This window comes from Mustela putorius, unplaced genomic scaffold (assembly GCF_011764305.1).
Source record: "Mustela putorius furo isolate JIRA1106 unplaced genomic scaffold, ASM1176430v1.1 tig00000151_pilon_pilon_pilon, whole genome shotgun sequence".
NCBI lineage: Eukaryota > Metazoa > Chordata > Mammalia > Carnivora > Mustelidae > Mustela > Mustela putorius.
Window position 1 is genome coordinate 3,264,584 of NW_025421296.1, and position 60,948 is coordinate 3,325,531.

Here is a 60,948-nt window from a genome sequence, read left to right on the forward strand (position 1 = left end):
ATAAATATCCAGAATTGGTAAATCCATAGAGACAGAAAGCAGATTAGTAGTTACCAGGGGCTGGAAGGGTACTGGGGAATGACTGTTCTATGGATAGCAGGTTTCCTTTGGGGTTATAAAAATATTTTGAAATAGAAGTAATAGCTACACAACATTTCAAACATACTGAATGCCACAGAATTATATACTTTAAAATAGTAAATTTTATGTTTGTGATTTTCACTTCAGTTTTTGGTTAAAAAAGGAAAAAATGTTTCATGGACCTAAATGTAACAGGTAAAAGTATAAAGCTTTTAGAAAAAAACTAGGAGCAAATCTTTAGGAGGCTGGATTAGGAAGTCTTCTTAGCTACAATACCAAAATCACAAGTGACAAAGGAAAATTTCATCAACTGGCTCTCTCAAAAAATTAAAAGTTTCTGCTGTAAAAATACTATCAAGAAAATTAAAAGACAACTGACAGAGTAAGAAATAATATTTACAAATCTTCTATTTGATAAGTCTTTTATCTAGAACATATTAGACCTTTACAATTCAATAAATAAAATCATCAAAATTTAACATGGGTAAAAGATCTCATACATAATTCTCCCAAGGGAGGAAAAATAGCCAAAAAACAAAACAAAACAAAAAAAACAACAAAAAAAATGTGCTTAACATTATTAGTCATTAGAGAAATGCAAATCAAAACCACAATGAGATACTAATTTCTCCCCACAAGGAAGACTATAATGAGTGTTGAAGAGGATATAGAGAAATTGGAACTCTCATACATTGCTGGTGGGATTTGCAAATAGTCTGGCACTTCCTAAAGTGGTTACACACAAAATTGCCAAGGAATCCAGCAGTATATACTCTAGAGAAATGAAGACACATGTCTACACAAAAACTGGTACAATAATGTTCATATCAACATTGTTCATAATAGCCAAAGAGCAGAAAAAACCCAAATGTCTTTCAACTGATGAATGAGTAAATAAAATGTGGTATATCCATACAGTGTAATTCTATTCAGCAATTTAAAAAAATGAAGTATTGAAACATGGTAAAGCATGGAGCCTTGGAAATATGCTAAGCCAGTCACAATCCACAACACAGTGTATGAATTAATTTATATGAAATGTTCCAAATAACCAAATCTACTGAGACAGAAAGTAGATTAGTGGTTGCCTAAGTCTGAGAAAGTATGAGAGAGTGAAAGATTGGAAGGAAAGGCAGCTTAAGGATGTAAGGTTTCTTTTGGAGATGATGAAACTGTCCTAAAATTAGGTTGTGGTGATGGTTGTACAGATCTGAGTACACTAAAAACATTGAACTGTATACTTTAATGGGTAAATTACATGGCATGTGAATTATATCTTAAGATAGTTTTTTAAAAAAGACTCTTATATGGCTTAATTGTGTAGCTTTCTGATCATTCTAGCTTAATGCAAGAAGAAAATTTAGAGGCTCTATAGCAGTGGTTCTCAAATGAGGTCAATTTTGCCCTCAGAGTACATTTAAAAATGTCTGAAAGCATTTTTGTTTGTCACAAATTGGGGGACAGGGGATACTACTGGCTTCTTGTGTGTAGAGGACAATGATGATTCTTAATACTTTGCAATGCACAGGACAGTCTCCTGCAAGAAAGAATTGTGAGCCCCTGTGAATTGTGCTGAAGTTGAGAAATCCAGACCTAGAGAAACAAAAGGGCAATGTCATTGACGTCATTCCCTATAACCATTACTTCTGACAAGTAGCTTAGACAAAAAGCCAGAAAATATTAGCTCATGCATATACAGGATATAGGGAGTAATTGGGTGGCTATGTGGTAATCATCGTCTAGAGGCCTGGCTGCCTTATAGAAAATAATACAAGAAAGTACATTTCTATGGTCTAGGAGAAATTACCTCTTAGCATACTAGACAGTAGGCCTTAAATGTTGGTAAGTCCCTTCTAGCAGTCTACAGTTTAAAAATCAGTGAGGCCATGGCTTTGGGTTTCTCTAATCTGGAAGATTTCTTTCTTTAATAGGTATGACCTCAGGAAGAACTGGGAGGTACCAGAAGCTTGAATCCATTCCTTTATTTGTGTCTCTATCACATATGTTAATCGTACTTTTTGTTCAAGGACTTAAGTCACAGTGAGAGCATATGAAAACAAACAAATAAATAAACCTATCTAACTCAGAAGGATGTTGCAAATACTAACAAAATATATTGCTAAAGAACCTGGAATTTGGGGTGCCTGGGTGGCTCAGTGGGTTAAGCTGCTGCCTTCGGCTCAGGTCATGATCTCAGGGTCCTGGGATCGAGTCCCGCATCGGGCTCTCTGCTCAGCAGGGAGCCTGCTTCCTCCTCTCTCTCTCTCTCTGCCTGCCTCTCTACCTACCTGTGATCTCTCTCTGTCAAATGAATAAATAAAATCTTTAAAAAAAAAAAAAGAGTTTAAAAAAAAAAAAAAGAACCTGGAATTTGTCCATGGCTCAAAAAAATGCTAGCTACTTTTACTGTTAAAAAGTATCACCTAAAATTTTAGCATAAAAATAATAGGTATCTGGGGAAAGTTCTAACAAAGATGTATGAGATATTTATGGAAAAAATTTCAAACTATTGAAAAGCATTAAAGACAACTGGAGAGAGATCTAGTAGGAAGATTCGATATTTAAATCAATTATTCTCATGTTATATGCAAGTGATGAATTATTGGACTTTACTTCTGACACTAATGATGTTCTATATCTTAGTCAATTGAATTTAAATAAAACTAGTAAATTAACTTTTCTCAAGTAATCTATTTATTTAATCCAATTCCAACCAAAATCCCAGTAGGAAAGTTTTTGGAACTTGACCATCAGATGCCAAAATTTAAATAGAAGAGCAAAGAATGAAGAACAACCAAGAACATTTTGAGAGAGAAGAGAAGATGACAAAAGGACTATGTTCCATGAGATACCACAAAGATATAATAATTAAAACAGTGTGGTATGGCTTAGGAACAGGTAAATAACCTGCTTTAGCTTGGGTTCCTCAGGTATAGTACTGAAGGCAAAAGATTATTTTGACTGCTTATGAAGGAGGGTGATCCAAGGGAAAGAGCAGTGACTGAAATTGGAATGAAGCAAGGAGTGTTTGCATGATGCATTGCTGAACTAATCACTACTTGTATAAAGTGCAAAATTTGCAGAACTGCCTTTGAAAAGGCTGAATGAACTACTGTGTCTCAAGAGAATCTCTTCAGAAGAGGAAAAATTTATCCTCAGGTCGCAGTCTCACTGACCAATGTTCCATAGGGCATGAATTGGATTGTAGAGTAGCTCTATTTTGAACTTTTTAAGAAAACGCCATACTGTATTCTGCAGTGGCTACATCAGTTTGCATTCCAACCAACAGTACACTAGGGTTTCTTTTTCTCCACATCCTTGACTTGCTGTTTTTCGTGTTTTTGGTTTTAGCCATTCTGACAGGTATGACGTGATAACTCATTGTGGCTTTTGATTTGTATTTCCCTGATGATTAGTGATACTGAGAGACTTTTAATGTTTCTCCTGGCCATCTGTATTTTTTTTTTTTTTAAGAAATGTCTGTTCATGTCTTCTGCCCATTTTTTAACTGAATTATTTGTTTTAAGGGTGTTGAGTTGTAGAAGTTCTTTCTATGTTTTGGATACTAAGCCTTTATCAGATATGTCATTTACAAATATCTTCTCCCATTCACTAAATGGTCTTTTTGTTTTGTTAACTGTTTCCTTTGTTGTGCAGAAGCTTTTTATTTTGATGTAGTCCCAACAGCTTATTTTTGCTTTTGTTTCTCTTACCTCAGGAGATGTATCTGGAAAAATGTTGCTTTGGCCAATGTCAGAGAAATGATTGTCTGTGGTCTCTTCTAGTATTTTTATGGCTTCAGATCTCACATTTAGGTCCCTAATCCATTTTGAATTTATTTTTGTATATGGTTTAGGAAAGTGGTCTAGTTTCATTCTTTTGCATATAGCTACTAGTCTTCCCAACATCATTTGTTGAAGAAACTGTCTTTTGCCCACTGAATACTCTTGCTTTCTTTGTAGAAGATAATTGAACATATAATCATTGGTTTATTTCCAGGCTTTCTACCCTGTTCTATTGTCTATTTTTGTGCCAATACCATACTGTTTTGATTACTATAGCTTTTTAGTATAACTTGAAATCTGGAATTTTGATACCTCCAGTTTTGTTCTTTTTCAAGATTGATTTGGTTATTCAGGGTCTTTTGTGGTTCCATACAAATTTTAGATTTATTCTCGTTCTGTGAAAACTGCTTTGGCATTTGGATAGGGATTGCATTAAATCTGTAGATTTCCTTGGGTAGTATGGGCATTTTAACAATATTTGTCCTTTTAATCCATCAGCATGGAATATCTTTCCATTTGTTTGTCTTGTTTTTAATTTCTTTCATCAATGTTTTATAGTTTTCAGATATAGGTCTTTTACTTCCTTGGCTAACTATTTGTAGGTATTTAAATTTTTTGGTGGAATTGTAAATGAAATTTTTTCTTAACTTCTCTTTCTGTTGCTTCATTATTCATGTATAGAAATGCAACAGGTTTCTATATATTGATTTTGTATCCTATGACCTTATAGAATTCATTTATAGAATAGAATAGAATTCAGTTCTAGTACTTTTTTGGTGGCATCTTTAGAGTTTTCTGCATAGAATAACATGTCATCTGAAAACAGTGAAAGTTTCTTCCTTACCAATTTGGATGCCTTTTATTTATTTATTTTTTCCTTGTCTGATTACTGTGGCTAGGACTTCTAGTACTATGCTGAATAAAAATGGTGAGAGTGGACATCCTTAACTTGTTCTTGATCTTAGAGGAAAAGCACTGAAAACCTTCCAATAATATTATCTGTGGGTTTTCACATATGGCCTTTATTATGTTGAGGTATGTTCCCTCAAAGTCTACTTTGTTGATAGTTTTATCACAAATGGATGTTCTACTTTGTCAAATGCTTTTTCTGCATCTATTGGAATGATCATATGGTTTTTATTCTTTATCTTATTGATGTGATGTATCATGTAGGTTGATTTTCAAATATTGAACCTCCCTTGCATCATAGGAATAAACCTCCCTCATCATGGTGAATGATTTTTTTAATGTATTGTTAAATTCAGTTTTCTTATATTTTGTTTATTTTGTTGAGGATTTTTGCATCTATGTTCATCAGAGATATTGGCCTGCAGTTGCTTTTTTTTTTTTTTTGTAGTATCTTTATCTGGTTTTGATATTAAGTTTCTTTATCTGGTATTGGTTTTGGTATTGTCTTTATTTGGTTTTGTATTTGGTATTCACTCATGAATGAATTTGGAAGATTTCCTTCCTTTTCTATTTTTAAAAAAGAATAGGCATTAACTCTTTAAATATTTGGTAGAATTCACCTGTGAGACTATCTGGTCCCAGACTTTTGTTTGTTGCTTGGTTACTATTCAATTTCTTTGCTGGTAATCAGTCTGATCAAGTTTTCTGTTTCTTTCTGATTCAGTTTTGGGATATTATATGTTTCTAGAAATTTATGCATTTCTTCTAGATTGTCCAGTTTGTTGGCATATAATTTTTCATAACATTCTCCTATAATCCTTTGTATTTCTGTGGATTGGTTTTTATTTCTCCTCTTCATTTTTTATTTTACATGGGCCTTCTCTCTTTTTCTTTATTTATTTTTGGTAAGTTTAGGTAAAGGTTTATCAATTTGTTGATCTTAAACAACTAGTTTCTGGTTCCTTTGACCTATTCTACTGGTTTTTTAGTTTCTATTTTGTTTATTTCTGCTTTCATCTTTATAATTTCCTTCCTTCTGCTGGTTTGTGTTTTTTTTTTTTTATTCTTCTTTGTCTAGCTTCCTCATGGGTAAGGTTAGATTTTTGAGATTTTTCTTGTTTCTTGAGGTAGGCCTGTATTGCTAAAAACCTCCTTGCTAGAATAGCTTTTGCTGCATGCCAAGGACTTTGGACCATTGTGTTTCATTCTCATTCATATCCATGTATTTTTGGATTTCTCCTTTGATTTCTTGTTTGACCCATTCACGGTTTAGTAGCATGCTATTTAACCTCCATGTATTTGCCTTCTTTCCAGATTTTTTTTTTCCTATGGTTGATTTCTAGTTTTTTAGTGTTGTGGTCAGAACATGGTATGATTTCAATCTTTAGGAATTTGTTGGGATTTGTGATACATTCTGGAGAATGCTCCACGGACACTTGAAAAGAATACATATTCCTCTGTTTAGGATGGAATGTTCTGACTATAACCATTAAATCCATCTGGTCCAATGTGAAATTCAGAGCCGTTGTTTCCTTGTTGATTTTCTGTTGGATGATCTATTCATTAATGAAAGTGGGTGTTAAAATCTTCTATTATTATTTTACTCCTTTATGTTTGTTATTAACTGCTTTTTGTATTTAGGTGCTCCCATGTTGGGTGCATAAATATCTACAATTGTTATATCTTCTCATTGCATTGTTCTCTTCATAATTTTATAGTGTCCTTGTTGTGCCTATTGTTACAGTCTTTGTTTTAAAGTCATTTTGTCCAATAGAAGCATTATTACCCTGGCTTTATTTTTGCTTCTGTGCATGATAAATGCTTTTCCATCTCTTCACTTTCAATCTGCATATGTCCTTAGGTCAGAAATGAATCTTTTGTTGGTAGCATGTAGAAGCATCTTCTTGTTTTTATATCCATTCTGTCATCCTGTCTTTTGATTGGAGCTTTAAGTCCATTTACATTCATAGTAACTAGTGATAGGTATGTACTTATTGCCATTGTGTTACCTGTCTTATAATTGCTTTTGTAGTTCTTCTCTGTTCCTTTCTTGTCTTGCTCTCTTCTCTCACATTTTTCTGGTTTTCTTCATTGATGTATTTGGATTCCCTTCTCTGTATTTTTTGGATATCTATTCCTGATTTAATTTGTGGTTAACGTTAGGCTTGTAAATAACATCTTAGCATATAGTAGTATACATTAAGGTGATGGTTGCTTAGGTTTGAACCCATTTTTTACTCTTCTTCCCTACCTCATGTTTTACATAAATGGTGTCATAATTTATATTCTTTTATTTTGTGAATGCCTTGACTGTTTTTTATAGATAAACTAAATTTTACTGGTTTTGTGCTTCCTACTTTTCTTACTCCTGCTTATGGTCTTTCCTTTTCATTCAGAGTCCCCTTCAACATTTCTTGTAGGGATGGTTTAGTGGTCATGAATTTGTTTAACTTTTGTTTGTCCAATAAACTCTTTATCTTTCCTTCTACTCTGAATGATAGCCATGCTGCACAGAGCATTCTTGGCTGCAGTTTTTTGGGGTTCTTCCAGCACTTTGAATATATCATGACACTTCATTCTGGCCTGCAAAGTTTCTCCTGAAAAATCAGATGATAGCCTTATAGGGTTTCCCTTGCATATAACTGTTTTCCTTTCTCTTGCTACTTTTAAAATTATCTCTTTATCGCTACTTTTTAAATGTTTTTTTTTTAAGAATTTATTTATTTATTTGGCAAAGAGAGAGAGAGAGAGAGACAGTGAGAGAGGGAACACAAGCAGGGGGAGTGAGAAAGGGAGAAGAAAACTCCCCTCTGAGCAGGGAGCCCAATGTGGGGCTTGATCCCAGAACCCTGGAATCAAGACTTGAGCTGAAGCAGATGCTTAACCAACTGAGACACCCAGACACCCCACCTTTTTCCCCACTATTTTAATTACTGTGTGTCTTGGTATGAACTTCCTTGGGTTGATTTCTTGGGTGGCTCTGTGACTCCTGGATCTGGGTTTCTGTTTTCTTTCCCAGATTCAGGAACATTTCAGGTATTATTTCTTCAAATAAATTTTCTGCCCCATTTTCTCTCTCTTCTCCTTTTGTGATCCCTATAATGCAAATGTTATTATGCTTCATGGTGTCATTGAATCCCCTTAGTCTATTTCATTTTTTTGTTATCCTTTTTTTCCGTCCTGTTCAGCTTGATTGCTTTCCATTATTTTGTCCTCCAGGTTGCTGATCCATTCTTCTGCTTCCTCTAATCTACTATTTATTCCACCTAGTGTATTTGTAATTATAGTTACTGAATTTTTCATCTCTGATTGGTTTTTTCTTATGTTTTTTATCTCTTTGTTAAGGGTCTCACTGAGGTCATCCATTCTTTCTTCAAGTCCAGTGAATATCTTTATGACCATTACATTAAGTTCTCTATCAAGCATATTACTTCTCTCCATTTCTTTTAGCTCTGTTCTTGTGATTTTTGTCCTGTTCTTTTATTTGGGACATATATCTTTGTATCCTAAATTTTTCTAACTCTTTGTGTCTGTTTCTATGTATTAGAAAAGTCAGCTAAATCTCGTGTTTTTAAAAGTATTTATGAAGAAGAGATCCTGTAGTGCCCTGTAGTGCAATGTTCCTTGTTCACCAAAACCTGTTACTTCAGGGAGTGTCTTATGTATGTTGTTTGTGCCCTACTATTGTGTCTGAGCCACTTTTGCCTTCAATCCAGTAATCTGTAATGGCTCTCTGCCTGTTGTGGGCAGGGTTTTGTCCCTGTGTTGTTAGTGGGCTGGCTGCCTTGGACTTGGGTTGAATCAGACCAGGCATATTTCAGAGATGTGATAGCATTATACTGCAGGGCAGTTTCCCTGTATTGTCCCCTAAGAAGCTGTAGTTGGTGGGCAGGGCCTGTAGTCAACCAGATGTCTGCCCTGAACCCACAGTTGGGGCCACATTTGGATTGGTGTGTGTGGTTGCTTTCCCACTGTCTTTGGGGCAGAAATTACTATGGAGTGGTGCTGGTCCCTGTCAGGGATGCTTGGATACCACCAGACTTACAGTACCTATTTGGATGGGCTCTGGCCAATGGTGTATTGGAGGGGGCAGGCCAATAGGAGATCACGGATGTGGGGCATGTGGTATTAATAAGGCTTCAGCAGATCTGCTGTGGGAGGGAAGCTGGAGCTGAGCCCTGGCGGTGGGGAGGGGGTGTTTGCAAGAGAACACAGAGTTGGTTCTGCTGTTAGAAAGTTAGGTAGCTAATATTGGCACTGTGATGGTTTCCACAGGTGCCCATATGTCTAGGTTAGGGTAAGGGAGGAAAATGTCACCTGCCAGCAATTTTTTTCTTGGAGAAGTCCCCCAGTGATCTATGCTCCCACAGTGCATGCTGAAATTAGCAAACAAATCTCTCTCCTCTATACCCCAGGATATATGAGATCTATCTATCTATCTATGATGTATCTCTGGAGGGCTGTTCATTGTGCTATCTTAAAGGACTGGGAGTCTGCCCTCCTGGCTATCCCCAAACCAAGCCTGCTGATTTTTAAAGTTTCAGGTGTTACACCCACTGACTGTAATAACTCATGAAATTAGGTCTCTCCTGTTTTCAAAGCCAAATGTTATGGGGATTTATCTTCCCCATGTGGATTTCCTGGGTACCTGGCGTGAGGGTCTCTTTCCCCTCTCTGCACTTGCAGCAGCTCTACCTCCCATGGACAGTCCCTTGGGTCTGTTAAGTTCACAACCATGTCTCCACACTTCCTACACTCTTCATTGTGGCCTTTTCTCTACATTTAGCTGTGGAGAATCTATTCTGCTAGTCTTTGGGTCATTAGGGTTATTAACCCTAATGTGGGTGTTATCTAGTTTTATCTGTGGGACAAAGTGAGCTTAGGGTCCTCCTACTCCACCATCTTCCCTGGAAATCTAATAAAGTTTAAATAAAGTTTATTTAACCCTCCCAAGGCTAGGTTAGTAAGTGCTGGAGATTTAATTTAAAACAAGTCAGTCTAACTCCAGCCTTAGAACTATGCTCCTTTCTTGGGAAAAACTGTACCCAAACTTTTAGTTCCAACAGGAGAAAGCAGAGCATGTACTACAAACATTTATTATAATTTTTATCTGCAATAGTATATAATATATATTATGTACATTATAAACAAAAATAAAAATCAAAGAAGTGTTATAAAAAGCGAATACTAGTTTTACTACACTTTTTCTCACTTCAGATTATTTTTACTACCTCTATGTGCTTGTCTAATTACAATTTATATTCCTAATTCTAGTGTGAAATATATTATCTTGCTTATAGCAGATACACAATAAATGGTGTGAATAAAAGATTATGAAGTTTTCTTCTATGTTGTTATACTCTATACCCCGTGCTGTAATATACTGACATATTTGAATACAAACGGGCTCAAAGCAGCATCTTTGAATTGATTTTTAATATATCTGCTAGCTTTCTGCTGCTAAAGGTCAAGCTTCAGTCATCTTCCTCAGAGCATTAGTTAAAAGAGAGAGTTTGTTATATAGCATGAACAGCTGGTATCCCAAAAGGGACATTTGCAAGGAGGAAGGTCCTCAAAGGCATACATATTCCATTCAAAAGTGTTTGCTTGATTCTTCTATCTGTAATCCCACAGAAAATAAATGCTCTTATCTCTTTAAAAACCCTATATATGCTGGGGAATTTGTGATTGTTTAATAACCATGGCTCTCAATTTTTTTTTTCAATGAATGGAAAGAACTATAGGGGTAGATCTTCAACCTGGAGGTGATTGTCTGTGGACTGGATGGAAGTGTGTGTTTTATTTCCTTCCCCACCAGATGAGAGGGTATAAAAGCAGTCACCTGTCAACCCACTCTAGCAATGAAATTCAGCAGCCTATTGTCCCAATCACTGCTCTCAATCACCCTAAACGGCCTCCAGAGGCCATCATTATTATAGGACATGTTCCTAAGAGTAGATAAATGGAACTCCACCTGCCAGCCTGCATAGGGAAAGATGGACATTCTTGGCCAAAAATATGAAAGGGCCTGGAGCTTTATTGACATTTACATCAAAAATAGTTAGCAATGAAAGCAGCTGTTGTGGCGTGCTTTCACCACGACGTGTTTGGAATATGCTGTGAATTGAAATACAGACCTCCTGACAAGCAATTTACCTTCTGTCAGTCTCCATGTGCTTGCAGCATTACTGGGTACTCGCTGTGATAGGCCACTTAAAGCTGCACATGTGTACAGTTTGGATGAAAGATTAACTACAATTTGAGGCAGGAAGTAACGAATTGTGGAGTGTCATTCATAATGGCCTACATTGTCATCTGCAGGGTGACACCATAGCAAGAAGGTGCCTCTGTTGTGACTGCCTTATGGAATCAGATGTCATTCATTCTAATGAAGATCTGACTACAATTCTAATAAGCAGAGTGCAAGACATCTCAGGACTGGAAGCATTAATCTGCCTTGTTTGTTGACATTATAGGGATGACTAAAATGCCATTATGCAAGAAATATTTTTCAGAAGTGATTCAGTAGGGGCAGTTGCAACACAGTGTATAATGGCCCAGAACAAAAGATGTGCCAGAAGTTAATTTCTGTATTTATTCTTCTCAGTTGATTCAGTACGTTGAATTCCCCCTCCCTTAAAAAATTTCTACTAGATGAAACATTATGATGTCTCATGAGTAAAGTACTGATTGTTTTGTCTCAGCAATAAGTGGAATTCCAGTCTCTTTGATGGAAAATTCTATATCAAGTTCTGATGGCACTTTCAGAAAGCAATGTACCATTTATTATGAATAAGAGTAGATTAAATACCTAGTTACTCTTCCCTAAAATTGTTGCCCTAAACCACGGTGTCTGCAGCTCTAGAACATTCTTTGGTCAAATCTAAAGAAAAATAAGTAACTGATGTAGTTTTTCCTCCCCCTTCTCATTTTCAATCTGATAAACTACTCAAAAGTGTCAAGTTCATGGGCAACCGCCAAAGCTAGTACGTCTATAGAAATCAAGTGTCTTACAAGTTATAATCAACTTTACCAGTCATTACACATTTGTTTTTTTAAAAAAGGACAGTTTCATTTTCCTCAATAAGTGTTTGAAAGCTGTTCAGTGCCTCTTTCCTTTTACAAACATGTGATCCTTTGGGTTCCTTGGGTTAGTCATTAATTTTTTGCAACTCAAGTAGGAAGAAAGGATTTAGCACAATGATATCTTCAAATATCCAATGCACTTGATCTTGTTACTATGTATCCAAGATTCCTGCAGCTGACTATCAATCCACAACCACCCTAGTATCTAATTCTGTGATTTTTACTTTACTGCTAAAATTATATATTTTTTGTATCTAGCATTTCTACTTCTGCTTCAGATCAAAGTGGGTTTAAAGTCCTTAGCAAGCCTGAGAATCAAGGCTTTCAACCTCCTCATGCTAGTCCAACTGCTCTGGAGTTCTAAAACTATGACAAAAAATAAGGTTTTTGTTTGTTTTACATTCTACTTTGCCAAAATAAAAAAAAAAAGAAAAAGAAAGAAAAACGAAGGGATATCATCACTAGTCTCTGATGTATACTGAAAGATTTTACTAAACTTGCTTTAGAAGCATATTCCTGTAAATAACAATTCCAAACATGTTCCTATGAGTATAAATATATGCATGTATTCCAGAAACCATAAATTCACAAAATCATTTGTTGTGATTGGCTCTTGGGCGTTTGGCAGCTAATGCTGGCTCAACCCAGAAAATTTATGTGAGGTGAGTTCTAACAGGCCTGTGTGTATCAAAGCAGAGGCGATACTGTGGGCGACTTTCACTTTCAGTGAAACTGCCTTAATTGAGTCTTTTGGTAGCTTCCAGCCAATAAATAGCTGAAGGAAATCACCAGCAGCTGTCTAGCTGCTGGCAGACATTGGCTTTAAGGCAGCCATGCAAATTAGCATGTTTCTGGAGCCCCTCCCAAAGAACAAATGGGCTGCAAACACCAAAGCTTTCATTGAATGGCTTACTTTTGTCTTTCTATTAACTCAGGTCTGTTCTTAATTCCTATTTCTATTCCTATTGTTGCTAACAATTTACCCCAAATTTAGTGGCTTAAAGCAATACAAATCTATTACCTTATAGTTCTGAACATCAGAGCACAAAAATGGGATTTACCTAAAATCAAGGTGTCAGAAGAATAATGATTTTTCTGGAGACTTTAGAGCAGAATCCATTCCTTGTCTTTTCCAGTTTCCAGAGGCCACCTACATACTTTGGTTTGTAGCCCCTTCCACCATCTTCAAAACCAGCGGTTCAATACTCTTCTCTAACTCCAATCCTTCTGCTTCCCTCTCCCTCTTATAAGGATTCCTGTGATTACATTGGGCAGATCTGGATAATCTCCCCATCCAAAAACCCTTAACTTAATCACATCTGCAAAGTCTCCTTTGTTGGATAAAGAAACATAGTCACAAGTTCTGGGGATTAGAATGTGGACATGTTTGAAGGACCTCAAAGATGCTTTCCATACCTAACTTATAGTAATGTTTTCTGTGTCCATTGCCTTTTCCCCCTTTACAACCTTCAGAGGTAGTGATGGCAGACAGGACTATCACTTGAGTGAGGAAATGGATGTGGCTTGCCCAACCCCACACTGCTTTAGGCAGAATTGTATGTCCTGGATTATAAATGGAATGCAAAACTCACCACTTATTTATTTTTAACTCTACTTTTGTACCTGTATGAGGAGAACTGGGCTACCACAGAGGCAAGCAGAGAGGACCTGGTCCCACCTGACAATATTGCATCTAGCCAAATTCCTTCCCACGTCAGCCTCTCACAGCTTGCATCTCTGCTTTCCTTGGATTCTGAAGCTAGGTTTAACAGACATTTCTTTCACTTCCCTTTCTTAATTTTCCCATCTACTCTTCTTCTTACGCCTCTCCTCCTGGAAGCACCGATGCTCTAAAAGAATCTATCACCTCAGATCAACAAGAATTTTAAAAACAAATATTATTTATAGGACACAATATTAGGTGGCACTGTTTGGAAGACCGGAAGTAGACAGTGACAACATTACAGTTCCAACAGTACAGTAGTGAGACCAGGATTCGAATCTCAATATATTCTTTGCAATCCAGGTAACCTTGGCCAGATTACTTTGTGTTTCTCTGAGCCTCAATACCCTTTTCTTCAAAGAGGTGATAATATGTCACAGCTGTTATAGATTAAAGAGAATGATGTATGATAGTACCATGCTGGCATGTAGAATGTTGGACATATTTTTTTCCTCTTTCTTCTTTCTTATTGCTCAGAGAAAAGAATAGTTGAATCATAGATCCAGGTTAGGGGCATCTATCTGCATGTTAAAAGAAAATAAGGAGGGAAATTTTTATTTGACAGTATTTAACATATGTTAAAAAAAACCCTAAAAATTTGGAATTTTAAGTATTATGAAAAATGCAGAGGTGTTTTCAGGTGAACAACTTCCCACTGTTTGTCAAATCTCATCATGTAACTATTGATGCAAGATTGCAGGAAACTATAGTCATTCTAATAAATTACATGGGAGATTGCTTCAGATATATAATATAAAATGACTAAGTAATACAAATTTATTTCCTTAATATAGGAGCTTCCTGGGGAAGTGGAAAATAGTAAAATAAAGTCCTCGTCCTATCACCTTTATTCCACTCTCCTTCATTCTCTTCAATTCCATTCATAATTTGCCTGTATATTAACTTATTTGATATTTTGTGAGCATTTACTATGTGCCACTTACAAGATCCTAGAAATACTGTAATTAACCAACCTTGGTTGGTTTTCCAAGATGGCATAGATAAGCAGCAACAGTTAAAGAGAATAAGTACTATGATAAAAGTATGCCAAGATGCTTTAGGAGCAGGGTGAAAAGGTATTCATTCTAGGTATTAAGGTAATAGAGTCAGGGATGTCTCCCTGGGAAGGGAATATCTAATATAAGAACTGAATAATAAGTAGGAATTAGCCAGATTAGGAGAGAGAGGAGCAAGTGTGTTCCAGGCAAAAGCAGAACATATATGAAGATTTGAAGAAGAGAGCACATGGCATGTGTAGGGGACTATATGGCATTCATGTGGCTAAGAGCAGTTTTTAAAACGTTAGGAAGTTAGGAAATATGCTTTCCCTTTCTGCTTTCCCAGGCCCAAAAGCTTTCTTGAATAGAAATGTGGACACCATCTGCCACCCTTCCAAACTCACACTCTCCCAGGGAAGAGGATATGTAACTGTTTTTCTATCAGAGAAAATTCCCCAGATATTTTCCAAGTAATCTAAAATGTTTCCTTCAGAAGAATTGGCCATTTTTCCATACCCTGGACCCATATTTTGGGGGCAATATTCTCATGCCTCAAACTTTATCAGAGTGACTCCAATCTTAATGTATAGGGTTAGAAAATATGGATTGAAAAAATATAATGGGTAGACCATTGAAATTAAGTGAAAAGTACTCCCACAGTTCCTGTTCTTGGCCTCCCAGACTTGGACATGCAAAGTGTGATCCAGTCAGGAGACTGAGTGGCTAGACCTCAACTGAATGGCTGCTACTTTGGGAGTCAGTCTGAAAACTGGCCCCCTTCCCTTGTCACCATCAATACTTCTTTTTCTATAACAAAAATAGATTGCCAGCTTTTATAGAACAATCATACAAGAAGCAGGAATTATGTATTATAGAAGATCTATCTTTAATCCAAGTACATTTGTTTTACACAAATATTTAGAAGAAGAGAAAGAAGACCCCCAGGTACATATTGGAGTTTGAGTCTTTTATGTCCTGGGGGACCAAAGGCAGGAAGAACTGGAGGGCTTTCTGCTTAATTTAAGGTCTGTCTTTTCATATGGTCTGTCTGTTGAGAGCAGGGGAGCCAAGAGACTAGAATACAGGGTTCTATCTCAGTGCAACAGAGCTGTACTAGAAGAAAGCATGGTGAACTTTCAGAGTTCAGTGATACAGAGTCTAGACATGTCAATCTATTTCCAACAACGATCTGAGATTTGGGTTTAATAGACCTCCCATTGGGCAGGGAATGAAACCGTTGCAAACTTAACTAATCAGTTCCTTACTGGTAAAGAATCAGATCTGAATAACTATCTTCAGTATAAGTAAAAAGGAAAAGACACACACACACACACACACACACACTCTAACATGAAATAAACAACTTAAAGGCAAGAAGTGAAAAAAAGTCATAGAACAAAGGAACTGAAAAGACTCAGAGGAAGAAGAGAACTCCTAAAGTGATTTACTGTAACTATCGAAATTAACATAAAACTTTTGAAAACTCAATAGGATACAATAAAATGGAAATTCATACATAACAAAGACAGAGGAAAGAAAAAAGTTGAAGTAAAACTATGAGTATGCTAAGGAAAACTAAAACTAAACTAAAACACATCACGAAATTACAATAAAGAGTATAGTTTATACCACATAAAATCAACTCAGCAATAAGGAGGATAAACTTCAGATTGTCCCTTAGAAAGAAGGATAAAATAACAAAGTACTAAAACAAATGAGAGGTGAAGGTGGACCAGAAAGTGCAATACAACCTCAAAATTATATTACTGTTTAAGGAATAAACTAAAACAACTGCAACAAACGCAAGAATTCAAAGACAAAATTTCAGAAAATTTTGGTAAGCTCATAAAAGACCTAGTGATGCAGATTTTGAAAGGCACACAGATTCTTTGCAAAAATCAGTGAGAAGCCATGAGCTCAGGGAAAAAAAACTTGACAAATCCAACATCTTTTCATGATTAAAAACTCTCAAAAGATTGGGAATAGAGAGAAATCACCTCAATATAATAAAAGCTTGGGGCACCTTGGTGGCTCACTTGGTTAAGCGCCTGACTCTTGGTTTTGGCTCAGGTCATGATCTCAGGGGTCATGGGATCTAGATCCATGTCAGGATCCATACTCAGGGAGGAGTCTGCTTGAGATTCTCTCCCTCTGCTCATCACTCCACTAGCTTGTGCGCTCTCTCTCTCTCTCTCGAATAAATAATCTTTTTATTTTTTAAAAGATTTTATTTACTTATTTATTTGTCAAAGAGAAAGAGAGAGAGAGAGCACAAGCAGGAGAGCCAAAGGCAGAGGGAGAAGCAGGCTCCCTGCAGAGCAAGGAGCCTGATGTGGGACTCGATCCCAAGACCCCAGGATCATGATCTGAGACAAGGCAGATGCTTAACTGACTAAGCCACCCAGGAGACCCTAAATAAATCTTTTTTAAAAAATAATAAAAGCTATATTTGAAAGACCATAGTTAACATCATACTCAACAGTGAATGACTGAAAGCTTTCCACCAAATTTAGGAACAAATCAAGGATTCTCAGTTTCATCATTTTAGTAAAATGTAGTACTGGAAGTCCTCACCACAGAAACTGGGCAGATAAAGAAATAAAAGCATTCAAACTGGATAGTTTGAAATCTGGAATCCCTAAATATTTTACAAAAACATAACAAAACCTATTAAAACTAACAAAAGAATTCAGCGAGGTCACAAAATACAAAATCAACATATAAAAATCAGTTGTAATTCTATGCACTAATAATAAACTATCTAAGAAAGGAAATTAGGAAAGCAGTTTCATCTATAATAGCCTCAAAAAGGTTAAAATGCTCAACATCACTAATCATCAGGGAAATGCAAATCAAAACCATAACAAGATCATCTCACACCTGTCTGAATTGCTAGAATAAAAAAGACAAGAAATAACAAATGTTGGTTAAGAAATGGAGAAAAAGGAACCCTCATGCATTGTTGGTGGGAATGTAAACTGTACAACTGCTGTGGAAAATAGTATGGGGTTTCCTCACAAATAAAAAATAGAAATACATGTGATCTAATAAGTCCACTGCCGGGTAGCTACCCAAAGAAAATGTAAACACTAATTTCAAAAGATACATGTACCCCTATACTTCTTGCAGCATTGTTTACAATAGCTAAGATGTGGAAACAACCCATGTCCATCAATAGATGAATGGATAAAGGAAAGATGATACATATACAAAATATTACTCAGCCATAAAAAAAGATGAGCTATTGCCATTTGTCAAAACATTGTCTAAAGAACAAAACAAATGAATGAACAAACAAAAAGTAGAATCAGATCTGTAGGTACAAAGAATAAACTCACAATTGCACTGGGGAGTGGGAGATACAAACTTTGAGTTATGCACATGCTCTCTCTCTCCCTCTCAAATAAATGAAACTTTAAAAAAAAAAAGAAACTCAAATTCAGCTGTTAATTTTTACAATATACATAAAACATAAATAAATAATGAATAATTATTTGTGATAATAAGTGTGCTAAAAAGTGATAGAAGAAGATACATTTAAATACTAGACAGAAGGAAACTGATGGTTGATAATATTAGAACTAATAGCACCTAATGTGATATAATAATAGAAATATTTTGTCAATAAAATATGACAATTACAACCTGCATTCATTGCAACCTTGCCTCACATACCAAGCAAAAATTATCAAAATAATATGGAGATCAGCAAATCTACAATCATACTGGTATACTTAAACATATATCTAGAGCCAGAATCAGTGATGGTATAGATTTGAACAGCTTAATTAGTAAATTTAGTCCAGTGGATTATTCCGAAGACACTGCTGCATTCACAAAATAGAGATAACACTTTTATTTTTCAAGGAGAGATGGAATAATCACAAAAATTGACTATTAGGCCCCAAAAGGATGTTGCAAAGTCTAAAAAACTAGAAATCTATAATAAAAATATATTGCCCCAAATTTATATATTTGGAGACCAAAGTGAGTCTAAATAATTCAGAGTTGGGGGGAATCATAATGGAAATTTCAAAATATTCAGACTATGTCATTGTACATAGTTATTTAAGAGCTCACTGCCTTCCTGAGTTTCAGTTTATTTTGCATCTCGGTGCCTCTTCCCAAAGCCCAACACCCCATCCAGGCTATGTCCTCAGTTTCTCTGAGCCCTGTGAGAGCTCTGGAGTTTGTTCCCTTCACAGCTCCTGTGAAGCTGTGCTTCACCCAATATTTGCCCCACCCAACAGAGGCTGGCTCTCCCTGTGCCCAGATTAGTGTTCAACAACCAAACCTAAGACCCTATAAATCTCTGGAGCTCTTTCTCTATGACCTGTCCCCTGCCTCCTCTGGTTCTCTGCTGCACAGATTCCAGCTGCTTGAGCTTCCTCTAACTCCAGCCTCTGTCACCCCGACCCAGCCAGTCCCTTGCGGGATCCCTGCTTTGCACACTGGTCAGGAAAATGCCTCTAGGCAGAAATCCAAGGCAGCCATTCTCAGGGATCACACAGTCCTGTTTTGCAATGTACGAAAATAGTCCCATATATATATATATATATTTTTTTTTTTTTCCCAGTTCCTAGTTATTTACAGCAGGAAGGCAAGTTCAGCACCAGTTACTCCCTCATAGCTGGAGGCAGCAGTGTGACCCATAGGATCTTAGCATTTTCTTCCCATTCACTATTTGAATATGAAAATGTCCCTCATGTGAGCCTTTTCCTCTTGCTTTTTCCTCATTTTATCCCCCATAGTTTCAAAACAACTTGAAGTTTGGTGTCTAAGTAACAGAAATATTTAAAATTTAGACACCAAACAAACCAAAAATAGGTAATGCCATTTAACTGATTCAAGATGAGTACGAAGTGTTAATGCCTGTTCATTTAACACCAAAGACCTACTTTCATCACCACTAACAAAACAAATAGAAATTCTGAGAGGGCCATGGCAGTGATTCAGAGGCCTCATAATTCTTTTGCCCCCCTCCTCCCCATTATGTAATACCCATTCCAAGTCACAAGTGGTAGCCAGGGATAACCTTCTCCAAGAGATTGTACTCACAGTTACCTTTACTTTCAGTTTTCATGCAGATAGCACAAAAAGACTTACGTGGTCACAGAATTAACTGAACCAAATTAAGTTACTATAATTTTCACAGCTGAATTCCTATAATACCTTGGTCATTCTGTTATTACTGTTCAACTCTCTAGTTTGGGGTAGGTGTAATTTGGCTTTCCTCATGCTGGGTGGTACTCTTATTATTGGATCCTTTCCTGCTGTGCTACTATCTCCCAGTGCTCACACAATTGCAAATTTCCTAGTGGGTGCTCCATAACTGCCCGCTTTCTCTCCTTCAACCAACCCCACTTATTCCCATTACACCTGAAGGATCTAACACTTCACAATTAGGAAAACCTCCATGAAGCTTCTTTCCTTTACTTCTAATTTCCACTGAATAAAAGGCACCAGCATTGCGAGATCCTTCCTTTGCTTCTGCCTTGCACATTATGTCACAGTGGGCCAGTTAGCAAATGTGTTGATGGCTAGCATTCCGGGTAGGTCAGACCTTTCCTTTTGATGATCTATTGCATAGTCAATTATTTATAAGAAATATATATTTGTCATTCAGGTGACCAAAATATATTTGGTCTTTGTCCATAGTTCCTGGCTCATAGTTCCCCAAACTCTTGAAATTTACTAAGTGTTGACAGTGAAAAGTATCTTCTGTTATGTTAATGATGTAACTTTTGGACACCACCTACAGATGGGGCTACTTGCTAGGGACACCCTGTGATAAGAGGTACAGTGACCTCATTTGAGAGAGAGGAGCTGGATATTGAATTAATCATCATGGCCATTTACTCAATCATGACTATGTAATGAAGCCTCCATAAAAAGTTAAGAGGACAGGGTTCAAGGGTAGGGAAAGGGTGACACACCTGCACAAGGTGGTATGCTTGGAAGTTATGTGCTCTTTCCCCATACCTTGCCCTATATATCTCTTCCATCTAGCTGTCCCTGAGTAATATCCATTTCTAATAAATTGGTAATCTAATAAGTAATAGGTATCTTGGAGTTCTGTGAGCCACTCTAGCAAATTAATCCAACCCAAGGAGAAGACTGAGAACCTGTGATTTATAGACAGATGGCCAAAAGCACAGGCAAGCCCTTGGGCTTGTGACAGGTATCTAAGCCTGGGATGGACTTGGGGACGCAGTCTTGCAGGACTGAACACTTAACCTGTGGAACTGCTGCTATACCTGGGTAAATTGTGTCAGAATTGAGTTACATTGTAGGACACCCAGTTGCTGTCTGCAGCATTGCTTATTGAAGGTGTGGGGAAACATCCCCCTCCACTCCTCACACTGAATTTGGATCCAAGAACACTAAAACCATTGTTTTGTTTAGACAAGAAAATGCTATGGGCTGGTGAAGAAGTTAGTGTCCTTAGTCCTCTAGCTAAATTCTAAACATAATCTCTTCTAATCTCTTAGTTCCATTAAAAACATTCAAAGTAGGCAACAAGCATAAGCATAACTGTTCCAATGAAAGAAATGGGGAAAGAGAAGCTAAATGCTTGAGATGTTTTTGGTTAAGTTCATGATAGTTTATATTACAAATTAAGCTCCACTTGGTAACAGTGAAACATTCTGTTTTGCTTGTGCATATTGTCTTTCATTTTGTTTCAGTTAGATAGGTAGCATTATGGAGGTTTTAGGTTGAAGATGATTGACACATTAACAGTTGCTAGTTGTTGAATTTCTTTAAGTCATCCAATATAATTTTCTTGCATTTAACTGAAAGATTGAAATTAAACATACTATCCTCCATGCTCTATGTTATTTTCAATTTTTATGGCAGATCAAAATAATATGTAGCTTGTATTTATTCATTCTTCATGGCAGATCATGAAAGAAAAGTTTATGCAGATAGAACATTTTAAAGTATAATAGCTACCAAGATAAAAAAGACAACAATTTACTTATTTACTTATGAAAATGGCAAGTAGAATCTTCTAAATTGTAGTTTTTTCTTATGAGATTCCCAAAGAAACTCCATAATAACATTTGCAAATGTTTCCATAAGAAGAAAGTTTATGAAACATGTTTAAATATTTATGGAATGTTAAAAATGAGGCATTAATTGGCAAACAACTTAATTAAAATGCTTTCTCAAGTAATTAGCAACAAATACTTCCCTATCTGTTTTGCATGCCATTTGTCTTGTGTTTGTTAAACCCGCCTGTCAGTCAAACTTTGCTTCAGGTAATTTTTTTGCTCTGTGGGGAAAATCTTCAAAAATTACATCTGAATTTAAAATATTTTGATTATCATTTTTATCTAACAAACTCTCTTTTTCACTTCATCTTCTATATGTCCCAGTAAACCACCATCCTGGGAATTTAGGGCCTGAAGATGAAATTCTGCATCAAGGCATTACTGAGTTTCCAAAAACACTCTCCAGAGAACAAACTGAATCAATCTAGAATCAACAAACAGTGCAGTTAATTAATGAGAACACCATAAGGGAGCTTTTTTAAACAATGTTGACGGCTGCTGCCTCAGGACGGATAGCACCAGAAGTTATTGCTGGTTTGAAAGAAGTGACTCTTAGGGTTCCCCCAAGGCACCTTTTGCTTACATTAGCTATTTACCACAACTTTTCCTTTTATTTGCACCCTTGGGGAAGTATACTTATTTCCTAAATTACTTTTTAAGTGATGCTTATTCCTGCCAGTAGCCTGAGGTACAGAGTGAAGGGACCAGAGCCGTAAACAAAAACAGGAACTAAGTCTGAAAGAGCGCTGAACAAATCTGCAGAAAAATCCTAATACTGTAGCATTGTTTTCCAAACCACAAGTCCTGAGATGGCCCATAAAGTGTGGGGGCTTCTTCCTTGGGTCTGGTTTAACTACGGGAGTTTAGAGGGGAGAGCAAGGTTGGGAGGATGCCTCAGAAGCAGGTGGTAGGGCTGGGTGAGAAAGGTAAGGAAGACATGAATACTTACTTTGCAGGACAAGCCTATTTAAAACTAAGACAACTAAAAGATACTTAAGCCTCATAATAAAGTCTTGCTACGTCTTGGTGTTTAAATGCATCAATCCACAAAAACTTCTTGTCCACAGAATGTAAGCTCCTCAGGGTCAGGTACCTGTCTTTGTTCTCTGACTATTTCCACTCCTAAAACAGTGCCTGGTACATTAGTGCTCAAAATATAGCTGTTGAATCAACGATTAAAGTAATAGAAGTTGGTAGGAGAATATCTTAATTTTGCCAGTAATTCCCTCTGCAGCTGACAGGTATTTAAAGACATTCTTTGTTTTTAGAAGTAGCCATTTGCCATCAATGTCTAATACATGGTACAAGAAATAAGACCTATAAAGTTGTCATTCAATAGGTATTGATATAAAACCTACTAGATGTCATGCATCATACTAGACTTGAAGATAACAGTGATTAAAAGACAGATTTGGTTCCTACTCTGAGTTTGTAGTCTTATAGGGAATCAGATATTAATCTAGTAATCACACCAACATATAATTCTGAAAACGTGGTAAGTGCCTTGAAAACAATACTGTGTTCTGTGAAAGCATATGAAAGGTTTCAGAAGACTGAAGTGGTCATATAAGGCCATTTTTTAATGTGATGAAAATATTTTAAGCACAGATAATTTAAGAAAGATGTGGCGTTTAGAGGTTCATGAAACTAGAATATTCATTTCTACATCTTTTCTTGCGAATTACAATCTCATCCAAACCTCTGAAACAGAGTTATTCAAGATGTCAGCTGCTTCAAACTATGTAATGCAGTTCCAAAACTTTCAAAACTTGTACACCCACATACAACTATTTTAGTAGAATAAGTAGTCATTAAATTCAGTAAATCTTAATTCCTTTTCCTATAATTAGGATTATTAAATATCTTAGGAAAAAGAAAAGATTAATCTTTTAATTAATGAATAACACAAAATAGTTGCTAAACTTTTTTACTTAAAAAGTTTACGTTTTATAACAAACACAATAATATAATAGAAAAAATAGATATTTATTAATTGCTTTCTGTGCACCAAGAACATTGCTAGATTTTTTACTCACCTTTTTTTTTTTTTTTAAAGTAGGCTCCAAACCCAGCATGGAGTCCAATGTGGGGGCTTGAACTCACAACCCCAAGATCAAGCCCCTAAGCTGAGATCAAAAGTTGGCTGCTTACCAGACTGAGCCATGCAGATGTCCCTTTTTTAGTCACTTCTAATATTCAATTGTATTTTAATAGTTTTATTAAAGTAAAAGTTTGGGTTTGCTTTCCAGGTAAGATCTGAGTTTTCATATTGTTAATTTATTTTATTTTATTTTATTTTATGTACATAAAAATGGATATGATGAAATATTCCAAGCCATAGTGACAAATTTTTTTTTAAGATTTTATTTATTTATTTGTCAGAGAGAGAGAGAGAGCAAGAGCGAGCACAGGCAGACAGAGTGGCAGGCAGAGTCAGAGGGAGAAGCAGGCTCCCTGAGAAGCAAGGATCCCGATGTGGGACTCGATCCCAGGACGCTGGGATCATGACCTGAGCCGAAGGCAGCTGCTTAACCAACCAGGCGTCCCAACAAATTTTTTTAATTTAAAGAAAAATATGAATAAAACACCCACACAATAATTTTACCTTCAGTTATATTTATAATTTTGTGCCCAATGCTTAAACAGTGCTGAGCAAATGAAGGTGCTCCATTATCAAAAAAGGTGAATGAATAAGTCATGTATTCAGAGATACTTAAATTTTTCTGTGTGTGTGTGTGTGTGTGTGTGTGTGTGTGCTTGAGAGAGACATTGAGAGAAATAAGGAGACGACTGTTGGCATTCTAACCCTCATGCTTTATTCTTTTTTATATAGATTATTTACCACCTAATAAGACTGAATTTCCTTACTGATAAAAGTTACCAGAGTTTGTTAAGAACATCTTTTTAAGATTAATGGTGCTATGAGAGTTGAACAAAACAGAAAGACAAAAGAACAGCTTGGATATTTAGGCATAATCCGTGGTGGACACAATCAAATGTTGGAGAGCTTAATGACAGGATATCAAACTTTTTGCAGTACCATGGTAAGGGGAGGAGGCAGTTCTATATAAATTGCTGTTTAACTCCACCTGTTATTTCTCTATTCAGACAAACCCAACTGCTTAGGTCTTAGTGAATGTGGTACTTCTCTTCACTTTAGTATTCACACATCTTCTTGATCTCTTCTACAAGACTGGGAATTCCAGATGGTAAGGCAAATTATCTAAACTACTGTGACATTCAGGTCATACTTGAGTCAAAGATGAAAAAAAAACAGTAGCATGGCCTGGAAAGTCACAGATCTCTCTCATTAAAATAAGTGTTTTTAAAAATAAAAACTTACCTGCTTGACCTCCAAGGAATCTATTACGTACCACTTACTGGGCAAAAAACTGAAAACCATAGAGAAAAAAATAAAAGTATCACAGAAAAAGAGACCTGGAGAAAATAAGTGAAGGTCAAGGCGTTAGAAAAATCATTTTTAAGGTGACAATATTTAGAAAAAGTGTAAATGAAGTATTAGATAAAATAAGCATTAAGAAAACAAAATGTTAGGGACATCTGGATGGCTAAGTTGGTTAAGCATCTGCCTTTGACTCAGGTCATGAACCCAGGGTCCTGGGATCGAGTTCCGCATTGGGCTTCTTGCTCAGAGAGGAGCCTGCTTATCCCTCTCTCTGCCATTCCTCCTGCTTGTGCGCACATTCTCTCCCTCTCTCTGATAAATAAATAAATAAATAAATAAAATCTTTAAAAAAGAGAACAAAATCTTAGAATTGAATAAAATGAAGACTGTAGAAAAATACAAAGGATATAGAATGTATTAAGAAAATAAAGGAGGAAAAGATTACAAGATTATTTTTGGACTCTTTCTTTCCATTTATAAAAAGTGACTCTATGGTGAAGGGGAATCTTAATGTAACGGTAAGAAACAATATATATAGATAGGAAAGAAGTATGTTTTGACAATAAGAAGCCATATTTCTATGAAACTAGTAATGACTACCCATTGTTCTCGTCTCCAGTAACAAATCGCAAATCAAGGAATTGAATTAAAAAGTAGTAGACATTCAGAGGAACTGGAGCATTTAGCCATAGTATATTTTGGCACATTGTATTCAGTCCAAAAATAATGCAGCAATGCCAGACACCAGAGATAATTTATCAAAATAAAAAATAAAAGTATTATATGCAATATTCATAATCTCTATGAAAAACAAATATTTTTGGTAGTCTGTATTAATGGCTTAAATTAAATACCCTCAATCTTCAAATAGAAGTTCTCCAGAAGTTTCACATGGCAAGAATATTCAATATATTATAATTCTGGAAAATCAATCAAATTTTCTTTTTTTTTTTTTTTTTTTTTTTTTTAATTTTTTATTTTTGATAAACATATATTTTTATCCCCAGGGGTACAGGTCTGTGAATCAACAGGTTTACACACTTCACAGCACTCACCAAATCACATACCCTCCCCAATGTCCATAATCCCACCCCCTTCTCCCAAACCCCCTGTCAATCAAATTTTCTATCATTCTGTAGGTTCATTTTTTATTGTGACAGTAGTCACATTTAAGAGCTTAAGGCTCTGAAACAAGTTGATCTAGTCTCATGGGCTGGTTTGGATGTGATCTAAACCTATAAGATTCCCTTTAGCTCACAGTAAGTTGTGAGTAATGTGGATTTGAACCAAATCAGATTCCAGATCCATATAGCCTCTTTCTTTGTGGGTGACTTGCTCTTTTCTAGAACTCTATTGTTGGGGGTTGGCCAGAAGTTAGCCAAACTTTATGGTGGCAAGGACATCTGGGCATTTACCTCAATGTGTTCAACACATTGTCAGATCGAGAGATATATATGCATCACAGAATGAAAAGTTTTGGTTTCATAGAGCATTGGAAATACCTCCTAAGAAGAGAAGTGTCTGTTTGACTTAGATGGTTTCCAGTTAAACAGATGGGGTACCAGCCTCCTGGGTTTAAAACTGGCAGAACCTTTTAGGGCATTCAATAAAAGAATCAACAGTGTTTAAAGAGGAAGCAGAAACACTAGGGTCAAAAACATGACATATTTTTGCATGCCAAATATTATATGCAATATTAACATATAATATTACAAGTTAACATATCTACAAGTTAAATGTGCCAATAAATTTGATTCTTTGCCAAAGCAAAATTATATAAATTAATAGAAATGTTAACTTTTTCTTGGATTTCAATATTTTTGTCCTGCAATCATCCAAGTTAGCATAAAATTTCAATTTAATAGAAAACTTCCAACTTACTGAGGTGTAGAGTTAGGATTATCCATGACAAATGTTGGTCTCTTTCTTCTACTATTCAACCAAGTCTCCAGCTATAAGTAAATCTCAACAAAAAGTGAGTTCAAATTGATTTAATCATATATTGGCTACTTAATATGCTCCAGGTACTATTCTGGTTTCAAAAGGTTAATAACACTTAGTTCTTACATTTAAGGGTTTACAATCCAAGACATTAGTTCTCCCCATTATTTTTGCTGTTTCCACATTTATCACATGGGCAAGATATTCCAGAAGTGAATTTTAATTTAGAAGTATAACCTTCTTAAGAGTCTGAAACACTATGGTGATGCCAGGTGGCTCAGTTGGTTAAGCAACTGAATCTTGATTTTAGCTCAGGTCTTTATCTCAGGATTGTGAGATAAAGCCTGCATGGGGCTTCATGCTGGGCCTGAAGCCTGCTTGCGATTCTCTCTCCCTCTCCTTCTACCCCTCCTCCTGCCACTCACTTGGGCATTCTCTCTCTCCCTCTCTCAAAAATAAATAAATAAATAGATAGATAGATAAACAAGTCTGACACACTATGGATCCTCATATCATTTAGATTCTCATTTGAATATAATTGATCTAGTAGAAGGAGACCAACCTAGAATCTAATAGATGTAACAAAGGCTTTCAGGTGCTATTTAGAGATCTGAATAAAAAAAATTAAAGCAAGGCAATGAATTCAGTTGTACATGTGTTCTCTTAGATTTTTTTGGGATATCTACATAAACTATCCAGCATTCTACATATATTGAATTTAGGATACAGGTAGATGTTGGAGTTATGAATGCAGATAAACTTCTGTGTGTAAAAAATGTACAGAGCAAAACAAACAAACCAACAACCACAAAAAAACAAACAAAATGAGTCCAAGTAGGACTTGGACAAATGAGTCCAAGAAGTATGTCATAAAAGTCAAAGGATGAAAATATTTCTACAAGAGAGTTAAATAATTTTAAATGCAGAAGAGATCAAATAATACACGACTTGACAAAGAATGGATGGGGTGTAGCAATTTAGGTATATTGGTAACTTTGCCTGAGCAGATTCCATAGTGAGGTGAGGAAGGAGCCAAGATTTTAGAAAGAAATACAACAAAAAGGTGAATGTGAGGAATTGGGAAGTTTAAACACTATCTTTTGTGTACCTCAACTATGAAAAGACAAAAAAAAAAAATTCAAAGTGAGGACTAGCAGAGTGTTTATGCAAGAAACTGGGTGAGGAGAATTATTTGTTAGTTTCCCTGCTATTTTTATTTAATTAAAATTAACTTTAGCAAGATTATTAGAAAGAAATAGTTAAAATGGAAAACAGAAAATCCAAGAAAGAAGAAAACACACTTTACCGACCTGCCTTCCATGATAACAAGGAAATTGAAAAGAAGCAAATTAAGAAAGAAAGAAAAAAAAAAGACAAGACATGTTGAAGCCAACACCTTAGCAAAGCCCTAACTTCTGGAGACAAACTAAAAGATATGTCACATTCAGGAACAAAAATGTTTAACAACTAAATAGAAATTACTCAGCCAAGGAATTAAGACCCATCAAATATACACAAAAGTCATTAACCTTTGTATATCCAACAACATTGCATTCTAATACTAAAGCAAAAGGTGTTAAAAATATAAGGATAATTGCACAAAACCATGATGGTAGTGGAACACTTTAAAAAATTGTAGAATTTGGTAGATCAAAAATTAATCAATAAATAAACATACAAATTATTTGAATAACAGGCTTGATTTTATATACATGAAATATTACAAAATTTAGTTGTATCCTAAAAAGTGAATCTTAGAAAAATTAGAATCATGAAGATGAAATTTATAGAAAAAATATAAATGGATAATATAAATAAGAAACATGTCTAACCTTAACTGTTAATCAAAGATATGCAAAATAAAAATGAGATACAATATCTTCCATATTAGATCTAAAAAGATTGAAAAGCAATAATGCCTAGTGATTATGAGAATATGGGAAGCTATGAAGTAATTTACTTTACTGGTGTGAGTATAAATTTGTGTATTTTTCTGTAGGAAATCTGGCAATAAAGCTAAACTTAAATGTTTACACATTTTGGTCAAGAGATTACACTGCTCATAATTCCTTCAGGAAATAATAGTTTATAGGTGAACCTAAAAGGATGTTTCCTCCACTGATGTTAAAAGAGTCATAAATTGAAATCAATGAGTTTAAAAATGACAGCTTTGCAAACATGAATGAGAGTATATCAACTATTTATGTACTGACATGGGAAAATGATAATAATAGATTATTAAGTAAGGAAAACAGGTTGAGTGAAGAACAGTAAATAATTATAAACCAACTTACATCAATTAAAAATTTATACATACATATGTAGTAGCAGATAACAGGTTTGTTTTTTTTTTCTAAATTACTTTTATTTAGGGAGTTGCTTAAGTATCTCTTAGGCAAATATAGAGCTGTCTTTAATTCCGTTAAGGTTATCATATCCTGGTAGACAAACACAGTTGTATGTTAGGTCAACAGTTGCACAATATTCAGATCTTCTCCCTGAGAGCTGAAGGTACCTAGATGTAATGAGATGGACCAGAGCTGCCTCATCAAAACCTATGTCAGGGAAATCTCCTGAAATAAAATTACCTCAAGAAAATAGTGAATATGAGCTCATAAGCAAAGCTGAAAACAAGAATCCCAAGATTTGTGGAGATTGTCCTAGCTGATCACTGAAACAAATTAAAACCTTATCATGTAAGTGTTTGTGTTCCAGGAAACCATGGAATATAGACAGAAGAGAGGTACAAAGAATTTATTCAACAAATATTTTTTGAGACCTTCTTCTATGAAAACTACTTTTCAAGGTACCTTTGATATAACAGTGAACCAAAAATACACACATCCTTGCCTTCATGGAGCTTGCAGATTAGAGGAGTAAAATAATCAATAAACAAATAAACTTAATATATTGGTGACACTAAGGGCTAGGTAACGAAATACTGCCAGGAGTGCAGGGGCAAAATAGGAGTATTGCTATTTTATGCAAAGTAGTCATTGAAGGTCTGGTAAGATGAATTTTGAGGAGGCACCCAAAACAAGAAAGAAAATGAGCCACATGGATATCTAGGAAAGAGGATTGCAGACTGAGAGAACAGCAGAGACAAATATGCAGGATGTGTTACTTATACAAGGGACATAAACAAGCCAGTGAGGCTAGGATGAAATTAAAAGAGATAGGTAATAGGGGATGAGAAATAGAAAAGTCTAGTTCATTCAGGGTCTCTGAGGACATTTTTAGAATTACTCTGCAAAGAAGAGGATGTCATTGGAGGATTCTGAGTACAGGAGAACAATTGGCTGAGGTCTGAACTGGTTATTCAAAGGACAGCAGTTTTCTGCATAGTGGTCTCTGTCAGCCACATTCACAAGGTTATGGAGGATGTCCCTCAAGAGACTACTTGCAGAAAACTATAGCAATAGCAAACTTTTAAAATTAGTGAGTAATTTTTTTATATATGTGGAGAATGACTTTAACTCTCCCATAAAGTTTTAATCTTTTGCAATAATCATGTTATCAGACAAAATAATAAAGGTACAACAAGAAAAATACAGCAAAAGAAACACAATATAGAAAAGAAGCAATGATCAAGATTATACAGAAAAGAGTTAAAAAATATATAATGAGTACTGAAGAAGGACTTGGTCTATACAGGAAAAGAATACATCTCCCTAAAAGATTAGAATTAAAAACAGAAGTAGAAATAGATGTGGTTTTAGGCATAATGATGGGAGATTTAAGGAATTTCCATTAAGATACCCTTAATCTCCTCTGTAGCATATAAAAGAGGTTAATTTGCTTAGAGAAAGATTCTAGATGTTGGGGTTGGGGACTTGAAGAGGTTGGCAAGCATTTGAAATAGCTGTAATGGGAAATGGTGCTGAGAAGGCAGCTGAAATTGAGAGCCATAAAAATATAATGTCACCATTGCTCACATTTATGTGATTTCCTCCAGCAGCCCCCTAGCATCTCAGAAATAGAAGTAGAGAAGGCAGATGTTTGGATTAAACCAAGGTTCTGAATTGCAGTATAACATCGAACAGGCTTAGGAAGACTTTCTCTTCTGGCCATGATGTGCTAACAGAAACTGGAGTTTTCCCTCACACCTTAAACAACTACAAATGTAGACAGAATACATGGAATAGTAATTTTCAGATAATTGGTAAGAGCTCAAAACACTGATACCTGAGAAAAGGAAACAAATTAGGTGAGAATTACAGCTGTCCAAGTTAACTTCCCAGGTCTCTGTACAAACGGAAACCCAGTCAAAGCCCAGAAGTCTGGCTGAATAAAAGAGCCATAGGTGGAATTTCAGGAATTTTAGGAAGGCCAAAATTGCTAAAATTTGTTGTGGGGAGGGGAACTCAGAGAAAGAACTGCATTGTGATAGGTTCCAAGATCGGCAGAGGGTTTCTCTTGAGTGACTTAGCACTGCTCTGCATATACATGAGAAGATAGTAGCTGAGGTTGGTAAAAGAAGTACAAAGAAGAAAGGGAATACATGCAACAACATCTGGAGTTAACATGAGTTGGGAAGTCTGTGTTCCAATCAGCCAGAGTGAAAAGACCTCCAAACATAAGAAAAATCAAGTCGTGTCTAGAAGGATATTGCCTCGGGAGTGGGGCTCTGAATATGCCTTATAAAATATTAAAAGCATACCTTAAAAAAAAACAGACTGTTTCCAAGTAATGTTAACTATGCCCAGAACAAAGCCCAACAATATTTAAGGAAATATAAATCATAAAATTTACAAAGACTAACATCTAATTAAAGAAACTTTATTCATGCAAAAAAAGCAGAAAAATAGAACTCAAAACCAGGAGGAGATAAATTAATCAATAAAAATAGACACAGAAATGGCAGACTGAAAGCATTATCAGACACTATGTAACACTCTCAGATAGTATTAAATCCACTATCTCAGATATGCTCTCTATATTTAAAAAAAAAAAACCAGGAAATCATGAATATGAGAAGAATAATAGAATATATAAAAGAGACTTCTACAGTGAAAAATAAAATAACTTGACAGTGAAAACTCCCTAAGATTAAAAGCAGTTAGACACTGCAGAAGAAATAATTAGTGATTTAGAAGACACAGCAATAGAAACTTTATAAAATGAGACTCAGAAAAATACGACTAAAAATAGTCAACAGAAAAAAGAAAGAAATGTGAAACTGCAAAGTTAAAAATGCCAAATGATTAAAATACATGTAATTTGAATTCCAAAAGGCAAAGAGAAGAAAAGGCAGGAAAAAAAAAAGCCTAAAAATAATGGTAGATAATTTTCAAATTTTGATGAAAATTAACTCACAGATGCAAGAAACTTAACGAAGTCCAAGCAAAGATGAAGAAAGCTGCACAAAAACATCCTATAATCAAATTGTAGAATATCAGCAATAAAGAGAAAATCTTAAATACAAATTTACAAAGGAGCAAAAGAATGGCAGCAGAATTTACATCATAAACCACACAAGCCTCAAGACAATGTATCAACATCTTTAAAATAGGGACTGAAAACCTGTCAACTTAGATCTCTATAGCCATCAAAAATGTCCTTCAGAAATGAAGGCAAGACTTCTGGCTTCCACTTTGGATGTAGAAAGCCAAAGAGTGTCTTCTCATCCTTTCAAAAGAAAAAGACATACTTACAAAAACATACTAGAGAGCTGAGGTCACAGGACAATGAATTAGCCTGAAGTCTAGGGAGAAAATTACCTCCAGAAAAAGATGGGGTGAGACTTGCTTATCTAGAAAACACACAGGAGATTATACATTATAGAAGATTAGATATAGATATAGATACCTCTCTCTTTATATATAGATATATATATATGTATATATATGTATATATATATATGATATACATTATACAAGGAAATAAAAATTAGGTAAACTTTTTAACAAAGTGCTAAATGCTGAGTGTAGGCTAGCATGAAAGTATGGAACCCATGGGAGCCACAAACACAGAGAAAGGCTTAACTCATTGGCAGGTTCTTTCCCCACAGACTCCACCACATACTTAAAGGATTGGGAACAGGGAAAGAAACCAGAGAAAGCCTCTTGTGTAGAGGTCTAGAAGAGGAGAATAGAAACTACTGTTTTTGGAAAAGTCACAAAGCTGCTCTGGTCCTTCTATCTTTTCTCCCATACAAAACAACAACAAAATAAAAACAAAAATGAAACAAAAAAAACCCTTAAGCCACTGATGAAAGAACATATTACTAACAGGACACATGTGAATATTCATGAAAGCTACAAGAAGGGAACAGAAAATAAAACTCTTCTACCCCTGAGGGAAAGGCAAGAAAGTATCATGAGTTCAAATCATTAGAGGACCATCACTGGAGAAGGAGCAGGATCCTGAGAAGGCCCACACCCTAAGACCCAGGTTCACCTGCTCAAGGGACATAACTGCCTAAGATGGAGTCTCAACCAGGACTAGAGAGAATTCTCCCTTCTACCAGCACCAACACCTGGCTAGCCAACAGGGTCAATGTACCAGAGAAGTCTAATGAGGAAGTTTCTCGTATCCACTGGTTTCCTGGTTTGAAGGTTCTTCCTTGGTTGAGGCAGATTCAGGAGAGGGGTGGAGGCAAAAAACAAAAACAAAAAACATTCTTCAGTGAATGATAGAAGTCAAATGGAATGTGGAAAGTAACAGTGCAGAGGAGGCTTACTATGAAAGAGAGAAGTTAGATGGTGCTAGAGAGGACAATATGTCAGAAAGAGTGGTTTACAGGATCAACCCAGTACGTCCATTGAACAAGAAGTCATTACCAATGCTTTTTTGAATCCTCTTATTCTGCCCTTGAAAAATTACAGTGCCATTTTTTGTTTGCAAAGTTCTCAGCAATATTCTCCATTCCCCTATGGAATTGGGACCTCAGAATTAATTGCCATGCATTCAAGTGATGTATTTCAGTTTTAAGATCCAAACCTTGTCACTAAAAATAATTATCAAAGTAAAGAATATTTATAAATATTTGGCATTATATATCTGCACTCTAGTATGAGAAGACTTGAATTCAAATGTTAATCTTCAGAGTTGGTCTTATGAATGACAAAAGCAAAATCTGTCACCACCAATGGCTCTTTCTTCATGATCCTCATACTTACTTGTCATTTCTCACCCACTGGAATGACAAATGCCATCACATGGTCCCAGGCTACCCAGGCTCCTTTACGGTAGCTCTGTAGTGGCTTAGTCTTCCTAGATATAACTCTGAATCATGGTCTTATTTTTCCATATTTCCTCTACTCAACAAGCCTCAGTGGCTTCATAGTCCTGAAGAAGACCTCTTTCTAATTATATTAACACAAGGAGGAAAACTGATTAAATTTATTCATATGAACATGCTAATGACCAAAAAAAGAAGAATGTCTTGTCTACCCCCTAAGCACATATGATTTATTGGAGGTTACTCTCTTAGATAAATGGAATTATCTTTCAGTGGTAGAATGTTATACCTTAGTGAAGACTCAGACTAGCAAGGTAAAGAGTTAGAAAAATGAAATTTTTTTATTTTTAGTATTTTTTAGGATAGAAGTTTCTTAAGGTTTTTAAGAATTTAAGATTTTTAAGGATCTTAGAATTATGAGAACATCCCAATAAAGTAAATTCTTGGGTAAGAAAGGCGAAAAACAAAGCAGTTTAGTAGATTACCTGACTCCCTGAACACAGCTAGATCTTTGATCTACAGCAATGAAATCTGATTGTGTGTGTGTATGTGTGTGCTTGCTTGGTTTTGTTTTAGGTTTTGGTTTGTGTTTTTTTTGTGGTTTTTTTTTTTTTTTTTAATTAAGTAGGTTGTTTCATAGAAAGCCTAGGGAAAGAAGAAAACTATGAGGATTTTAATTTGTAAAGCACCAATAATATTTTCTCTTTAAAGAACAATATATAGAGTTTTCATCTGACAAATTTCCATGATGAGCACAAGCTGGAAAAAAATTCTCTTTTGGCTCAAAGTTAGAGAACATACTAATAATAAATATTTAACACTTGTGGAATTCTAAGAGATGCCTAAAAGGCATTTACAATGAGTCTACTAATTTTCAGAAGTAATTACTCCACCTTGTTTACATGCAAAGTTTGTACTGCACATGAAAGAAGGATCTTTTCTCTTTATTATTTAATTGCTTAAGACTGGTATGGCTGGAAGGAACACAGAGGTCTTAACATCACTCAGTCCTACCCAGGAAAGACCACTCCAGACTGAAGAAAACTCATCTAAGCCTGATAGGAGAAATATAGAGAACAGAGGAGGGTCTTCCTTCCTCTGAGAAGGAATGGTGAGAGGGATTAGCGAATTTTTTTCAGATGCTATTTTACTGGTTCATCACAAATACAACTAGGAGGACCAATTTTTCTCAAGAAACAAAGGAAATTCCTCCTTTTATGTTTTAGTTTTTATATGTTAAACATTTCTCATTATTTATTTACAAAATAATACATCATAGTCTTCACTATAGGGAATCTGAAGAAACAAAGACTTGCCTTCAGAGGGCTAAAAATCAAGAAACAACTATTTGGTGATTTAATTTAAGCTTTGGAATTTGAATATGTATTTGAATATGGGTGTTTACTATAAAATCTATGATTATTCGTGTCTTCCAGCTCTATCTTCTCATATTATCTGCAAAAGACTTAGTATCTATGTGGAGATGCTGAGTGAGAACTGGTAAGAAGGTTCTCAACTCAATATCTGAGATTCCACCTTGAGAAAGCAGAAAAAAAGAAAATTACCCCAAAATAAAGAAAAAATAAAGACAAAAGAAGAAATAAATAAAACTGATAATGAACAGTAAATAGGAAAAAAAAAAGTAACCCAAAACTGGTTTTTGAAAAGATCAATGAAATTGATAAAGATATAGCCAAACCCGCCAAGATAAAAAGAGAAAACACAACTTATCAATTTGAGGAGTGAATGTGGAGATTATCTCTATAAACCCATGAACATGATAAAGACAATAAGAAAATATTACACAAAATTTCAACATAGATGAAATGCACAAATTTCCTAAAAGACAAAATTACTAAAGTTCATTTAAAAAAATAAATAACCTGAATACTCCTATACCTTCCAAAAAAAAAAAAAATTCAGACCCAGATAACTTCACTGGTAAATTCTATGAAACATTTAAAGAAAAAAGTCAATATTCTAAAACTTTACCAAACAATAAAAGTGGCAGGAACACTTCCCAACTCATTTTATGAAGCCAGCATTACTCTGATATTAAAGACAAAGATATTATGAAAACAACAATAATAAAACTACAGACCAATATCCCTTGTGAGTACTGATGCAAAAATTCTCAACACAATGCTGTTGAATTGAATCTATAAAAATAGGATAACACATAATAATCAGGTGGAATTTATCTCAGGAATGCAAGGCTGGTTCACCATTCAAAAATTCAACCCGTGTAGTCCACCATGCCACAGCCTATTTATTTCAACAGATACATAAAAAGCATACCTTCACCATAAAAAAAAATTAACTCATAATGGGTCATAAGATTTAAATATAAAATTTAGATCTAATCCAAACTATATCTAAACTAAACTAAATCTAAATTTATAAACATTTTAGAAAAGACATAGAAGAAAACCATTGATTTAGGCAAATATTTCTTAGATGAATCACTAAAATCATAATCCAAAAAAGAACAATTGACACATTTGATTTCATTGAAACTAACAACTTCAGATCTTTGAAAGAATAGAAAGATAAGTCACAGAAAAGAAGAATGTATTTACACATTATCTGATTAAAGATTGGCATCAGAATGTATAATAAGCCTCGATCAACCAAAACAAGAAAACAATCTAATTAAAAAATGACAAAAGATTTAAACAGATATATTACCAAAGAGATACAAGTGGCAGAAATACCACATGAAAATATGGTTAACATTATTAGTTATTAAGAAAATGCATGTTAAAATTACAGTGAGATCCCACTATGTACCGATCAGAATGATTAAAACTTTAAATATAAATAACAATAGCTGACCATACCAAGTACCTGTAAGAATATACAGCACTAAAACTCAGTTCTATTTGGAATGCAAAATGGTATGGTCACTTTGGAATACAGTGTGACACTTTCTCATAAATTTAAACATATATCTACCATATGATCAAGAAATTCCATTCATAAGTGTTTTCCCAAGAGAAATGAAAACTAAAGCTCATATGCAAAATCCTTTCAGCAAATATAGCAGCTTTATTCATAAACAGTAAATCTGAGAACAACCCAAATGCCCTTTGGTGGTGAATAAACAAATTGTGGTACAACTACGCAATTATTTATCACAGAGCAATAAAAAGGAGAATACTATTAATATGAGCAAAAACAGGAATCAATTTCAAATGCATTATGCTAAATCCAAAAGCCACAGAATGTTAGACTCCATTCACATGATGTTCTGAAAATGGCAAAACTGTAAGGACAGATACCTGGAGATGGGAAGGGGGTTGAGCTCAAAGGCCCATGAGGGAAGTTTTGGCTTGATGGAACAACCTTGATTGTGATGGTAATTGAACAACTTGGGCACACATCAAAGCTCATAGAACTGTATACTTGAACAAGTGAATTTATTGTATGTAAATTATAGCTTAATAAAGCTGACTGAAAAAAAAAAACAGTTAACTGTGTAGTTCATTACAAATAAGTGTATACCTCCAGGTCAAATTTTTTTTGTGCTTAAAATTTTTTTTTTAATTTACCAAATAAAAAAGTGTACACACCTCTTGACTATAATTACCTGTTCTTGGAATCTTTGATACATATGTTAACTGACAACACATGGAGACATAAGTATAAGCATGTCTATTACATCATTGTTTGGATTAGGGAAAACCACCAAATTAATTATTAAAAATAAAGGACTAACTGACCATTAGGGGATGCATACTATATATATAATGTGTTTGTATATATACACACATATTATATATATATACACACTATGGAATATTGTGTTTTTAAATTGCAGAGTAATAGATACAGTATGATACCTTTGGGGAGTTAAAAAAGAAAGAACAAAAGAGGGAAAAAAGGGAGAGAGAGAAATTATTAGCACAGAAAAAAGGCATGAAATATACACCTAACTACATTTGTCACCACAAGAGGGTTGATTTGAAAGGAGATGAGAATATTACACATTTCTGTATTATTTGACTATATAATAATCATAAATTGCTTTTGGAAATGAGTAAATCTAACTTAGTTGTAATAATTAAATGAGGCATCTTTTAAAATATCATATCAAATAGAGTTCATATTAATAAAGTCAATACCTTGATATTCGGTACAGTGAGCTTTAATGTATTAGACAATCACACCATCATGGTCAAGAGCATGGACTTTTGCACCAGAACCTTCAGTTCAAATGCTGTTCTACTACTTTGAGCTGTGTAACTTCAGGCAAATTGCTTAATCTCTCTGTGCCTCAATTTCCTCTTCTACAAAATGGGAATAATAATAACAATGTCTAACTCGGGATTTTTGTAAGGATTAAATGTGTTAGTACACATATAACTAAGTGCAACTTTTGGTATATAGTAAACACTCAACAAATGTTTGCTATTTTTAGTAGTAACGTCTGAGATTTCAACTCATAGAATCTGAAGTAAACAGAGTTCAGATATTCTTTATTCTGCTTTAATCAGATTATCAGAGTCTAAGCAAGACTCTTTTGCTTTATTATTCAAGGGAAAGAAAAAAATTAAAAATCCATAAATAGAATCTACATCACATCATTTAAAAAATAGAACTTTAACAAAACCATAGCAATGAAATTGTCTTTTCACAAAAAGGTAAAAGTATTCTTTACTCATAATCCTGTATATTAAGCCTGACACTTTTTCCCTTTTCTTCACCTCCTTATCCAAAATTGTAGCCAGGTGCAGAAAAGGATTTGAGTTAGTAGAAGGGAATTCATTGCCATCTAAACTCCATATGGTCGCAAGAGATACCAGAAAATGAAAGAAGGTTCAGTCAAAAAGACACTCGCAGTAAAACTGAATTTTTAAAGCTACATCTGTCATATTATTTGTGCCACATGAATCATTTGGTTGCAATGAGGACAAAAGGAACTCAGTGCTAGGAGTGCAGGATGTGTGTGTGTGTGTGAGAGAGAGAGAGCGTTTCTCACAGAACATATGTTATCCCACTTGGATTCTGCCAAAGGTGAAGTTGGACCATGTAATAAAATATAGTGTTACACAATCAAAATGTTGGGGTTTAGTCCTCATCTGAAGAAAAGTATTTGATGTGGACTTGGATTAGGAGGATTTGTTGACATTTTCCCACGACTACAGAAAAAAGATGTTTTTCATCTTTTCCAAATGAGTTCCTCTTCTTTATGCCCCTCCTCCCCTTATTCATGGCATTCAACAACAAGAAGAGAAACTTTGCAGACAATAAATGCCGCCGAACCATGAAAAAAATAAAATAAAATGGAATGGCTCTGTGACTCGCATGGTGTGGCTACAGCAAGGCAGATCCTGGAGAGTTGGAATCATATCATCCCGAGCATCTGCACCACTCCTCCTTGGAGAGCGCATACTAATCATCTCTCTTCATGGTCAGTAACCACATAAGGACAACACCAGACGATGCCAGTGGTTTTGGTCCTGTAGCATTTATATGCTTCCCTGCAAAGATAGTCATGCCAGATAATATTCGTCAACCTTGTCCTTGGTCTTCTCTTCTGATTGAGGCAGATGTTTATTTTCCATCTGTACTATATGTCAGTGCAACTGCAGCCTTCATCTGGCAAAGGGTGCCTGTAATATTATGAGGCCATCACATAAGCTGCTGGAAAGATTACTCTGGTGAATAAAATCAGTTTATGGCTAAAAACATTTATTCTTCATTTTGATAAGCGCTTAACAAATGGAAATTTGCTTTCTTACACTTTTGCCAAGCATAGGACCATGTTTATTTCTCGCTATATGGGTCACGAAGGATTCCCAGCTGTTAGCTAGAGTCAGTTGTGCATTGCTGCACTCAACAACATCTGTTTCACAAAAACAGTATCCAGCTTTTAGCACTCAAATGGAGGTTATACCATATGCCGGCAGACCACTTAGTTTTTACCTTGGGAACTAACTTTACTCTAGTCAAGGTAACAGAGGAAAAACTGAATATTTAAATGTTACCCGGCTTCAGTCACATCTTCATGTGTGCTTGTCATTTCCAACTATATATAGTAAAGTTAGTTCCAAGCATATACCACAAGCTGTTCCTCTGTTTAATTATTAATTGGAAGAAAGTTTGTTTGCAAAACAGTTGAAACGTATTTTGTGATAGACGCTGATGTTGAAAGTAGTGCCATAAGATGATTTCACAAAGAGAGCATCCTGTTAAAATGTCGATTAACATTAGCTATGGACAAAAGCAAATCAATCTTATAGCCCCTTAGTAACACGGGACATTGTAGAAAACTACAGTCTACCAAATATTTTCCTACATTGCAAAATAGTCTTCACCCCTAGACTTTTGTCTTGGTTCCCTTATCTTAGCCTATTATACTTTTTAAAAGAAAATGGAATTGTGCTTTCAGTTTATTATGTGAGAACATAAAGCTTAAAGAAACATATATTCACATACATATTGGCTTTCAAATCTCTATCCCTGTTAGCATAATCCTTAAATCCCCACAAAAGATACCTCATTTGTTTCCTAGACACCTGAAAATAGTTTATTGACACTGATGATCTAATGCATTGTCTTACAAGTTTTTTAAAGGTAAAGAATGCTTTAAAAATAATACTAAAGAACATTGAAATTCTTTGTCTCAGTTTTCCAATTTCTTCAGTTTCAAAAATGAAGGCATTTACTCCTGTTTGTCTCTAAAACTCTTTCCAAGGGATGTTATTCTACAATAGTACATAATGATTACTCAAAGAAGGTTATGCTTTTATCTCCATAGGCAGATGTATTAGGTTTTTTTTTTTTTAAGATTTTATTTATTTATTTGAGAGAGAGACAGTGAGAGAGAGCATGAGCGAGGAGAAGGTCAGAGAGGGAAGCAGACTCCCCATGGAGCTGGGAGCCTGATGCGGAACTCGATCCCGGGACTCCAGGATCATGACCTGAGCCAAAGGCAGTCATCCAACCAACTGAGCCACCCAGGCATCCCAGAAATATTAGTTTTTAAAGATTTCCTTGATGCTACTGATGAAGTTCTAGAACATAGGTGAGGTTCAGTGGGGTGAGGTCTGGAGCCAACGACCAAGAAAGAATTCTTGAGACATCTTTGGTGCAAAATGGTGGTTTAGTAAAGCACGGGGACAGGACCTGTGGGCAGGAACAGCTGCTGCCTGGGGATATAAGGAGTGGTCTATTACATACTTATAAGTTGGGGAGGAGATTAAGGATGGCATAAGTCTCTAAGGAATTTTGGAAGCAAGGTTTCTAGGACCTTGAGGGGCTAGCTATTATCTGGGGAAAAGGTTTTTCATTACCAGTAATAAAGCCTTCTCATGAGACCCTTTAGATGTATATCAGTGGGCCATATGCTTGGGAATGATTGTCGACACTATCTTAGAGGTTTAGAGATATAGTTTCCAAAGGAATTGTTAAAGTGGACTTACAGGATCCTGGTTGGGGATAGGGGTCAGTCAGGCTAGGATTGTCCTTTGCCCTTAGCAAAGCCTCAAGGTGAGGGTAGTTGAGTCCCTAGAGGAGAGTCACTCTGCCTGTTTTAAGGGCTTGCCAGTAGGTAAGGAAATTTAATAATTTTTCTTCTATTTCCCACATCACTATGATAATGCTAAGAAAAGAGATTTTCCTGAATTGAAACTTGAATTATGTCAGAGAATCAAGAGGACCGTATCTTGACCTCAACTGGGGAAGACCTTACATTTCCTGATTTCATTTTCAGAGAAAGTAAGATGTCTATCTGGGAACTGCTTGATTGCCCGTAGAGCTTCCAGAATAACCGAATAACCAAGTTAGAAACTATTCAGTAATGACCACACTGATTATTAGGTAATTCATATTTTCCATCTGTGAACTTGCTCATGCAATTATAAAACCATCCCTGGATTAATCACACAACTAAAAAGGAGAAAAAAGATGAGTTAGCTTGTGCAGGTTATTCCAATAGATAACTCTGATTCCAATAGAGATAACTTTGTTATCTCCTACTTTGGAGAATTGCCTATTTCAAAAGCTAAGTCAAGGTCAATCCCACAAAAAAATGTTACTTTACCCAAGTTCATTTTTAGTCCCCTCTGCAGCAAAACCTTTGTTTCCCTTTCTTAAACCCCCCTGAAGTTATCTTTTGAGTTATACCCAATGACTTCACTTATCAACAAAACTTTACTGAAATGTTTACGAGTAAAATTAAAGACCACCGCCCCCCCACCAGAAATGGTATTACTGTTACAGATAAAGTTGGGAAAGGGGAATGGTGAGGATGAAAGTGGTAATGGTAAAAAATGATGAGTAAGCTTGTCTACAACTTGGCTCTGCCAACAAGTACCAAAATGACCACTGTAAACCTTTAGCTGCCCCCAACTCAACAACTTTGGTTATAATGAATAGAAATTCCAATACAGTAGTACCCAATGGAGCCAAGGCAGGAAGCGCAGATAAATCCTATAATGAATTCAATCCAGTTACTGGAAAACAGAAATCAAAGCCATTCTCTCCATCTCTATGAGATCAGGGAATTCTTTGTTTTTCTTTGCAGCAATATAAATAATATAACGAAAAGACATGATCATGCACTGCAGGAAATGGGGTAAACGACCCTTATACAACCTTTTCTTAGATGTGCTAATGAGCCCTGAAGTGTCTAAAGCTACTTTTAAGAGACAGCTTCCTGTTGTGGTTGAGAATGTGGACTCCACAGCACCACCAGCTGGAAAGGGCTCCACCACTCTCCATACAACTTAACCTCAGTGCCTTGCTTTCCTGCCTTATAAACTGGGTATGCCTCCCTCATGGGCTTGCTGTGAGGATTAAACAAGTTGCAAAGCTCTTAGAATAGTGCCCAGCATATATAAGAGCTACATGAGTATGTAGAAATGTTGCTTTAAAAAGATAATAAAAATAAAAGCACTGTGGAAATGTAGTAAAATAACAAATCTCAGTAATATAAATTATACAACTATTTCTTGATCATATTTGGCACTAGGGATACAACCCTTCCTTGAGGAAGATATAATGCTAAGTGATGAATATCATGACTGATTGTAGGGTATGAATAAAATCAGTCTATGAAATGCAATTATGATAAAGGGAAAAAGAACTAAAGATCTAAAATTTGTGAATCATTACATATACTTCTTATCTCATTGTAAATATGACAGGAAGGAACACTTCCTTTGCATTTGTTCTGAGACATTCTTAGTACTCTGTGGGTACTTGATAAAAGTTAATAATAGTGAGTGTCACCTAATTTAAACTTAACTTGCTGAAAAAAAAATTAATGAATCTTATGTCATCTAACAGAACATTCCTCACTAAACAGTACTTTATTTGGTAATTTTCCACTAATTAAAAATTGAAAAATTTTATGGAAGAAAGAGGACATTATCCCTCTCAAAGAGAATATGTTGTTAGATATCATTGTGGCAAAGATGCAGAAATCAAAGTGCAGTTTTCTGCCAACTAAAGAAATACATAGGGAATATTAATTAGGAAAAGGATATGATGTAGAGAGGCTATTGGGAGTGATGTTTAGGGAACAAAGCCTGTCCATGTGAGCGCAATTTAATAAGCATTACTCAGGTGCTTACACTGCAGTTGCCAAATTGGTAGGTAAATCTCTTTTTTATTTGCAGTACATTAAAATTACCTCTTAAGGTGTCTGTCTTGCACACATGCCATAAATTCTTGGAGGGCTGAGACTATGCCATCTCATCATCCCCACATCCCTCTTCTCGATGTGCTCAAACTAGGAAGTGATCAATGAATGTGTTGAACTGAACCTGATGTATGGTTTTATTAGAGTCTGAACCCATCAGGGGCCTTGAAGAAGGATATGCTGGGACATCAACAGTGAGCCAGAAGGGAAGGAGGAAGTAGGACTATCTTATTAAAGCTGATCTCGGTGTAAAACTGAGCCTCAGCAACGGGTCTCATGAGCACGACAAAACCAAGTTTGATTGAGATCAACCAAACGTATTAGTCAAAAGATTAGCAACTGTGAGTGGAGTATGGGAACAGAAGTTCCAAAGTGGGGGGGGGGGGCACTGCTCAATATCCTATCATGGTGACTGATGCTTGTTATATAGGGCAGGATGCCAATGAAGGATCAGGATTTTAAGGGGCTCTGGGGAGAAAGTGGCACGAATTATACAGAATATCAGAGCTTTGGCCTGGCAAACTATTGTTTGAGTTCAAATCCCAGTCAAGGAAATAAAATGCTAACGAGAAAACATAGGAAGAGTCTAAGTCTGGACAAATACCATGAGATTTGGGGATGATCAAAGCAGGGGAATTCATGGGCAACTGAGACTCACCCCAGCTTGACAAGTACCAGGCTTACAGAGGAATAATAGCCTGATAGTAATATACCATCGACACTGATTCTGACCTGATCAAGAGCTAGGTGAAATAGGTTCTACTTACAAAACCATGAAAATCTGAGGAAGGTGATAGCTAATGCATGTAGATCACAATTCAGAGAAGTTAATGCATAAAATCATAGTGACATGTGTTCCTCTTCAAATTTATGGCAATATGAAGGACAGTAGAACACAAGCCATGCTAGCAGAGAAAGCAACTGACAGCTTGTGGAGAAGATGGTTTATACTGTGGCTCAAGTGTTGGTTAAGAAGTGGCAGTGTAGGGGCACCTGGGTGGCTCAGTGGGTTAAGCCTCTGCCTTCGGCTCAGGTCGTGATCCCGGGTCCTGGGATTGAGCCCCGCATTGGGCTCTCTGCTCAGCAGGGAGCCTGCTTCCCTCTCTCTCTCTTTGCCTGCCTCTCTGCCTACTTGGGATCTATCTCTCTGTCAAATAAATAAATAAAATCTAAAAAAAAAAAAAAAAAGTGGCAGTGTAAGAGGGAGAAATGGGAGGGCCACACTGCTGGTCTTAGGAAAAGAGGGTCATGTGGCATTCATAGCCTTATATATCAAGATCTGGATGGCAATTTCATGGTTAACATATATAAAACATAGTCCTTACTTCCCTGTGGGGTAACCTTACTCAACTTGAACAATGCATCATATAATTGACTTCCCCTATGAAAAAGCCTCTAATTCACAGCACTTTTTAGCCATGTTATAAAGACAGACACCCTCTTCAAATGAAATAAACTTTCATTAAAGATACAAGAAATAAACACATTGGAAAGGGTTAATAGACCTTATAGAAACAAAACCTTTCATGTTTCCAAGTCATTATTTTAGTTCTTGATTTAAATTAATCCTCCTGGGGCACCTGGGTGGCTCAGTGGGTTAAAGCCTCCGCCTTCAGCTCAGGTCATGATCCTAGGGTCCTGAGATCGAGCCCTGCATCAGGCTCTCTGCTCAGCCGGGAGTCTGCTTCCTCCTCTCTCTCTCTGCCTGCCTCTCTGCCTATTTGTGATCTCTGTCTGTCAAATAAATAAATAAAATAAAATAAATAAAATCTTTAAAAAGAAATTAATTAATTAATTAATTAATCCTCCTGCATTTCTGCAATTGACTGAATTCAAACAATTTTGTTTGAATTGTTGAGGGAATGTGGTATTCTCAGAATTTAATATGTATACCATCAAGGACATTCCCCCAAAGCCACTTAGTTATTATACATTCATGTGTTGTATGAATTTATTTTTTCTAATTATCAGCTGCAATCAAAAGAAATGATGAGAAACAAAACACAATCTAAGATAACAAGACTCACTTTTTGAGGCACTTGAAAAGAACTCTGGGAAACATTACTCTTTACTGTTAATTAAAAATAATCTTACTTCCCGTAGTAAAAAGAACTCATAAATGTTTATCATTGGATAACTGATAAAAACTAAGGGTAACTTCTTCAGAAGTTCTAATACAATCACTTCTTTCCCTTTTGTTATCAGTCATGATTGTGCAAAGCTCTGAGCAAATTTATATTTTGTCACTGACAAACTAGGATTGGGGTGCATAATTGACTTTCTTTGAATGTTCTAGTTTTAAAAATACAGAAAAGCCTCCAAAAGTTCTTTGTGTTTATGTGTGTAATTCTTCTTCCTCTCCTCTTTGTTCCCAAAGTATTCAGAAATAGAATGACCATATAATTTATTGTAAAACTCAGGAAACTTTTCAAAAATAAGAAAGGGTGTTGGTAAGAAGTGTTCTAGGGCAACTGATATGAATAGAATACAGTATTATCCTATTTACAGAATATTTTGAATTCATCTCTCACTTATAACTGTAGAAAATGATTTATAAACTCCTTTGGCAAGACTTTCATATAAGACTTTTTCTTCTTAGTCCTCATTTGAAAATTATATATAAAGAGAAATGTCATTAGCAGCTATGTGCATTTTTATCCATGAACATAAAAGCTGCAAAAGATAATTATAACAAAATACATTCTTGAACCTTGAACAGTCACCTGTTCCCCCATTTATTTATTCAATCATGGGATAATTACTATTAACTTACTGGACTTGGGATGTATTAGTTAGTAAGACCCACACTTCACTGCCTTGTGAATTTATTATCTGGTGAGCAGACAGGAAATGCGGATATAAGGTTAAAGATGGTTCATGGTGTCATGGAAATACCTAGGAAGAGCACCAAGCCCAGACATAGACTGAGAGAGTGTTTGGGGTCAGCTTCCAGGAGAAACAAGAACTCGATGGTTTCATATTAAAGTGAAGGGAGGTCTACAGTGATGATGTGTGTAACATGGAGAAGGAAAAGATGGGTGAAGAAGTTTTCAAGCAGAGAGGAGAGCAAGCACACAGTCCCTGGGAGAGATCAAGGGAACTAAAAGGAGTTTTGGGGTGGCTGGGCAATTTGCTGGGGCAGACTATAAAAGGATAGCAAATCATCTAGTGCTCAAGGAGGAGACTAATTTGGAATTCCAGTCCTGAAGGAGGCAAGAAATAGCAGTGACCTGAATTAAAGAAGTGAGAATGAAGAGATTAGACCATTAGATTTGAGGGAACTTCCAAACACCACATTGTAGTCTTCATATTAGGCAGGATCAAAGAGAACACTGGTTCCCAATGTCTAGATATTTTTAACCAGGTATTTCTGCCTATGAGATCTAATGTGGTTGGTTTGGGCTGCATTGGCAAGTGTGTTGAAGCCCATAGCATTGACAGATGATATCTAAAACTCACGTACAGTTGAGAAGAAGCTGGTTCTCTTCCTCCAGACTTAAGTACCCCACAGAGGGCCTTCCATCATCCTTCATCCCCAGTTCGGGGTTGTGAAAAGGTTTCAGTTGTTTATTTTATATCTCTATCTTTTGTATTGCATTTTGAAAAAAAATTAAATTTTGTTTAAAACAAAAGTATTGTCCTGGGATATCTAAAAATCCCTTGAAAGGTTGAAGCTCAAGGGCAGGTAAGACCACCGTGAAGTTATTCAGGACGTAGTCTATGATTACAACTGTAGTATATATAGATGTAAATATATAAAATGTAACATTAATCAGTTCCAGGAATTAATACTTCACTAGAAGGCCAGTGTCACACACAGACTGAAACTACAGAAATCCTGTGCATTGCAAACTCTTCTCTCAGTGACAGACAACTGGTGACAGAGACACAGCTCCTTACATGATAGCTCCTCCTCTCTTACTCCCTTCCTCTTCCTTTTATTTTTTCTTACATGGCATTGAGACCCTTCCTTTTCCTTTCACATACTGGCCCAGTCCTGACTTCAGTCTGTTCCTCTCTCATTGCATATAGTCAAATGGCAGCTGGAGAATTAAAAAAAAAAAAAATGTTAAAATCATTAGTTACCAAAGGGTCTTTTGGGTTTGGTGCTGGCAACACAGAAGGCAAAATAGTTCCTAAATTTAATCCTGCTTCTTTCACCAGAAATGCATGTATGGATCTGCCTATATATTTTAGTATATAGTTCTGTTAGGGTACAATCGAAAACCAAAATTTTTATTAACCATTCACTGAGTGGGGGACCCTGTGCTAGATGCCAGTGTTTGAAAGATATTACTGCTCCTTTCTTGCCTTTAGGGAAATCACAACCTGGTAGGGGAATTACAACAACGTGCCATGAGATCATGCACAGGCTCGGAAAGGTGTTAGATGATGTTCTGTAGAAGATTCAGAAAAAACCCTTCCTTATGAACTTGAAAATACTTCTGTCAAATTTTTTAGTCTCAATTCCTGTTTCATTGCTATAGATAGGGGTATGTGTGTGCATGCATTCCTGGTAAAAAATATGTTAGGGGTTTTCTGAAGAAAGTCAAGAAATGAAAGAATATTGTGATAAAATATTACTTGAACTCTAAAGGGTCCCTAATTTTCCATGATGTCCTGAGGCCCATCAGCTGCTGCCTCTGTCTTGGTCAGGGAGAAGGTTCTTAGGCCCCTCTAATCTGTCATGAAATCATTTTTACAGACCAATGGTCCTTCCTTTGTTTGAGATCACTGCCCCCATGACAATCTGATGAAACTGGAAATCCTCTCATATGCATCTTTTATTCCCATCTTCTGTCAGAGAGTCTGATCAAAAAAGAAAATTCAACAAATAGGAGAAAGTAACGATAATAATTAGCTCTGATTTTAAAAAATAAATAATATTAAATATAAATATTAACTAAATAAAAAAATATACTATCATATCACCTGACATTTATCATCTAGCATTTATTAAATGTTTTCTAATTTCAAAACCTTTTTCTAAGCAAAGTGTAGTTATTTGAATCTTCACATCAATCTTTGAGGAGGATTTTATGATCTCCCTTTTACAGATAAGGAAACAGGTCAGAGAGATTGGGTAACTTCTTGGCATAAGCTCAGAAGTGATAAAAATTCACCCCCAGACATTCTGATGCCAAAGCTGGTGTTCTTAACTATATTAAGGAAGAAATGGATCAAAACCCTTTCCAGAAGACCAAGGTTTAAGTTCTATCTTCCCTTAGGTTCTTCTTAAGTACTTACCTAAACTTAGCTAGGAGATATTTCAAATTTTCTATAGTTCAGATTCTTAAGAAAACAACTTGTGCTTTTCTACGACTAAGGAGAAAAAAGAAGGAAGAATGCCATGAAATCTCAGCTTATCTTATTCTATAGATGATGAACACCAGTAACTTCCCTATAGGTTTTTTCTTGTGTCCCTGCTTTTAAGAACAAAAAATCTGTCCTATGATTACCAAGGCAAAAACTCCAAACCCCTAAGATAAATAAATCTCACCATGAAGTTATTTTTAAAGATAGACCACTGATTCTTCTGAATGGACATTTTTGACTCCTTCTTTCTTCCCACTTGGTATTTTTATTATGATTTGTTGCTGCCCTACTTTCTCCATTTTTATAGTTCCCTATTACTTTCACTTAAGTTCTCCCTAACCTATAAGCTTTCTATAAAGAGGGTAGGAAAGATATTAAAAATAAGAGGATTTTCCAGGTGGGTTCTCCCAAGCTCTCGACTCTATCGTTACAGTGAAGATTTTAGAGGTACATCTGCGTGGTTCTTAAAAAAATGAAAAGGTATATAAAGGGGAAAGATAGGAAATAGTCCAAGATATGTCACCAGTTTTCATCACCATGGTCCAGATGTGCAATGGCATTAGAGAATGATACAAAGACCCATGGTGAGATCGATTATGAGTGCACTTAGAGCAGAACATCCCAACTCTTTTTATAAAACCATCAAAAGCACCTGTCCTTTCAAAACTCAAGATACCCTTACATATAATTGTTCCAGGCTAAAAGTATTCATCCCATATTTATAATGTTGTTTTATGGTTTTCTGGGATTCAATTAGTTAACAAGTTAAGGAGAGGACACAACTCATTGTTCTCTAAATAAACAAACTCTAGCTGAAATAAGACAAGGGGGCAAGGGAGAAAAGTCCATTTCATTTCATGTTGTAAAATTGCTCCAGGAGTTATATTTTTATTAGAATTCTCTAATTTTTATATTTGCTAATTAGATAAATGCTGTTCAATACTTACCAATCTGTAGTATAAACACCTATATAGAATTGTTAAATAAATGATCTCTGAGTGACTTCTGCTTACAGAATAACATTTCACATTATTTTTGGACTAAGAAAAATTAACCATGTAAACTCATCTCAAGAACCTGAGATCATGACCTGAGTGGAAATCAAGAGTCTGCCACTCCACTGACTGAACCACCCAGGCAACCATCAACTAAGAATGTTTTTTAATCATTTTTCACTTGTCTTGATCCACTTGCTATGAAATAGGATAAACAGGAGTGTGTGGGAGGAGGAAGATGCCTAAATATTTAAAATTTTAAATTTCCTTATAAATTAGAAAACTGGTATTTGAAATTATACCAAACTGGATTAACCCAAGATACAATTCCAAGGCAAATAATGTGTCTGGGAGAAGTCATCCTGGTTTCCGAGTTAGTGTCACTGTTTTACCTACAGAAAGATAATAAATCAATATCCTTTAAAAAAAAATGGGACTGGGGCACCTGGGTGGCTAAGTGGGTTAAAGCCTCTGCCTTCTGCTCAGGTCATGATCCCAGGGTTGTGGGATCAAGCCCCGCATCAGACTCTCTGCTTGGCAGGGAGCCTGCTTCCCTTCCTATCTCTGCCTGCCTCTCTGCCTACTTGTGGTCTCTGTCTGTCAAATAAATAAATAAAAATCTTAAGAAAAAAATAGGACCGTTTTCTTCCCATGGGAATGAACTGAACCATATAAAGGAAATTTGTGTTATATTTGTATCATTAAAAGAAATGTTTACCTAATTAAAGAAATCTTTCCCTAGAAAACCTACATATTTCTAAGAGTGGAAACAAAACTCACCACATATTCTTCCATCCAGAGGTGGATACTGAACATGATGTATGCACCAGGAGCCCTTCCATGCATGAGAGATAGAGCAACAGCAAACAGGTGAGCCCCTGTGGGGCTGAGATACACATTAGGGAAGATGCCTGATAAACACGTCATCAGATAAGCAAGGCAATTTTAGTAGGTGAAAGTTCTACTTGGAAAATAGCACAAGGTACTAGGATAGAGTGTCTAGGGGGGGCTAAACTGAATTGAGAAATAGGGAAAGACCACTCTAAGAAATAGGATTTGAGCTGGACCTACTAGGTAAGGATCCAGCTGTACAAAGATCTGGAGGAAGAGCACTCTAGGCAGAACACAGAGCAGGTAACCAGATTGGGAAGTTGGAGTGGGCAGCAAGTTAGAGGAAAATCAGAGGGAAATGAGTGTGCAAAGGCAAGAAATAATGCAATGAGATCGGGGGTGGGGGGGGAGGCAAGAAATGAAAGCAAATCTCCTCAGGCTAATAAAGATGTTATTGATAGGTAGCTCACATTGATAGGATGTATAGAGTTGGGCACCAGGCCTCCATCTAGAGCTCTGTAATTTGAATTCAGCCCACACATACACAGACATCCTGACAATAAGTCCAACCCAGTGTCTCTCAAATTTGTTAAGGTAATGATTATTCCCCCTTTCTACATGCTCTTCCTCAATTGTCCAGCTTACCCCTCCAGCCCCTAATCTACCAATCTGTAATTCACTCCCAGACTCTTTGGCACAGCTAGCTTCAAGCAACAGGGTTTTCTAAGGCCCTATTTTGTCCTGGGTTTCTGATTTCAAACACTACCTGCTTAAAAGAAACACCCCTTTCCTTAACACAGAGCCAGAGGGGACCAGCATAGCCAAAAGGGACCAGGGTAACCAAGCCTGTTCCCTCAGCTTCCTGCTGAGTGAAGGGAACTGGAAAAAAGGAAGACACCTCCACTTCCCACTGTAGCCTGGTGACTGCTGGATGGAATGAAGGAACTTTGGACAGAAAGAATGATGCCCATAGAATAGAATCCAGAGCCACAGGAGCCTAGGAAAGACAACAAATGCTAGTGGAGGTAAAGGCCAAGGCTGTGGCCTGGCATCATGACGCTGTTCTTCCTCTCCAGCACACATGGGATGCAGCTTTGCTTAATGTATGAAGTCCTATATTTTCTCTGGTAAGGCTTACTGTTGGAAGTTGTCTCCACCACTAGACTATAACCTACAGAATCCATGTTGTACTCATCTTTACATCTTCAGTGGGTAGCCCATAGTACTAGTTGCTCAAGTAATATTTATTAAGCAATTAGAGATATACAATCATTTATGTTCAGTGATGTTCATCACAGCATTGTAATGGAAAAATCAGAAATTGCTTAAGCATCCAAAGATGAGTTCAGTTTTGGTATAATCATGATACAGAGTATTATATGATTAAAATTATATTTTAGAAAATCATATACAGAAAGTGATTCTAAATCTAAGAGGATATAAAATGTGTGTACTAGGATAAAATTGCAAAGAGTGTGTATACGTGTGAGAAGCGGGGGGGTAGAGAGAGAGAGAGAGAGAGAAAACACATTGTATCTTCCATTTCTCCTCCAGATTTATTTTTTACCTTACTTCACAGGTAATGCTTATTGTCCTGGGATTTGGGCACTATGAGTAATTCATTCTTTCTCACTTTCAGAAGTGTTCTTATTTTCTCAATAAATTTTAAAGCCACCCTTTATCTCTGCTTCCATCCAGGAGGCCCTGCCTTATGGACAGAGATAGCCTGGCTTCTAGCCAGGTTAGTCCAAGAGGAGCACTGGTAACTGGTTGACAGTAGTGGGAGGCCCAGGAGGTGCAAGAGTTTATTCCCCAAGGTTCATCCCTGCAAAGCCTTTCTGAGTCTGTTGTATCTGTCCACCAAAAGACCAGCCAGCCATCTTCACACAGTTTCTCCACTTCCAGGTCTCAGGAACCTCTTGCTCCCATTATCACCTTAGGCTTCTAGGTACTAACAGGTTCCTGCTCTCTGTACTGTCATTTCTGTTTTCCCCACATCCAACCCATATCTTTGTAAATATCTCTACATGAAACTTTCCTCAGACTGTCCCAATGTGGGTTTGCTGTCTGTGTTCTGCTGACAGCCTAGCTGATTGCTAGCTCAACAAAGCAACAGAGAGAGGCATAAAGACAGAGAAAAAGGGAAAAGGGGTAACCAAAACGTTCTCTGTGGTTATTTTGGTGGAGCAAAAATATAGATGGTATTTGTAAAGTGGCCTCTGTTTCTGTTTTTGTCTTGAAAGTTTTCTAATTTTTCTCTATTTAGCAAGTATTTAATATTTAGAGAAAAAGTACAAAACAAGGTGCAAATTTGTTGAAAAAACTAATAAATTATTGAAATACCCCTTTTTACCTCTAGAATCAGAGTTCATATTCAAACATGATTCATGTTCAAACTCAAATGTGATGCTTAAGTATATGCTCATTTAAAGAACATTGTTATTTTACTTGCCATTTATTGAACCATCACCATGACATTCTAAATACATTATTTAATTTAATCTTTACAACAACCAAAAGGTAGATGTTATTAATTCTGTTATAGAAAATGAAAACTCAGAGAAATTCTGTCACCTGGTAAGAATTCTGTCACCTTAGGTAAGAAGATGCAAAGCCAAGATTTAAACCCACACTCTCAGCCACTATACTACACTTTCTTCCATAAATAATATAGACATGAACATAGACAAGTTAATTAAAACATGGCACAAAATACCTTTGAGAGCAGAATGTTCTTTTGTTCTAAGAAAAAAAATTAATTGGCCTTTTGATTATGCAAAGGAAGAAAAATTCTGTTCTCCTGTCTTTAGAGAATGGGCCTTGGATAGCAGAGTTACGCTCAAGAGTACTCCTATTAGTAGTGACCACCGGAGCTTAAAGACATGGTGACATCTAGAATTAAAGAGAAAAGTTGCCAGCAGGCTACTCCTGGTAGAGAGGCCGGGCTTCTGAATTCTGAAAGTCACATCTACTAAGTAATGCTTGCATATTTTCTGCATTGTAATACCCACTTGTTATTCCCCAGTCTTCTGTATATCTAGTGAAGTAGTATGGTTGGTTCTCGTCTAGTCTGAGACGAATTAACTGTAATCCATTGCCTCACTTAGGATAAAGTGGTGAAAGAGAGCAGAAGAAGGCCAGCAATGATATGGAGCAGAGGCCCAGAGTGACTACTGGCTGAGGGGGGCAGGTGATCTTCAGAACCCACCTTTGGAACATTTATACATTCCCTGGAGATTCCAGGGAATCATGGCACAGGGGGTGATAATCCTGGTGAAAAACTGGATTTCCTGTAGTTAAGCAAGATGGTGGCAGCCATCTTCACACAGTTTCTCCACTTAGAGAGACACATTGAGTATAAAACGGGAAATGTGACCTCAGTTTGTCATTAGTTTTTGTAAGTATATAATACAAAATATATGTTTTTAATCTTGGCCAATCTCATAAATTAAAAATTATTCATCGATTTAATCTCTTTGATAATTGAGGATGATAATGAGGCAGAACCTTTATTCAGATGTTTATGGGCAATATGCATTCATTTTAATGTGTTCCACTACTTTTATGGTTTTAGTTTTTAGATTTGAATATTAATATGTCTGAAACTTATTTCCAAATTTTACCCATTTAAGTTCCTTTTTTTTTAAAGATTTTATTTATTTATTTGACAGACAGAGATCACAAGTAGGCGGAGAGGCAGGCAGAGAGAGAGGGGGAAGCAGGCTCCCCAATGAGCAGAGAACCCAATGCGGGGCTCGATCCCAGGACCCTGGGATCATGACCTGAGCCAAAGGCAGAGGCTTTAACCCACTGAGCCACCCAGGCGCCCCAAGTTCCATTTTTGATTCTAAACTTTCCAAAATGAATTGAGGTATTCCCCTGTGGAAATTTAAAGTATCATACAGTTGACCCTTGAACAACATGGGTTTAAACTGTGAGAGTCCATTTATACATGGATTTTTTTTCAATAAATTACACTACTGTAAATGTATTTTCTCCTCCTTAGGATTTTCTTAATAATATTTTCTCTTGCCTAGCTTACTTCATTGTAAGACTACAGTATGCAATACATATAACATGCAAAATATGTTAGTTGACTTTACATTATCAGTAAGGTTTCTGATCAATACGAGGCTCTTAGTAGTTAAATTTTGGAGAAGTCAAAGCTATACATGGATTTTTCACAGCATGGGGATTAGTACCCCTAACTCCCACACTGTTCAAGACTGGACTGTACAAATATGTAATTGTTTTTCTTTTAACTTGCCTCAAATTTATGAGAAAATTTATCTTGCAAGATGCATTTTCAAAAGATTGCTGAGATCAAATAAGCCTGAAAATGATTGTGTATAATAACTTCTTAGAAACTCAAAATGTATATCAGTAAATTAAACATCATGAACATCCTGCTTAATACCTTTATACAGCTTACAGTCCTGGAGTTCTTGAGGCCTGGAGTTCTTGAGGCACACCTATAGATACTGCTCTAGTCTTTCTGTTGATTTGTCTCAGTACTGCAATAACAACAAGAAAAAAATAAATGGAATTATCATTGCTTCATAGTAAATGCTACTGTTTTAGGGCAAGGACCCCTAATTTTCACCTTATTTTCAAAATTGCTCTGGCAATTTCAAGCATGGTTTTACTTCCCAAAAATATGAGAATAATTGTGTTACATTCTAAAATCTTCCCCATTAGTATCCTCATTTTGTTCACATGAATGTATGATTAATTGGAGATAAAATTTGCATACTGAAAACAGTAAATCCTCTAATTCAGAAACTTTGTATTTCACTCAATTTATTTAACTCTGTATTTACCATCTACAGTAATAGATTTCAGTTTTCCTCACATAATTCCTACACACTTTTGTTAACTTATTCCTAAATATTTTACATTTTGATTTTTACTAGGAATCAAACTGTTACCCATTATTTTTAGGTGATCATTAATATATAGTAACTTCAAAATTTTTTATTACTTCATAATCTGCCTTATTATCCAACATCCATATTAGTTCTAACAGTTTTTATAGTTGATTCTGTTCTGTTTAACCAAAAGAAAAATAACAAAGATACTTGTCAGCTAATTACCAGTATCTATATGCATTATACATTTTTTCTTGCCTTATTATATTGGGTAGAATTTCTGGAGAAAAATTTACCAATAGTGTTGATAGTCATATATTTGCCTTACTCTTAATTTATATCAAATGACTCTAATGATTATCTACAGCAAAGGACAGCAGACTAAGATAATGATGTGGGGCTAATCTGCCAAGGGGTATTGTCGTTTTCCTCAGACTACATCTAATTGAATTTGCTTTACAAAGCAACATGACTTTTGATAAGCAAGAGGAAACTCAGTATGACATGACTGGGAAAAAACTGGAGAAATCAAACTTGCTGATTCCTTCATATACTCCTAGATATTCTCACTGCAATTACCAAACACATATATATTTGAATTTGGGCATTAAATATAAACAAAAACACCAGAGTTGTTTCTAGTCTTACAAATAGCACTGCAAGAGCTAAAAGTGTATGTATGTGTTTTCATGTGGCCCACATGCATATGAGAGTATATTGGCAGGATATTAACTTATCCCTGTCCTAATCCAGGTATTTGTCTTTATTTATAATCACATGAGGTCAGTGTCAATACAGAGTATCACTTCCACTATCTTATCCCCAAAATCCTTGTTAAATTTGGTCTGCACACAAAAGTTAGACTGTTTTATCTGAAATACAAACTCAACTGATTGAGTATGCTGATCAAACCCTTAAATACTCATCTATCTGTTGGGTTAATTTAAGCTCCTGTGTTGGCATACAAGGCTCTAATGGTCTGATCCCATATCTAGCCCTAGCTCTCAGTTTGATGCTTTGCCTTCCACCTGTACGTGCTCTGACTCACATCTGTACTTGCAGTTCCCGGCACACATTCGTAGGACATGTGCAGAATGCCTTTGCCATCTTCGCCTCGTTCCCCCATCAGATTCAGCAGAGGTGCCACCTCCTTCAAGAAGCCTCTCCCATCTTCTTGTCCTCTCCTGCACTGGTCAAGTCAGGTTAACTTTATCTGTGGTCCAGAAAGACTTGTGTCTATTTCTATTACTGCATTTAGATTGTTTTTATAAGCAGGGGCTATAATGTCTATGAAGATGAGATCAGTGGCTGTGTTTTATTTTGTATTTGTATTCTCTGTCCCTAGCATGGTGCTTGGTATACAGAGAGTGCTCATAAGAGTTTCTTTTAAACTAAAGCAAGAAACAAAAACAATGATATTTTTTAAACAGGTTATTCAAATTTATTGTTTCTTTTTAAGAGTTCTGTTGCCATTTATGCACCAGGAATCACAGCTCATTCATGGACCAGGAATCATATCTGAAGTCTTCAGCTTGTATTTTTTACAACACATATTCCTGATGTTTCTCCCTCTAAATCATGTCTTAAAATGTTCCCCTATTGATTAAATTCTTTGGGGGAAATATTATATATGTGGATAAGTTGCAATCAAATTGCTTTTCATAAAACAAAACTTTTTAAAGCCATTTTTAAAAGGAAAATTAATCTTTTTAATTTAATACTCATAATAATTCATATTAAATAGTGATATTTAATCATTTAACTTAGTCACAGCATGTTAAAAGGAGTTACACCTAATTGGGGCACAAATGTTTAATGGATTCTAGGAAAGTAGGAGTCCATATACTGAACATTTATTAAACATTTATTATGTATCATGCTTACTGCTTTACATAACAAACTTAATCCTCAGAAAGCCTCTATTAGTTGAGTGCCATTATTCTAATTACAAATGAGGAAATTGAGTCTCAAAGAGGTTAAATAATTCTGCTTCTTTTTAGGAGTTAGATTTGCCAAAATAATTGAGCTTCTTCATAAATATCTTCTACTTCTCTGAGGTCTTACCTTCTACATTGTAAGAATTTCCCTTTTTCTTTTCATTAGAAACTTTATTATAGAGATGAAAAGTCTAGTTTATGCAGCCAAATATTGATAAATCAGATAGGAAAAAACTTTTGTTATACTAGTTTCCTGTAAGTATGCTCTTGTGAAAGACAGGCAGATCCATGATGATTTTAGACTCTGAGGAGCAGTCACTGATCACTTGAATAATGCACCCAGTGGATCCTTCCTTCAACACATGAAGTCTTTCTTCACTATAAATATTCCGTATGTCCCATACATAACTCAAATATCCTCAAGCTTTATCCATCTGAAACATAGTTAAGACACAGAAAGCAATCAAAAGTGCTTTGAACCTATTTAGAGTTCATATTAAACAGAAGACAGTGCACTGGAGTTCATTCACCTTGCTGATCTGTAAACCTCCTTTCCTTACTCACAAAACATTTACTCCATAAATCTCCTTTCCTTACTCACAGAACATTTATACCTATGTAGCACTTGCTTTTGGCAAGTTTATTTGTGTTGTTTTAAAGTTCATTTCACATAAATAGCAGAAAATAACCAGAGAGAAAAGAGGCCACTCCTCTCAGATATACTGACAATCACAAGAAATGGCAGTTGAGGGCAAGGGAAGATATGAGGAAACTGCAGAAGCATGTAAAATGCCAATATCAATTAGCAAACCATTTAAAGTATGTCTAATATCAACCTATTAGGTTATCTTTCAAGTTGAAGGGGAAATGAACCCTCCTCACTACTGGTGGCAATGCAGATTGGTACAGCCACTCTGGAAACCCATATGGAGGTTCCTCAAAAAATTAAAAATAGAGCTACCCTATAACCCTAAGCAATTGCACTAGTAGGTATTTATCCAAAGGATACAAGAAGAGTGATCCAAAGGAGCACATGTACCCCAATGTTTATAGCAGCAATGTCCACGATAGCCAAACTATGAAAAAAGCCCAGATGTCCATCGACAGATGAATGGATAAAGAAGAAGTGGTATAATTATACAATGGAATACTACTCAGTCATCAAAAAATGAAATCTTACCATTTCAACAAATGGAACTAGTGGGAATTATGCTAAGCAAAATAAGTCAGAGACAGACAATTATCATATGATTTCACTCATATGTGGAATTTAAGAAACAAAACAGAGGGTTATGGGAGAAGGGAGGGAAATATAAAAGAGACAAACCATAAGAGACTCTTAACTATAGCAAACAAACTGACGGTTGCTGGAGAGGAGGTAACTGGGAGATGGGCATTAAGGAGGGCACGTGATGTAATGAGCACTGGGTGTTGTGTGCAACTGACGAATCACTGAACTCTACCTCTGAAACTAATAATACACTGTATGTTAATTAATTGAATGTAAATAAAAGAATTTTTTTAAAAAAAGATTTTCTTTCAAGTCAAAATGTTCAAATAAGGATTTTATGAGAACAAGAACTTCGGATCAGTACTTATGGCTTCAGGTCAGGATTCTGTAAAGTGTTCCTCCACTGGTAATGACATATTGAAATTGCAATAAAGCTGTTTAAGACAAAGTATAAAGCAAATCTTAAAACAGTACTATAATATTACAGGTAAGGAGTTGCAGCAGATAACAAATATGTTTTAATTAAAGGAAGCAAATGGTCTCAAGACTGAAGCTTGCAGCAAACCTAGTCCTAGACATTAACTTCACAGGCAAGGTCTTCTTGAACATGGCTTATTTTCTTCCTTTCTCAAGTCTGCTTGAGGCTAAATAACTTTCCTTATCTGATGCTGTATGGAATAAGTGCGTTGTGTTCTTTTAAATAGCTGTTTGGTAGGGCACGTACAGGTATCTTTGTGTGTGCGGTTAACTAATCTTTTTACGGCAAGAAACTGCTATTGCTGATGAATTGATTTCATTTAATCAAATTAACTCTGTTAGTTACATGAAAGATTAGGCACTATTATCTTATACTGGTATGCAGAGAGTTACGCAGGAGTACGGAATGTACGTTGAGGGCCAATTACATATGAAGAACCACCGATAATTATCAGAGCTGGTTAATATTTCTGAATTATTAAGTCTGACAGCATAATCCTACTTTCTATGTTGTTTAGTCTATTGATACCAGATGCTTAATGCATAGTAAAATGTGACAGGGTAATAGAAGTTAAGGCTGTTCTGCAAAATAAAGAAAATTACTGTGTGGAACATGAAATGAAGCAGGCAGAAACTGAAAGTTAGAATTCGTTTTAAACAAAAGGGTGGCTGTAAGTCTGAAATGTATTAAACTTCAAACATTATTGTACCTTATATTTGTGTGCAGTGGTGTATGGATAGAGGTTGCCTTCCACCACAACAGCTGGTTAGGGATTAGCTGTTCTCCTATCATAGTTACTCTTTGACAAAGGCCATTTAAACAGGGACATAATAATACACCTTCCCTCAAATGCTGAAACTGCTGTGTATCCCTTCTAACAGCTCATATCCCAACGTCATTGGAATTTTCTCACCTGAGAGGGCATTGTTTTGGGTCCATTGGTCATTTGCCATGAAGCTGATGTTTAACACCAGTTCAGGGAGGGTGTAGATCAGCTTTTTTTCTTAAGTACTCAAAACCAGTTCCTATAAAGCAGCATCAGAGATGAATGAGAACCATGTACATGACTACATTTTTTAAAATGCTAGTTATTAAATTCACTTGGTGGCACAAGGGAGAAAAATTCACAAAGGCCAATTAGACATGATATAGTATACATGATTATAAAAGCAGATTAATATTCCTGAATTGACTCTGAGAGTACAATCATGATATTTTCTTCTTTCTTCTGTTGATACCAGATGTTTAATACAAAGTAAAATGTGACTGTAACTTTATCTGCTGTATGTGTGGTTAGAAAACACAAAAAGTACATGCTATCATTGTGAATATAAAGACACACATAACATGTAAGACAAAACAGATGTCTTCTTCAAGATTTACTCTCATTTGAAGTAGGTGAATCCCCCATAGAAAGTCTGGGTAAAAGGGAATTTTCTATGACAAACTGGATTGAATTTCATTTCTTGGATAATA

At 35.9% G+C, this 60,948-nt stretch overlaps 1 long non-coding RNA gene across 1 annotated transcript; it reads right to left on the bottom strand.

Annotated features, from left to right (window-relative positions):
• Positions 1 to 55,381: 55,381 nt before the first annotated feature.
• LOC101687211 lies at positions 55,382 to 60,493 on the bottom strand. The gene is made up of 3 exons (XR_200855.3): positions 60,386 to 60,493; positions 57,891 to 58,197; positions 55,382 to 55,472 (listed from the first exon to the last, which is right to left on the bottom strand). It is a non-coding gene; the product is annotated as an uncharacterized LOC101687211 (long non-coding RNA).
• Between the last annotated feature and the right edge of the window lie 455 nt (positions 60,494 to 60,948).